The sequence below is a fragment of the Dendrobates tinctorius genome, unplaced genomic scaffold, assembly GCF_039654945.1.
Source record: "Dendrobates tinctorius isolate UK_male_01 unplaced genomic scaffold, ASM3965494v1 ptg000120l, whole genome shotgun sequence".
In the NCBI taxonomy this organism is placed as follows: Eukaryota; Metazoa; Chordata; class Amphibia; order Anura; family Dendrobatidae; genus Dendrobates; species Dendrobates tinctorius.
In genome coordinates, this window is record NW_027361788.1 from 41,114,865 (window position 1) to 41,180,011 (window position 65,147).

Genomic DNA, 65,147 nt, shown 5'->3' on the forward strand with positions numbered 1-65,147 from the left:
CTTCTGCCTGTTTTGCCCCAGACTCGAAATCATCAGTCACCCGGTTTGGTTGCCTCTGCTAAAGCATCCGGCCCATCTGTGCTCAAATATTTGGGCATCTTTACATGCAATCTTATCTTGCCCCACTTCAAGTGGACAGGGCGAGAGGCCCAAATATATAAATGGAAAAGTGAACAGCTCTTTGGCGTGTCCAAGTGTGTGATTAGTTGTCACTGGGCACTTAGCATGGTGGGAGGTATGCGGATCAGGGTGAGGAATATGCGGTCCAGACTCATGGCTACTGAGACTTGACCGTGTGGAAGATAGGGGGGTGGTGGTGGTGGCAAAGTGACTGGAAGCATTATCTGCTATCCAACCAACAAGCTTTTGACACTGCTCTGGGTTTCATAGTAGTGTGCTGCTGCGGTACCCTAGTAATGGAAGGTCGAGCGAGAAGATGTGGGTGTTTGTTGTGGCCCAATTTCAGCTCGGCCTTGGCCTCTGCATGCACCACCACTATCACGTCCACTTCACGTCCTTTGCTACACGCCCTGCCCATTTTAAATGGACTACAATACTTGTCACATTCACTACAAATGGCTGAATTTGGAGTGAACTTATATGTGATCTGTGTGCGGGAAACCACAGTTTAAAATATCTGGCCTGTAGGTAACAATTTTTTTTTTCAGCAAACTAGTGTCAATAACTAGGGTAAGACACAGCAAAAACAGTTCAATGGAGGCCTAAAATGCCACAATTTGTAGCCACATGCTGTTTGAATGATGGAGAATAAAATGTTTAGCAACTGATGAGATGTTGCAATTAGCATTATTCTTGGTAACATTAGAAATCTATAATATAACCGTGGTAGCGTCACCCTGTCTGAAGCCTTTATAGACTGCGCGACGCGCCTGCGCAGTCTGGCTCCAGGCAGAATGAGGCATCCAGCGGTAAGAGGAGTGTGTATGGCGCCGGACATGGCGGTACACGTACACACTGCATACCGCTATCTCCGGCGCCATACTTACCTGACTGGGAGGAGCGTTGCCGCGGCGCTTCTCTTCGACCGGGGCCGGAGTGCGCGTGGGAATCGCACATGCGCATAGCGCTATCCGGCGTCATTTTACTGAAGACACATTTGCAGTGTGTCTTCAGCAATATGGCGCCGGACAGCGCGGTATGGGCATGCGTGTAATCCGGCGCCAGACTCCTCCCCCCGGCCTTCGGCAGAATGGGACCGCGCTGGACACAGGGAAGAAAGGTGAGTAATGAGGATAATTTTTTTTTTTGTATGTGTGCAGTTTAATAGGGGTCAGGAGGACCATGCATACCAGGAAAGGGGGGTGAGAGGACCATGCATACCAGGTTAGGGGGTGAGGGGACCATGCATACCAGGAAAGGGGGGGTGAGGGGACCATGCATACCAGGATAGGGGGGTGAGGGGGACCATGCAAATCACGAAAGGGGGAGTGAGGGGACCATGCATATCACGAAAGGGGGAGTGAGGGGACCATGCATACCACGAAAGGGGGGTTGAGGGGACCATGCATACCACGAAAGGGGGGGTGAGGGGACCATGCATACCAGGATTGGGGGGGTGAGAGGACCATGCATACCACGAAAGGGGGGGTGAGGGGACCATGCATACCAGGATTGGGGGGGGTGAGAGGACCATGCATACCAGGATTGGGGGGTGAGAGGACCATGCATACCAGGATTGGGGGGATGAGGAGACCATGCATACCTGGATTAGGGGTGAGAGGACCATGCATATCAGGAGTGGGGGGAGAGGGGGCCATGCATTCCAGGATGAGGAATGGGGTGCCATGCATACCAGGATTGGGGGGGGTGTGAGGGGACCATATATACCAGAATAGGGATGAGAGGGCCATGCATACCATTATAGGGATGACGGGGCCATGCATACCAGGATTGGGAGATGAGGGGTACCATGCATACCAGGATAGGGGGGTGAGGGGTACCATGCATACCAGAATTGGTAGGTAAGGGGTGCTATGTATACAAGGATTGGGGATGAGGGGACTATACATCCTATGATAGGGATGAGGGGGGACCATGCATACCAGGTTAAGGGGGGTGAGAGGACCATGCATACCAGAATTGGGGGTGAGGTGACCACGCATACCAGGATTGGGGGGGTGAGGTGACCATGCATACTAGGATTGGGGGATGAGGGGTACCATGCATACCAGGAAAGGGTGGTGAGGGCACCATGCATACCAGGATTGGGGATGAGGTGACCACGCATGCCAGGATTGGGGGGGGTGAGGTGACCATGCATACCAGGATTGGGGGATGAGGGGTACCATGCATACCAGGAAAGGGTGGTGAGGGGACCATGCATACCAGGATTGGGGGTGAGGGGACCATGCATACCAGGATTGGGGGTGAGGGGACCATGCATACCAGGATTAGGGGTGAGGAGACCATGCATACCAGGAAAGGGTGGTGAGGGGACCATGCATTCCAGGATAGGGGGTGAGGGGACCATGCATTCCAGGAAAGAGGGATGAGGGGACCATGCATACCAGGAAAGGGGGGTGAGGGGACCTTGCATACCACAAAAGGGAGGTGAGGGGACCATGCATACCAGGATAGGGGGGTGAGAGGACCATGCATACCAGGATTGGGGGGTGAGAGGACCATGCATACCAGGATAGGAGGGTGAGAGGACCATGCATACCTGGATTGGGGGGGTGAGGAGACCATGCATACCAGGATAGGAGGGTGAGAGGACCATGCATACCAGGATTGGGGGGGTGAGGAGACCATGCATACCAGGATTGGGGGGTGAGAGGACCATGCATACCAGGATAGGAGGGTGAGAGGACCATGCATACCAGGATTGGGGGGGTGAGGAGACCATGCATACCTGGATTAGGGGTGAGAGGACCATGCATATCAGGATTGGGGGGAGAGGGGGCCATGCATTCCAGGATGAGGAATGGGGTGCCAAGCATACCAGGATTGGGGGGGTGAGGGGACCATATATACCAGAATAGGGATGAGAGGGCCATGATACCATTATAGGGATGACGGGGCCATGCAAACCAGGATTGGGAGATGAGGGGTACCATGCATACCAGGATAGGGGGGTGAGGGGTACCATGCATACCAGAATTGGTAGGTAAGGGGTGCTATGTATACAAGGATTGGGGATGAGGGGACTATACATCCTACGATAGGGATGAGGGGGGACCATGCATACCAGGTTAAGGGGGGTGAGAGGACCATGCATACCAGGATTGGGGGATGAGGGGTACCATGCATACCAGGATTGGGGATGAGGGGGCCATGCATACCAGAATTGGTAGGTAAGGGGTGCCATGTATGGTGCAGATATCAGAGTTACTCAGTAAGAACCTGGAACATGTCTCCAAGGATTTACTTACTGTATAAGGGTATGTGCACGTGTTGCGGATTGCTGTGTGGAATTTTCTGTGCAGAATCTGCATCTCTTGGCAAAATCCGCAGGTCTAAATCTGTGAGGTTTTTATGCAGATTTATTGTGGATTTTGTGCGGATTTCCCCTGCATTTTTACACCTTCGGGATTCCTATAATGGAATGGGAGTAAAAACGCTGCGGAATCCGCACAAAGTATTGACATGCTGCGGAAAATAAACTGCTGCGTTTCCGCTTAGATTTTTCCGCAGCATGTACACAGCGGTTTTTCCCCCCATAGAATAGCATTGTACTGTAAATCACTTGTGGATCTGCAGCAGATCCGCAACGTGTGCACATAGCCTTAGAATCAGTGCCGGCAGATGTCACAGCACTGACTAATGTAGAACACATGGACAAATATTAGATATTAGAGAGTAACACAAATCAGCAATACGGACAGGAGTGAGGGCCTGATCCCAGGAGCTTACACTCTGAGAAAATGGCTAAAAAGCCTTCACTAGACCCCTGTACAGCTGTATAATGAGGCCCAGGCATTATAGATAAGAGACTGGAGTGATAAAAGTTGGGAAAGTAGCACTTTTTGCAAGAAGAGCTGCTTTTTGAGCCAAAAAGAGCCGGCTCTTTTTGGTGAGCAGAGCCGAGTGAGCCAGATCACCAAAAAGAGCCGGACTGCCCATCACTAACAACAACTAACCAACAAGTTCCAAAAATGACTGTAGTACAAACATAAACGTAGGGAGACCCCTAGAGGCCATATCATCATATAACATATTGCTACAGACAACCCCTTTTAAATTTCACAAAAATGTAGGTTTGGCACAAATTGCTTGTATTAGAAGACAGCAGACATCCTAGCACAGTAGTGACAGTTGTGACTTTTAGGCTAAGTGCACACGTTGCAGAAAATTTCTGCTCAAAAACCTGAATCCCTTCCCAGAAACCGCACATATTTTTCCGCGGCGTTTTTTGCGCGGTTTTGATGCGTTTTTTTCCGCAGCGGTTTCAAAACGCATGGAAGAAGCCAAAACCACTGAAAAATCCGCAAAATTAATGAGCATGCTGCGTTTTTTACCGCAATGCGTTTTTTTCACGGTAAAAAACACATCAATGTGCACAAAAAGTGCAAAATGCATAGAAATGACTGGGAAGCTTATTTTTAGCGGTTTTATAGTGAAAACCGCGGTAAAAACCGCTAAAAAAAACGCTGTGTGTGAACACAGCCTTACTGCTGCGTCATATTGAAGCGGCTCTTTGGATGGAGGTGGTTGCACCCACGTCTGGCATCGCATGCCTTCCAATGGCAAACGTGGCATAATGTCAGAAAGGTGGATGCTTTCCTTGTAAAAAGGAGCCTGCACTGCACATGGTGCACAGCGGTTCCCACACTGTGCGCTCCTGCTATTCTGCATGGATGTGCGCTGTGTGACATAAGGCCTCGCTACATGTAGTGCAGAATCCCCACTGCAGGGACATGTGGGGGCTGTGCCGCCTGCAGGCAAAGCTCCAGAAACCATGCAATCCACAAACGCAAGTAAGGCTGCTTTCACACATCCGGCACGATGCGGCGAAAAGTGTGAAAACCGGATCCGGAATTGGATTCGATTTTGGCACATAGAATTTAATGATCGCCACATCGTGTCGGAAGGACATGTGGCGCCTCCGTTTTTAGCAAGAAAAGGCAAACCTGCGCCGTCCGGCGTCAGCAAAAAACGTTGCCTGCAACGTTTTTCTACAGAGCATGCGCGGACGCTGTGAGGATTAACCCACAAGTGCCAGGCGCGCGCGCGTATCTCTCTCTCTCCCACTGCATACCGCCGCCTCTCTCGTCCCCGCTGTGGCTCCTTTAAATGCTTTCCAAGCCGGATCAGGCGCTGCATCTGCATCCGGTGTCACCACTGCAGGCCTGATCCGGCGGTCCGGCTTTCCACCGCACGCCGCCGGAACAAAACCACCGGATGTGTGAAAGCGAAGCCGGAGATCAGCAGAGTCTGGGAACACTCCCATCATCTATAATGTAATGAGGCAAGGTGGAAACTGTTCTGTGGTCGCAGGAATCGAAATATGAAATTCTTTCTGGAAACTGTGGATTCAGGAGGACCCCAGCCAGCTGCTTCTGTGTGGCCCATAGACTGGACTGTACGCGACCCTGGCCATGACACCCATCACTGCTACATAGCAGGTCATGTCGGTGAATAGGATTGCACAGCCCGGTTACTAAAAGAACCAGTGGCTTATAGGTCACATTCCGGCTGCACCTGTATGGTTGACTTGACTACACTCGCTCATACTCGGGTTTTAATAACTAGCTTCTAAAGCGCATGCGTTGGTTTTGATTCCAATGCTCCAATCAGCATTCAGTCGGTTTATCCCGCCTCCTTGCCGCTCTCTGATTGACGCTGACGGCGTCCAATGATCTTAGCCCTTGTCACCTGATCGGTGTTAGTCATGTGATAGTCTTCCCTGTGTGTGTGTGACTGTGTGAGGGCTGCGGGAAGATGGCGGATGGGATGTTTTTCGTGCAGCTCTGCTTCCTCCTTGTGCTGGGGGTGCCATGGCAAGTCGCCACCTCGCAGCAGGTGCCAGTGCTCCTGTGGTCCAGCGAGAGGTGAGCGCGGCTCTTCATTAACCGCTGTAATTGAAAAATCTTCTGTGCGACTTATTGCAGGATCGCTCGGCGATATGTCGTGTGATGACGTCATTATGTCACGACTGTAACACTCGGGAACGTTATTATTGTGTTAGCGGTGCAAATGGAGCTGTGTCATTACTTCATTATGCTCAGTGTAGAGGGGTGTGACGTCATCACGGGGCATTGTGCTCTGTGTGTGGGGGGGTGACGTCATCACGGGGCATTGTGCGCAGTGTGTATGGGGATGTGACGTCATCACGTGGCATTGCTCTCAGTGTGTGTGGGGATATGACGTCATCACGTGGCATTGCGCTCAGTGTATGGCGATGTGACGTCATCACGTGGCATTGCGCTCAGTGTATGGCGATGTGACGTCATCACGTGGCATTGCGCTCAGTGTATGGCGATGTGACGTCATCACGTGGCATTGCGCTCAGTGTATGGGGGTGTGACGTCATCACGTGGCATTGCTCTCAGTGGGGGTGTGACGTCATCACGTGGCATTGCGCTCAGTGTATGGGGATGTGACGTCATCATGGCATTGTGCTCAGTGTGTATGGGGGTGTGACGTCATCACGGGGCATTGTGCTCAGTGTATGGGGGTGTGACGTCATCACGTGGCATTGTGCTCAGTGTGTATGGGGGTGTGACGTCATCACGTGGCATTGTGCTCAGTGTGTATGGGGGTGTGACGTCATCACGTGGCATTGTGCTCAGTGTGTATGGGGGTGTGACGTCATCACGTGGCATTGTGCTCAGTGTGTATGGGGGTGTGACGTCATCACGTGGCATTGTGCTCAGTGTGTATGGGGGTGTGACGTCATCACGTGGCATTGTGCTCGTGTATGGGGGTGTGACGTCATCACGTGGCATTGCGCTCAGTGTGTGTGGGGGTGTGACGCCAGCGCGGGGCATTGCGCGCAGTGTGTGGGGATGTGACGTCATCACGTGGCATTGCTCTCAGTGTGTGTGGGGGTGTGACGTCATCACCGGGCATTGCGCTCAGTGTTTGTGAGGGTGTGACGTCAGCGCGGGGCATTGCGCTCAGTGAGTGTGAGGGTGTGACGTCAGCACGGGGCATTGCGCTCAGTGTATGGGGATGTGACGTCATCACGTGGCATTGCTCTCAGTGTGTGTGGGGGTGTGACGTCATTACGGGGCATTGCGCTCAGTGTGTGTGGGGGTGTGACGTCATCACCGGGCATTGCGCTCAGTGTTTGTGGGGGTGTGACGTCATCACCGGGCATTGCGCTCAGTGTTTGTGGGGGTGTGACGTCAGCGCAGGACATTGCGCTCAGTGTTTGTGGGGGTGTGACGTCAGCGCGGGGCATTGCGCTCAGTGTGTGTGGGGGTGTGACGTCAGCGCGGGGCATTGTGCTCAGTGTGTGTGGGGGTGTGACGTCAGCGCGGGGCATTGTGCTCAGTGTGTGTGGGGGTGTGACGTCAGCGCGGGGCATTGTGCTCAGTGTGTGTGGGGGTGTGACGTCAGCGCGGGGCATTGCGCTCAGTGTGTGGGGGTGTGACGCCAGTGCGGGGCATTGCGCTCAGTGTGTGTTGGGGGTGACGCCAGAGCGGGGCATTGCTCTCAGTGGGTGTGACGCCAGCGTGGGACATTGCGCTCAGTGTGTGTGGGGGTGTGACGTCAGCGCGGGGCATTGCGCTCAGTGTGTGTGGGGGTGTGACGTCAGCGCGGGGCATTGCGCTCAGTGTGTGTGGGGGTGTGACGTCAGCGCGGGGCATTGCGCTCAGTGTGTGTGGGGGTGTGACGTCAGCGCGGGGCATTGCGCTCAGTGTGTGTGGGGGTGTGACGTCAGCGCGGGGCATTGAGCTCAGTGAGTGTGGGGGTGTGACGTCAGCGCGGGGCTTTGAGCTCAGTGAGTGTGGGGGTGTGACGTCAGCGCGGGGCATTGCGCTCAGTGTGTGTGGGGGTGTGACGTCAGCGCGGGGCATTGCGCTCAGTGTGTGTGGGGGTGTGACGTCAGCGCGGGGCATTGCGCTCAGTGTGTGTGGGGGTGTGACGTCAGCGCGGGGCATTGCGCTCAGTGTGCGCGGGGCATTGCGCTCAGTGTGTGTGGGGGTGTGACGTCAGCGCGGAGCATTGCGCTCAGTGTGTGTGGGGCATTGCGCTCAGTGTGTGTGGGGGTGTGACGTCAGCGCGGGGCATTGCGCTCAGTGTGTGTGGGGGTGTGACGTCAGCGCGGGGCATTGCGCTCAGTGTGTGTGGGGGTGTGACGTCAGCGCGGGGCATTGCGCTCAGTGTGTGTGGGGGTGTGACGTCAGCGCGGGGCATTGCGCTCAGTGTGTGTGGGGGTGTGACGTCAGCGCCTGGCATTGCGCTCAGTGTGTGTGGGGGTGTGACGTCATTACCGGGCGTTGCGCTCAGTGTGTGTGGGGGTGTGACGTCATTACCGGGCGTTGCGCTCAGTGTGTGTGGGGGTGTGACGTCAGCGCGGTGCAGGGTGCTATGAAAAATGTGTTTTTTCTCTATATACCACATTTACTAATGGCAGTGCACACGTTGTGTCACACATGGCCCCTTCATGTTTTTTGCCGTTACACCAAGGCCACATTTCATACTGCGCCTCCTCCAGCGGTGCTCACTTCTCATTTCCACTTCTTGAAAATAGTTCCTAGAAGTGTTCACAGGGCGTGATGCCGGAGGGTGTATGGATCCTACTAAAGCTGTGCTCTCTCGCTCTTATATTGCTCTTCTGAGTATGCTGGGAGTTGCAGTTTTGCAATAACTCTAGAGTGCAGTAGTTACTAATCTGTAATTTCCTGGAAATAGCGTGTCCTGCTGCCGCTGCTTATGAATGAGCCATTGTCACTGACTGCACACAATCCAAGGCAATCAGCCTTGGAAAAACACATGATCTCGTTTCAGGCGGAGATGAACTCTCCCTGTGACCGCACGTAGATCTGTATATACCAGACATTAATACATTGTGTCCCCGGCAGCTCCCTGTGGTCAGCGCAGCCCAGCACACATGGCGGCCATGTAACCACCGATCTCCAGTTGGGTCAGTACCTGGACTCGGCCCTCAGCAGTGGCCCCAAGAACTTCCTGCTTTTCCTCCAGGAGAAGGTATTGTATGCAGCATTATTAACCCTCTGCACTTCCCCCAGCAGCAAGCCAATCAGTGGATGCAATGTAGAAGGGGCAGCCTTACAGCCTGTGTGGCCCCCGACTGCTGCAATCACTAACATGTCTCTGTTATTCTCCCAGCTTAGCGTTGAGGACTTCACGGCCTTCGGAGGAGTCTATGGGAACAAACAAGACAGCGCCTTCCCAAACTTAGAGGTAAGATGTCTCCTGCCCCTTATCTACTGCAAGTTGTACATGTCCGACAGAAACCAGGATGAGAACAATGTTGTCCGCAGCTGGAATAACGAAAAAGGCACTTTAGCGACCTGTGCTAAATAGTCTCACATCACGTGAGTCCACTCCATTCTCGCCGAGTGCTGGTTGCGTTACATTAAACGCTAAAATTGCCCTTTTTTCAGTAGCTGCATCTCCCCTCCAAAAAATGTGATCAGAAGGTCTTAAGTATCCCAAAAAGGTACCAATAAAAACACCAGCTCACCTTGCAGAAAACATCCCTCCCTCACACAGCGCCATCGCCAGAAAAATAAAAACATTGCTGGTCTTGACGGCACAAACCAAATTTATAAATATATGCTGTATATACTTGAGTATAAGCAGAGTTTGAGGTAGGAGCCAGCGGCTGTGGCTAAGTCCTGTTCCTGCTGCTAAAGAGAAATGAATATTCACTGCACTGGCAGTGTATATTTATTTCTCTTATAGCGCGCACAATGTCAGCCGCCGGCTTCCAGCAGCAGCCGGGCGATCATAACTCGTAAGTAGCGCGCACCCATCAATATTCACCTCTCTCCACTCCCATAGGCATGGAATGGAGTGAATATTCATTACCTTAATGAGTGGGGACACGTGATTGCCTGGCTGCAGGAGCGGCTGGCACCAGAACAAGATGCTGCGAGGGTGCGCAGGGAAGGTAAGTAGGATGTTTTTGTGTTTTTTGTTTTTTTTGGTTTGTTTTTAATGCTTTTTGCATGGAGGCCATGCATACAAGGATAGGCATGAGTAACCATGCATACTAGGATAGGGATGAGATGGCCATGCATACAGGGATTGGGATAAGGAGGCCATGCATATCAGGCATGGGGATGAGGGGGCCGTGCGGACCAGGCATGGGGATGAGGGGGCCGTGCGGACCAGGCATGGGGATGAGGGGGCCGTGCGGACCAGGCATGGGGATGAGGGGGCCGTGCGGACCAGGCATGGGGATGAGGGGGCCGTGCGGACCAGGCATGGGGATGAGGGGGCCGTGCGGACCAGGCATGGGGATGAGGGGGCCGTGCGGACCAGGCATGGGGATGAGGGGGCCGTGCGGACCAGGCATGGGGATGAGGGGGCCGTGCGGACCAGGCATGGGGATGAGGGGGCCGTGCGGACCAGGCATGGGGATGAGGGGGCCGTGCGGACCAGGCATGGGGATGAGGGGGCCGTGCGGACCAGGCATGGGGATGAGGGGGCCGTGCGGACCAGGCATGGGGATGAGGGGGCCGTGCGGACCAGGCATGGGGATGAGGGGGCCGTGCGGACCAGGCATGGGGATGAGGGGGCCGTGCGGACCAGGCATGGGGATGAGGGGGCCGTGCGGACCAGGCATGGGGATGAGGGGGCCGTGCGGACCTAGCTTATACTTGAGTCAATATGTTTTCCCAAAATATCTAGAATTGAGAGTCCTCAGTGTTTGATACCTTTTAATGGCTAACTAAAAAGATGGTAACAAATTGCAAGCTTTTGAGACTACTCGGGTCTCTTCATCATGCATAGAATAACACAAAATCTGAAGAGTCACATATTTATGCACAGAAAGAAATAATGCAATAGATAAGACAAGTGACGTGAAGCAGAACTATCATTATGTGAGAGTGATAAACAGTTGTGGGCTTAAATATTTGAACAGTTCATGGATAAGGACTGTGAATGCTTTATAGTCCTCTGATTGGGGTCTGGTTCTATGTTGTGATGCCCCCCAAAAGGTCCGAGGGGCAAATTCCTTAATTGATGTAAAATGACATAAATCTGTGCGACACATTCATTCCTGCATTGAGAGTGTCAAAGGGTGTCGTGAGTTTATACTCCCAGACTCTTATGTCTCTCAGAGATTTGAAATTACCTTTCAGTGCAAGTAATTTCATGTCCATGGTGCTGTGATCAGGCATACAAAAATGTTTGGCCACAGGTAGATGCATTCTTTCTTCTCTTATTGTGTGGCGATGAGAATTCACCCTTATCAGTTTTTGCCCAGTCTCTCCCACATACAGACCCCCAGTTGGACATTTAGTACAAATAATTTGGTGAAGAAAAAGAGAATTTTTTTTTTTTTTTATGTTAAATGGAGGTGTGTCTTATAATGCCAGTGTCCATCTTTCAAATCATACATATGTCTCTCATCCTGGTATCTATATAACCCCCATCCTGGTACATAATTCCCCCCTGCTGGCATGCACACAGCCCCCCCGTCCCTATATTTTCGCCTGCTGGCAAGGACACGGCCCCCCCCCCCCGTCCCTATATTCCCCCCGGCTGGCAAGCCCATGATAAAATAACAAACAGTTAACTCACCTTCCGATGATGGCTCAGTGCTCCCAGCTCCCCCACGGCTCTTCCTGTGTCTGTGCTGACATCCAGGAGCTGCTCATACAGGCATTTCATTGTAGCTTCAGGACCTTCCATCACATGACCGCAGTGCTGCACACTGGGAGTCACGTGACCGCAGGTCCTATAGGCACAGACACAGGAAGAGCCAGGGGGAGCTGGGAGCACGGAGCCAACATCAGAAGGTGACTATAGTGACGGGGCAGTGGGGGGAGAGTGCAGGCACATACTGTACAATATGCGCTGCTGCCCTGTCCACCAACCCGGCGCGGCTTCAGCACCGAGGTGATGGACAGCGGGTGCAGTGAATATTAGATGAGCTTAATGAGCGGGAGCACATGACCGCCCGCAGCCAGCCCCCCCCCCCCCCTACAGCACACATTTGAATTATAAGACGCACCCCCAACTTTCCCCCCAAGTTTTGGGGGAACAAAAGTGCGTCTTGTAATCCGAAAAATACGGTACGTACACCACATTAGATGTGATGCAGCTGAAAGTACCTGGGATATTGTAGTCCTGATGTGAGTTGGGGATCTTTATCTTGTCCGTGGTCATTATAAATGGACAGGTTTTACATTTTTTTTCTGGTTGCAAGGAAAGGTTCCTGCAGCTGTTGGAGAGGACAGGGAACTTCTGACAATGATGCTTCTTTGATTTGGGGGATGCCTATAACACAGCAATGGGGAGTTTGTAAATATGGATTGTAATCGGGCATGGTTTTTGTAGTAAAAGTTCTAATTTCCGTGCAGCTCCCCTTAGCACTTCCAGATTTGGATTGTAGGTGACCATTAGAGGCACCCGGTTATTTTCTTCTTTAGCTTTGTAATGTAGCAGTTGATTCCTTGATATTCTGGTGGCTCTTGTAATTTGGTTTTGAATTGTTCTTGGATGGTAGCCCTGATTCAAAAAGGTCTTTCTAAAATTAGGTGCCTCAGCTTATACTCGGGTCGACTTATACTTGAATATGTATAAAATATGTACATGTATATTTGCGCAATGGTATTAAAAAGTGTTTACCCCCTTCCTGATTTCCTATTCTTTTGCATGTTTGTCACACTTAAAGTTTCAGATCACCAGATAAATGTAAATATTAGACAAAGATAACACAAGTAATCACAAAATACAGTTTTAAAAGTCAGGTCTTTATTATGAAGGGGAAAAAAATCCAAACCTACAGGAGACTGTGTGAAAAAGTGATTGCCCCCTAAACCTAATAACTGGTTGGGCCACTCTTAGCAGCAATAACTACAATCAAGCGTTTACGATAACTTGCAATGAATCTTTTACAACGCTCTGGTGGAATGTTGGCCCACTCATCTTTTCAGAATTGTTGTAATTCAGCCACATTGCAGGGTTTCCTATTTAGGGTCATGTCACAGCATCTAAATCGTATTAAGGTCAGGACTTTGACTTGGCCACTCCAAAGTCTTAATTTTGTTTTTCTTAAGCCATTCAGAGGTGGACTTGCTGGTGTGTTTTGGATCATTGTCCTGCTGCATATCCCAAGTGCACTTCAGCTTGAGGTGACCAACAGATGGACGGACATTCTCCTTCAGGATTTTTTGGTAGACAGCAGAATTCATGGTTCCATTTATCACAGCAAGTCTTCCAGGTCCTGAAGCAGCAAACAGCCCCAGACCATCACACTACCACCATATTTTACTGTTTGTATGATGTTCCTTTTCTGAAATGATGTTACTTCTACAACAGATGTAATGGGACATACACCTTCCAAAAAGTCCAATGTCTCATCAGTCCAGTGTAGTCTCCCAAAAGTGTTGGGGATCATCAAGATGTTTACTGGCAAAGCTGAGACAAATCTTTTATGTTCTTATTTCTCAGCAGTGGTTTTTGTCTTGGAACTCTGGCATGCAGGACATTTTTGCCCAGTCTCTTTCTTATGGTGGGGTCTGTTGTGACCTCTTGGATGAGTTGTCGATGTGCTCTTGGGGTAATTTTGGTTGGCCAGCCACTCCTGGGACGTTTCACCACTTTTCCATATCTTCGCCATTTGTGAATAATGTCTCTCACTGTATTCACTGGAGTCCCAAAGCTTTCGAAATTGCTTTATAACCTTTTACAGACTAATAGATCTTAATTACTTTGTTTCTTATTTGTTCCCGAATTTCTTTGGATGACGGCATAATGTCTAGCTTTTGAAGATCTTGTTTTCTCCTTCGTCTCATTGGGGGACACAGATACTGTGGGTGTATGCTTCTGCCGCTAGGAGGCTGACACTAAGTGAAAAAAAGGTTAGCTCCTCCTCCGCAGTATACACCCACGCCCCTATTGCGGGCAGAAATCAGTTTTTTTGCTTAGTGTCCTATGGAGGCACACACAGTCTGGATCTCTCCAGACTATTTTTTTCTAGTTTACTTTGAAGATGAGACAGGGGCAACGGATCCTATTGAAAGGGTTCGATCTCCCCAGACCATCAGCGGACGAGCACGCGTTGAGTATCGTCTCCGTGTATACTTTCCCGCACCGAGGGACATATCTGGGACTTTTCCCCAGACTTCTATTTTCGTTTGTTATTTTATGAAGATGACAGGGGCAACGCATCCTATTGAAAGGATCCGATTTCCCCAAACCATCAACGGGCGAGCACGTGCGAGTATCCCTCCACGTATCCTTTCCCACGGCGTGGGACATTATGCCAGACTTAGCCCTGTCCACCCCTAGGTATTGAAACCATGGGCTTGCACAGAGGCACAAGACTTAGTCTGTGCGGCCCCCACTGCTCCACCAACGCTAGACGGCGGTGCTGCAAGGTGGCGGACGGTCCCTCTCCTCACCCCCTGAAGGGGTTAGATGGAGCTAGGGTACCTGCACAGTCCTATTTTTTATCAAAGACCCTCTCACATGCCTGCGCTAAAGAGGCTCATCGGTGAGGAGAGGGTCAGGGATGGGTCCTGCGAAGATTTCGGGCTGGAGCCCACACCCGCAGCACGCCTCGCAGTGTCCACTAGCCATGCAAGAGAAGGGCTGGATCCGTCAGGGACAGGAACGCCGCGCCGGTCAGTAGCGCCATTTTTTGGTACGGCGCCCCCCCCCCCCAGTCGGGTAGGGGAAAAATTGAGGCAGCGGCTTCCGGAAGTTCGGAAGCCGGAAGTTCCGCCCTCGGGGCTGCGCGTCACTTTCGGCAGCCCGTCCCGCACTCGGCGGCAGTAAAAACCGAGGCCCCGGCTTCGGAAGACGGGCTAGGCCGCAAAGTGGGAGTACTAGAGCGGTTTTACAGGCTGGTGCGCACCACAGATGTCGGCGCGCGATTTAAAGGAAGCATCCTGGTCGGGGGGGCGCAGGACTGGGGTAAGTGCTGCCCGAGAGGCCACGCTATAGGGAAAAACGAGGGGCTACCTCTTCCCCATATTCCCAGCAGCGGACAGATACAGCATGTCCGAAAAAAGCAAAGACGCACACGTTCTTTTACGCGGCATGCATCTCTTGTCGGGCTGCGTTTCCGCAGGCGCAGAGCAAGCGTTTATGCGAAGCCTGCAAATCCAAACGCGCCCAGGAGCCCTCCCCTGCGACCAATGTGTCAAATCCCCCGAAGTGGGCCCGATCACTGTCACAGTACATGGCGTCGCTTACGAGAATCCCTTCAAGCCCCAGATAGGGGCAGGGACAGTGTCTCGCCGCCTTTAGAGGGAACCTCCACCTCACAGGAGCCTCCGGCCTGCAGGGGCCGCTCTCACTCCAGGCAGACCCAGGGGAAACTAATCCACACGGTGTCGCCCAGTCCATCCGGTGCCTTCGGCATCCGTAAGATCTGCTTCGCACTCCCCGTCACCAGTGGTTGATAGCGAGCAGACCTCAGATTGCGAGTCAGACGAGCCCCTTGACCTGGACACTCCAGAGTCACGTGAAACAGTGGACAGCCTCATAGAAGCCATCAATCAGACCCTGGGGATTGAGGATGATACCGCAGCGGCTACGGGGCATAAAGTGGCATGTAAACGAGTGAAGCGGCCGCACAGAATTTTTTCCTCTCACCCCGAGTTTGAGGACATAGTGCAGCGGCACAGAGAACGTCCAGAACGGCGTTTTTCTCGGGTTAAAGGGCACTCGAAACGAGGTATCCGTTTGCTCCGGACCTCCGTAAGCAATGGATGGAATCCCCTATAGTGGATCCTCCGGTTTCACGCCTGGCCACTAAGACCCTGTTATCTGTCCCTAGGGTTTCCTTGATTAAAGATCCCACGGACTGCCTTATTGAGAGCCTAGCTCGTTCAGTATATGAGGTGTCAGGGTCTGCACTCACTCCCTCGTTCGCAGCAACTTGGGTAGCCAAGGCTATGATATAGAAACATTAAACAAGGTCGCGCAGGAGCAGGATCTACCTGCAGAGATCTCGGAGGTCACAGGTCAGATGACGATAGCCGGAGATTATGTAATGAATGCGTCATTGGATGCGGCCAATTGTTCAGCACTTGCTGCCGCTAATGCAATCTCTATCTGAAGAGCCCTATGGTTGAGGACATGGCGGGCCGATTCTACTTCCAAGAAGTCCTTGACTTCCCTGCCTTATCAGTGCGGCCGCCTATTTTTGGATCAACTTATCTCCAACTCCACAGGAGGAAAGAGCGGGTTTCTCCCTCAACAGAAGGTTAAACCGTTTTTTTCGTCACCCGGTTCAGGCACGTTTTCGGGCCTTTCGCAGTGCCACCGGCCATTCTAGGCCGGGCGTGACGGCATTGGTCAGGTGGTGGCCGCTAAGCAGCCTGAGCCTGGTCCGGGACCCAAATAGGAGACCGGTCCGGGGTCATGCGTTAAAAGACTCCGGGTGGACTACGGGGCCCAATTCCACCACCTCAGGCCGCCCCAACCAGGATAGGGAGCGGCAGGTCATATAGAGCCAACCCATTGGGGAGAATGCGTGCTCAACAGACCAGATCGAGGGGACCCAGATCCTAAAGATCATCGGCCAAATTACTCGAGGTCTTTACCAGACGACACCAGCAAAGTGGGCGGCCACCTACTCTGTTTTTCACCACGTCTGGGCTAACATCGCTCACGACGCATGGGTAAAAGAATTGGTGTCCTCAGGTTACAAAATAGAATTTGTCAGATACTGTGACGAAGTGTCAGCTTACGCTGAGTCGTTCTTCTTAGAAAGAGTGGACCCTCTGGGCCGTGGTACCCACCCACCTAGGGCGAGCTGACCTAGTGAGAACCACCCCCTATACAGGGAGTGTCAGGGGCAAGACCAAGGGGGTGAGCCACCACGGCAGCTGGACCAGACGGCCGGCTCAGGAAAACAAGACAAGGCAAGACGAGTCATTAATTCAAAGAAACTTCATTAACGAAGACTTTAGGTACAGCAGGTGCAAAACGTGAACACACAGAACATAAGACAAGGTGCGTGCAAGAGCACGCCGAGGTCCAAGACTTGTGGAACTCTTCAGGGTGCAACAAGAACAAACGTGAACACACAGAGTTCATGAAACAGGGTGCGTGCAATGGCACGCCGAGGTCCAGGCATGGAACGTGCAGATGTTACACTGACACCGGACTCCGGACAACAGTCCACGATCAACCAGGGCATCAGGGTCTGTAGCTCAGAGGGTGATCGGCAGGATCCGGACATCCAGTAGTTAGCCAGGGTTCCATGCAAGGAAACAAGAGAGTTAGTGACATGGTGCGTGTCAACGGACACGCCAGGATCAGGTTCACAGGACAGAGACCTGCGCATGCCGAGGGGCATGCCAGGAATGGATCAGGTTCACAGGACGGTGGCCTGCGCATGCCAAGGGGCATGCCAGGGACGGGTCAGGTTCAATGGCATCGGAATCCAGGGTGCTGGCATCGACCGACAGGGTCCAGGGATCTGGCTACGGACATCAGCTCCGGACAGCAGGCCGCAGTCATCTAGGTCCGGACCTCTGGCAGCGGTCGGCAGGTTATGGAATCTGGAAGGCAAACTAGGGTACAGAAAGGAGCAAAAGGAGACAAAGACTTTGTGCAAGAGTAGCACGAAAAGGCACAGGGCGAGAACCAGCGTGAGTGCAAGGGAGCACAGAGACCACGGCTGGGAAGCACCGGCAGGTGGTACTGACGATGGCAGTTGCAAGCGGGCACGACTAGAGGCGGCACCGCTGCGGGGCCACGCAGCCAGACCACTATAGCACTGGACGGGGCACGGCTGGGGCATACAGGCGAGCACGGCTAGAGGCGGCACGGCTGAGGCACACCAGGTAGGCACAGGCGACCAGGCACGTGCACAGAGGCACGGAGCCGCAAAGCAGGGCTAGGCAAAGACACAGGACAGAGACACGTACAGACAGTACGGCAAAGCCTAGTGCGAAAAGTGCAAGAGCGCACGAAACATCAGGGACAATACAAAGAACTAGGCAGAGACCTGCGCATGCAAAGAGCATGCCAGGGACAGGGACAGTCTAGCAGCGGAGCGTAGGCCGAAGCCCAGAGCCGGGCCAAGGAAGGACCTTGGGACTAGACAGGGTACAGAGACGAGGCAGAGTCCTGCGCGTGCAGAGAGGCACGCCAGGGACAGAGACAGAGGCAGAGTACCTGAAGCCACAAAGCAGAGCAAGACATGACACGAGGACAGAAACACGGAACAGAAGCAGAGCAAACAAGGACTACAAGGCAAAGCAGAGCAGGGACAGAACATGGCACAAGACAAGAGAAGGAATACGAGCACGGAGCGTGTGCAGAGATGCACGACAGAGCAGAGTGCAAGGGCACAGAATAGAGGGAGTGCCCCCACAGACCAAGCAGCCATGCAGGGACACCACACAATACTCAGGCCCAGAGCATAGGAAGGGGTGGCCTGATATAGGGCATAGCACCTCCTCTTCCAGGTCAGGACCAGGGGAGCACTTCCGGGTTCAGATCCACAGGATAACAGAGCGTAGTCACATGATCAGAGTTCCAGGCATGACGAGACGACTGCAGATCAGTGCTGAAACCTAGACAGGTCACATTATCAGAGTTCTAGACATGACAAGATGATTGCCGAACCAGACAGTGCAGGATCTTTAGGAAACGTCACATGATCAGCGTTTCAGACATGACGAGATGATTGCAGAACCAGACAGTGCAGGATCCAGGCAGGGACACATGACCAGGGATTCTAGACATGACGAGAAGATCACAGAATGCAGAGCAGAAACGCAGGCATCCTGCAGCTCAGACTGAGGTGAGTGTGCACACTGCTCTAGGGAACATACAAGATATGCGCATGCACATTGCTCCAGGAGTTCTTGAGACAAAACAGACATGGCGGACATGACAGATACCCTCCAAGATGTTTTTTTTCTTTCCTGGCTTCCCAGGGTGGATACCCAGGTAAGGGCTCTATTGGGAGCCATCAAGTCGCTCCTGCACAACGGAGTCATTGTTCCAGTGCCGGAACACGGAAGAGCTCAGGGGTTCTGTTCCAACCTTTTTGCGGTTCCCAAAAAGGACTGGTCTGTCAGGCCTGGTTTGGACCTAAAGCTTCTGAACAAATTCATCAGGATCAGAGATTTCCGGATGGAGTCTCTCCGTTCAGTCATAGCGGTCATGGAGCAGTTAGAATACTTGGCCTCAATTGACAGCCAGGACGCATTTCTTCATATTCCCATTTTTTCCTCCTCATCAGAGGCTTCTACGCTTCGCCATCAGCGTTCAGCATTTTCAGTTCGTAGCGCTACCCTTCGGGCTAGCCACGGCTCCCAGACAGAGTGTTCACAAAGGTTATGGCAATTGTCAGGGCCACACTGCATTCTCGAGGCATAGTCGTCTTGCCTTATCTGGACGACCTCTTGGTCAAGGGCACGTCAATACGGGCATGTGAGGAAGGTGTCAGCATCACGGTAGATACTCTTGCCGCTTAGATGGTTGGTCAATGCAAAGAAATCATCATCCCTTGTGCCAGCTCAGAGGATCTCCTTCCTAGGAATGATCTTCGACACTTGCTGAGGGTTGGTAATTCTCCCTCAGGAAAGGGCGCGAGTCTCCGGCAGGGAGTCCGGACACTACGCCAACCAGTCCCTCATACCATCCGATCCGCGATGAAGATCCTAGGGAAAATGGTGGCAGCAATGGAAGCGATACCTTTCGTCCAGTTCCATCCTTCACCCCCTGCAGCACGCCTTGTGTCAGCTTGGGACAAGAATCCTTTCACGCTCGATCGGCGGTGCCAACTGTCCTCAAGTCAGGCAGTCGCTAGGATGGTGGATAACCAGTTCCTCTCTGGCCTAGGGGAAACCTTTCACCCCCCCCCCTCCCCTGGTCATGGGCTGATTATGACAATCAACACCAGTCTCCTCGGTTGGAGAGCGGTGTTTCGCCGCCACAAAACCCAGAAACGGTGGTCGCCACAGGAGGCACGCCTCCTGATCAACTTATTGGAGATACGAGCAATTCGGCTGGCTCTGCAGAAGTTTCATCACTTTCTTGCAGGCCGCCCTGTCCGGATTCCAACGGGCAACGCCACAGCGGTGGTTTACATAATTCGTCAGGGGGGCACCAGCAGCAGAACAACCATGCGCGAGGTGGAGCACGTTCTTCAGTGGGCCGAAGCAAACCATTCGATGATTTCGGCTGTCCACATCCTGGGCATGGAAAATTGGGCGGCAGACTTCCTCAGCCATCAGGGTCTTGCATCTGGAGAGTGGTCTCTACATCCTGAAGTTCTTCAACAGATTTTTCAACTGTGGGGAGCTCCGGATGTGGACCTGATGGCTTCCAGAGTGAATGCCAAGGTGCCCACATATGTCGCTTGGGCCAGGGACCCGCAGGCATTCGCGGTGGATGCTTTGGTTCTGCCATGGAACCAGTTTCGCCTCCCATATCTATTTCCCCCACTGCCACTACTCCCGAGAGTCAGCAAAGGGATCAAGACGGAAGGGGGGCCGGCGATTCTGCTGGCCCCAGACTGGCCCCGTCGAGCGTGGTACGCAGATCTAAGGCAGCTGCTCGCCGACGTTGCTGGGCGCCTCCTAGAGCGCCCAGATCTACCGTCTCAAGGGCCGATGTGCCACCCGAACTCAGAGACCCTGTGTTTGACGGCAGGACCGTTGAATTTTGGATTCTAACCCAGGCAGGGTTCGGGAGCAAGGTGGTCACTACAACGATTAGCGCCTGGAGGCCTGCTTCAGCATGAATTTACCACCACACCTGGAAGGTGTTCTTTGCTTGATGTAGAGGCCGCGGTATTTCTCCGCTAAGATTCTCGATCCCCAACATCTTGGTTTTTCTCCAGTCGGGCTCAGAGAGCACTGATAGCTCAGTCGGTAGAGCATTAGACTCGGGCTTTGCCCCAGGTTTCCGCAGGAGACAAATGTCGGCCTTATCCGTCCTGTTCCAGTGCAGGGTTGCTAACAATTTGCAGGTGAAGACTTTTCATCCGGGGAGTGTCCCACTTGATACCTCCCTATAAGGCGCCGATGGACGCCTGGGTTCTTAACATGGTCCTAAGTGTTCTGCAGGAAGCTCCATTGGAACCGCTTCAGGATATCTCTTTGAGGTACCTTTCTTGGAAAGTTGTTCCCCTAATGGCCATCACTTCCATCAGGCGGGTTTCAGAGCTGGCGGCTCTATCCTGCCGAGCTCCGTTCCTCACTTTCCATAGGTATAAGGTGGTCCTCAGACCAGCCCCTTCTTTTCTGCCGAAGGTCGTGTCCTCTTTTTCACATTAATGAAGATGTTGTTTTGCCTTCATTTTGTCCAGCACCGATGCACCGTGTGGAAAAAAGCTCTTCACACGTTAGACCTGGTAAGAGCCCTTCGGAGGTACGTGTCGCGGACGGCACCCTTTTGTCAGACGGACACGCTGTTCGTGCTCCCTGAAGAGCGCAGGAAGTAACTCGCTGCCTCAAAGTCAACTATAGCCAGATGGATTCGTTTGACTATTCAGGAGGCCTACCGCATTAGAGGCACGCCGATTCCAGCAGGGATCAGAGCGCACTCTACCCGGGCGGTGGGCGCCTCTTGGGCGCTTCGGCATCAGGCTTCGACGGAACAGGTTTGCATGGCAGCAACCTGGTCCAGCCTGCACACATTTGCCAAACATAATATCCATGCTCAGGCCTCGGCGGATGCGAGCTTGGGTAGAAGGATTCTCCAAGCAACGGTGGTGCACCTTTAAACAGGAGGTGCATGTAGCTTGGATCGGTGAGTCAATCTCCCACCCAGGGACTGCTTTAGGACGTCCCACAGTATCTGTGTCCCCCAATGAGACGAAGGAGAAACATGGATTTTTGTGAGTACTCACCGTAAAATCCTTTTCTCCGAGACGCTCATTGGGGGACACAGCACCCACCCTGTTAGCCAGTTGGCTCTTGTTTAAATGAATGTGTTTACTTATTTGATATAAGGGTGGTGTTTTCCTTTGGACATGTTGTACCTGTATTAAGGCTGATTTGTTGTCCTCCTACTGCTTGGTGCCAAACTGATTTCCGCCCGCAATAGGGGCAAGGGTGTATACTGCGGAGGAGGAGCTAACCTCTTTTTTTCACTTGGTGTCCGCCTCCTAGAGGCAGAAGCATACACCCACAGTATCTGTGTCCCCCAATGAGCATCTCAGAGAAAAGGATTTTACGGTGAGTACTCACAAAAATCCATGTTTTTTTTACTTCACTTTTTCAAGCTGGTCCAATTTAAGTGATTTCTTGATTAAGAACAGATATGGCAGTAAGCAGGCCTGCATGTGGCTAGGGAATGGGAACTCAGCTTACCAAAGATGTGATAAAACACAGTTTATATTTTAAGGAAGGGGGAGTAATCACTTTCTCGTACAAGGCCCTTTTAGGTTTGGATTTCTTTTTCCCTTAACCCCTTAATGTCCATTGACGTGCACAGTCCATCATGGGCGGTTGGAACTTACCGCACCATGATGGACTGTGCACGTCCTGCCTTTAAACTGTCACTGTGTGTAAACACTCAGTGACAGTTCAGTGCTGACAGCTGTCTATGACAGCTGACAGGCACGGCAAGGGGTGCAGGGACCCTTGCAGTCTGTCCCTGCACCCCAAGCGCTGTGATTGGTCGGTCAATCTGACTGACCAAACACAGCAGCGATTGGGCAGGAGAGGCTGAAATGTCAGCATCTCCTGCCCTATGATCAGTGCAGGAGCTCAGAGCTGCAGTGGCTGAGCGTCCTGCACTGACAGCTAGGAGCGGCGACCCTGGCTGTTTACCCCCTGAGTGCTGCAATCGAGCGCGATCGCAGCATTCGGGGGGGAGGCAGAGGGTAGGGGGCTCCCTCTGCCTCAGGTCGGCGTCCCCGCGATGTAATCGCGGGGCCCGACCTATGCCATGGTGACCCGTAGGTGTCATGACAACCTCCGGGTCATCCAGCTACGGAAAGCTGTTGAGACCATTCTTATAGCATGGTCTCATCAGCTTTCAGCATGGGTATAATGCTGGAGCATTGTAATGCATTATATCGAAAGTGAAAGTCCCATAAAGGGACAAGGTAAATAAAAGAAATATGTAAAAAAAATTAAAAAATAATTAAAATCCCCTAAAAATACACTTTTATGTAAAAAAAATTAAAATACACGTTTAGTATCGCCACATCCGTAAAAATCCCATCTATAAAAGCGACACCCTAGTTAACCCCTTCAGTGAACACCGTAAAAAAAAAAAAAAATAAAAAAGTAGCAAATTATACTTTTTCCAAGCTTTATCATACCGCTTGGAAAAAGTGCAATAACACACGATCAAAAAGACGGTAAATAAACATGGTACCGCTGAAAACGTCATCGTGTCCTGCAAAAAACGAGCCGCCATACAGTGTCATCAGCAGAAAATTAAAAGTTATAGCTGTCAGAATAAAGTGATGCAAAAATGATTATTTTTTTATAAAAGTTTGTGTAAAAAAAAAAAAAAAAAAACCCCACCAAAACATAAAAAATTATATAAATGAGGTATCACTGTAATTGTAGTAACCCGATGAATAAAGCTGCCATACTAATTTTTCCACACGTGGAACGATGAAAAAAACCCCAAAAAAAAGATTCCTGAATTGCTGGTTTTTGTTCATTCTGCCTCCACAAAAATTGGAATAGAAAGCGATCAAAAAACGTCATGTGCCCGAAAATGGTAACAATAAAAACGTCAGCTCGTCCCTCAAAAAACAAGGCCTCACATGACTCTGTCGGCCGGAATATGGAAAAATTATAGCCCTCAAAATGCGGAGATGCAAAAAGTTCTTACAAAAAACTCTTCCAAAAAAAGCGTCTTTTCTCCATCGCTTCATTGGGGGACACAGAAACCATGGGTGTATGCTGCTGCCACTAGGAGGCTCACACTATGCACAGAAAAAGGTTAGCTCCTCCTCCGCAGTATACACCCCACCGACCGGCACTAATTTCCTCAGTTTAGCTTAGTGTCAGTAGGAGGTGGACACGGGTCTTTCATTAGACCCATATCTACCTCAGCGTGCGTCGTTCCCTTGCAGGTTTCGGAGGGTTACGGAGTGAACAGTCACATCCGTACTCCCACAAAGAGACTATGAGTACAGCGTGTACTGCCATACATCCTCATAGCTCTCCACGGCAGGACCAAGAGCCCCCGAGCACGAATGCGTGTCAGGCGAACCACCTGGTCCTTGCCCCCCGTCTCCCACCCACTCGCCCACCAGAGCCTGTCGGTCTGGATGAGACGCAGACCTCCTTCTATGGAAGAGGACAGGATCATAAGGTACAGGTTTTTGCTGAGAGGTAAGTATGGGACCCTGGAGTGTCACCTCCTCTCCCTGCCTCCCACGTCTCCCCAGCTACACCTCTCTCTCTTATTTTGGCCAGCCATGCTGCAGGCTTGGGTACTTTGAGGAGCGGGCGCCCTTAAGTGACATCCCCAGGTGTCACGGCTCCTTTCAGCAGCCTTTTCCTCTCTCTGCACCCCCCTCCCCTCCTCCCCCCCGGCTGCCCTTATCTTGTTTCGGCTCAACAGCTGGGCGGCAGGCATGGATCCATTGCGGGGCGATCGCGCGGCAGTGCAGCGTTGCCTCCGCGCCGCCCCGCGCTCCCCGCCGGCAGACGCATCTACTCCAGGCCCCGGCTTCTATTGTGGCCTTGTTCGGCGTCGCGGCCACACCCCCCGCCTTTTTCCTTAGGCGGGCTTCTCTCCCGCCCGTTCTAAGCCCGCCCACCGCTCGCTCCCTCCCATTCTAGACCGCCCTCCGCTCTTTCCCTCCACGTCTGCGCTCCGGAGGCGGCGCTCAGCAGCGGGCGGTACCACCTTTGGCTGCAGTTAACCCCGCCCTCCCTGTCTCCACAAGGAAGCGCGCGTTTTTTCTACCGGGCTCTCAGGCGGCCGCCATTTTCTCCAGCCTGTCAGCCGGACTCCTTCGCCGCTTCTGTGGCCCTACAGATATGGACGAGCTGTGCAGCAGTGCTCGCTGAAAGCATCCACAGGACACCGGACCGTGAGTAGCTCTGCATCTGCAGACTGACACCCTCCTCTGCCTCGTGCCCCCCATCCTTCCGGCACTGCTTCAGTGACTTTCCCTCATTATGTCTAACTCTAAGCCTGATCGTGCTCGCCCTCCGGCTTCCACCTGCACCTTAGTCAAGTTCTTTGCATGCTCTTCTTGCAAACGCAAACTTCCCTCAGGTCAGTCCACTCCCCTCTGCACCGACTACAGCAACCCCATCCAGCCCGCTGCCCAGGAGCCCCCTATTGCTCCACGTGAGAGCGAATCTCCCATTCCTGACTGGGCTTCTTCCCTATCTCAATCAGTGGCGTATCTCACCAGGGTGTCTCAGTCCCTAGTGGCCGTTCTTGATAAGTTGTCCCTGGACTCCTCTGCAGGACCCAGCAGGTCACAAGAGGTTCCACCTGAACCAGCCAGCATGAGCCGCAAAAGACCCAGGCAGGATCTCCGGCCGGAATCCTCCCCTCGCTCCATCTCACCACATAGTCCTTCCCAGCAGTTTCCTTCCTGTGCATCCTCACCTGAGTCAGGCGAAGCGTTCTCGGATGCGCCATCCAAGGAGATTTTAGAGCTGGATTCGGACCATACCGCGGACATGAAGGTTACGGTACAGAACCTCATTGCAGCGATTAACCATACTTTCGAGATCACAGACTCCCCTGCGAAACCCTCAGATCAGGAGGTTTCGTTCAGACGGACAGAAACATCTTCCAGAGTCTTCGCTCCTCATTCTGAGATTGCTAAGCTCCTCACCAAGAAAGGGAAAATCCGCCAGGCGCTTTCAAAGAGGGAAGCGCCTCGGTGTGCTGTATCTATTCTCTCGAGCTTACTGACAACTGGTCGGCTTCTCCCTCTGTAGACGCTCCTGTGTCCAGACTATCTAGCAGCACGGTCCTTCCGATTTCAGGTGTGGCGGCTTTGAAGGATTCTAACGACAGGATCATAGAATCCTTAGCAAAGTCAGCATTCGAAGCGGCTGCGACGGTGCAAAGCCCAGACTTTGCCTCCACTTGGGTAGCAAAGGCCAAAGCTGCTTGGGCGGAAGATCTCCGCCAAGGCATTCTTGATGGAGCCCAACCAGAGTGTTTGGCCGAGATAGCCAACCAGATCTCCCATGCCGGGGATTATCTGGTCTCGGCCTCCTTGGATGCCGCCTCTTGTGCAGCTCAAGCGTCCAGCAACTTAGTTGCAATCCGGCGTACAATTTGGCTCAAGGCTTGGCAGGCGGATTTGTCGTCTAAAAAATCCCTTACCAATCTGCCCTTTCAGGGTGCGCGTCTTTGGATCCCAGCTGGACCAGATTATCAAAGACGCCACTGGGGGCACAAGCTCTCTTCCACAGTCCAAGCCTCGTAGACCCCCTCCAAGGTGTCAGTTTCGGTCTTTCCGCCGCGTCGCGACGGCAGAATCTTTTTCCAACCAACAAAGGCCGCAAGCACGCCAGGATAGGAAGAAGGTCTCCTTTATGCCCACTTCATCCTGGCGATCTCACTTCTCCCAGGGCAGAGGGTCCAGAACTGGAAGGTCCATGACTATCTACAAAGCCCCGAGGCGCCTTTCCAACTGGGCGGCCGACTCCTTTTCTTCAGGGACATCTGGCTTGCCTCGGTGGAAGTCGCTTGGGTCAGGGAAGTTGTATCCTCAGGATACAAGATAGAGTTCGTGTCTCGGCTCCGGGATCGCTTCTTCGAGTCCCGTCCTCCAAAAGACCCCGGCTTAGTTCCGGGCGTCTTTGCACCCGTCGACTCGCTTCTCCGTTCCAGGGTCATTGTGCCCGTTCCCGAAACAGAGCGATTCACAGGGTTTTACTCAAACTTGTTTGTAGTGCCGAAAAAAGGCGGCGCGGTTCGGCCCATTCTGGACCTCAAACTGCTGAACAAGAGGGTCCGCCTGCGTCATTTCAGGATGGAGACCCTTCGCTCAGTAATCGCTTCCATGGAGGCGCAGGAATTCATGTGTTCAATAGACATTCAAGATGCCTATCTGCATGTCCCCATCTTTTACGGGCATCAGATATTTCTGCGTTTTGCGATTCATCAGGACCACCACCGCGCCCAGAGTGTTTACAAAGGTCATGGCGGCGTTGATGGCGCTGTTGAGGATCAGATGTCTCGTACTCTTCCAGTACCTCGACGCCATTCTAATCAAAGCTCCGTCTTTTCACCATACTCTCCAAAGCCTTACCATCATTCTCGACACCCTGTCCAGTTTTGGTTGGCTCTTAAACAAGAGGAAGTCCTGCCTCGTTCCGACTCAACGTCTTGTGTTTCTAGGTTTATTGTTCGACACCCGTCGATCGAGGGTCTTTCTCCCGGAAGAGAAGTTGATCTCTGCGGCGAGATGTTCAATCGCTACAGAGCCTAAAGCTTCCATCTTTCCGGTCAGCCATGAAAGTCTTGGGAAAGATGGTGGCGACGACGGAAGCGATCCCCTTTGCTCAATTTCACACGAGACCGCTTCAACAGGCCATTCTGTCTCTGTGGAACAGGTCCGTTCTCTCCCTGGATCGTCCAATTCGCCTCTCGTTCCGGGTCAAACAGTCCCTCAATTGGTGGCTGACGTCACCCCTCATTTCCCTGGGCCGGTCATTCCTTCCGATTTACTGGCAGATTGTGACAACGGACGCCAGCCTTCTCGGCTGGGGAGCTGTGTTTCACAATCAGATGGTTCAGGGTCTGTGGTCGACCCAAGAGACAACTCTGCCGATCAACGTCCTCGAGATACGGGCGATTTATCATTCACTGGGAAAGGCTTCTCAGGGGTCTGCCGGTCCGGATTCAGACAGACAGTGCCACAGCGGTGGCATATGTCAACCACCAAGGGGGGACACGGAGCTCCTCGGCTCTAGCGGAAGTGTCCAGGATTCTCCACTGGGCAGAGGTATTGGTCCCAGCGATATCCGCAGTGCACATTCCCAGCGTGGACAACTGGGCTGCCGATTTTCTCGGCCGCGAGGGTCTCACGGCGGGAGAGTGGTCCTTACATCCGGACGTCTTTCATTAGCTTTGCCATCGTTGGGGGACTCCGGACGTGGACCTGCTGGCGTCTCGCCTGAACAGGAAGGTCCCACAGTTCGTATCCAGGGCCCGAGATCCTCTCGCAGTGGGCGCCAATGCTCTGACCATTCCCTGGTCGCAGTTCAAGCTCCCTTATCTGTTCCCTCCCCTTCTTCTTCCCAAGCTGTTGAAGAAAATCAAGGCGGAGGGGTACCCGTCATCCTCATCGCTCCGGATTGGCCCAGAAGGGCTTGGTTCGCGGACATCGTCAATCTTCTCGCGGACGCCCCCTGGAAGCTTCCAGACAGAGCGGATCTGCTGTCGCAAGGTCCAATCTGCCATCCCAATTCTCTGCCACTCAATTTAACGGTGTGGCTGTTGAAACCGCGGTTCTGAAGCGGTCAGGTTTTTCAGATTCGGTTATTCACACCATGATCCGGGCTAGAAGACCATCGTCTTCAAGAATTTATTATCGTACATGGAAGGCCTATTTCACTTGGTGCGAGGCCAATGACGTTCCGCCCATGTCCTTTTCTCTCCCTTCTATCCTGGCGTTCCTCCAGGCAAGCCTAGATGCGGGCCTTGCCCTAAGTTCTTTGAAGGGTCAGGTTTCAGCGCTCTCCATTCTTTTTCAGAAGATGCTGGCCTCCCATCCACAGGTCAAAACCTTTCTTCAGGGAGTGGCTCATACGGCACCTGCGTACCGCGCTCCCGTGGATCCATGGGATCTCAATCTGGTTCTGGAGACTCTTCAACGGTCTCCCTTTGAACCTCTCAGGGAAGTCTCCCTGTCCCTTCTCTCCTGGAAAGTGGACTTTCTGGTGGCCATCACCTTCATCCGGCGCGTGTCGGAAATGGTGGCCCTTTCTTGTCGCCCCCCTTTCCTGGTGCTCCATCAGGACAAGGTGGTCCTGCGGCCCCCGCCTTCCTTCCTAAGGTGGTGTCCACTTTTCACCTAAATGAGGACATTGTTCTCCCGTCCTTTTGTCCGGGTCCAATCCACCCTCTGGAACGCTCCTTGAACAAGCTAGACCTGGTCGGGGCCATGAAGGTTTCCCTGGCTAGGACGTCTCCCTTGCGGAAGACAGACTCTCTTTTCATCATTCCAGATGGTGCGCGGAAAGGTCAGCCGGCCTCCAAGGCTACCATTGCTGGCTACCATTGCTCGACAATTTTGGAGGCCTACCGGGTCAAGCATCGAGTGCCCCCTCCGGGAATTAGAGCTCACTCTACCCGGGCAGTGGGTGCCTCCTGGGCGGTGCACCACAGAGCTTCTGCGCAGCAGCTCTGCAAAGCGGCAACCTGGTCTTCGATCCACACGTTTGCCAAATTTTACAAGGTCCACACCTATGCTTCAGCGAATGCCAGCCTAGGCAGAAGGATCTTGCAGGCGGCTGTGGTGAGTCCGCTGACCTGATGGAAGTTTGTTTCCCACCCCAGGGACTGCTTTGGGACATCCCATGGTTTCTGTGTCCCCCAATGAAGCGATGGAGAAAACAGGATTTTTGGTTGCTTACCGTAAAATCTGTTTCTCGGAGCCTTCATTGGGGGACACAGCACCCTCCCATATTCTGCAATTCCTGTTCTTAGGTTGTTTGTTGATTACAGTTGAGTTGTCTGTTCTGTTTTCATTCTGTTTTATTACTTCTCCTACTGCTTTCTCACTAACTGAGGAAATTAGTGCCGGTCGGTGGGGTGTATACTGCGGAGGAGGAGCTAACCTTTTTCTGTGCATAGTGTCAGCCTCCTAGTGGCAGCAGCATACACCCATGGTTTCTGTGTCCCCCAATGAAGGCTCTGAGAAACAGATTTTACGGTAAGCAACCAAAAATCCTGTTTTAGTGTGTGACAAAAGCTGCGAAAAAAGGATATAAATCTGGTATCGCTGTAATCGCACTGACCCGAAGAATAAAGTCGCCTAATCACTATTACCGCACGAGGGACGGCATAAAAAAATGAAACCAATTTGTCACCTTTTGTGGATTTGTGCATTCTGCCTCCCAAGGATCGCAGTAAGGCGATCACAGTGGTTTAACCCCACATATGGGGTATCGGAGTATTCAGGACAAATAGCACAACTTTTGGGGTCTAATTTCTCATGTTACCCTTGTGAAAATAAAAATTTGGGGCAAAACTGGTGCATCGCTAAGTGGTCGCTAGTGAGCTGCCACACAGGCAGATCTCACCAGCGACACAGCAGCGATCGGGGGTCGCTACTTACCTGTCAGACGAGGCGATCCTGACATCCTCCCGCCCGTGTCCACACGTCGCTCGTCGGCGCCACAGGAAGCCCAGCAAGAAGTGCCCGACGACAAATGATCCAGGACGTTCTCGCGCGACCAGCGATGAGCAGGGGGGGGGAGCCGGTCGGAGGTAAGTATCAGACATAGCGATATCGCTAGCAATATCGCTGCTACGTCACAATATCGGTGACGTTACAGCGATATTGCTAACGATATCGCTATGTGTAACGGGAGCTTAAGGGTGAAAGGGGGCAGCCCTGCCTTGTACCGTTCCGAATAGGGAAAATATTTGATAATGCGCCATTGGCTTTAACTTGTACACTTGGAGATGTATACAAGGCAGAGATTCTACGGAGCATGTTTTACCTTAAACCCAGTACCTCTAATGTCTGGAACATGAACTCCCAGTGCAGCCTGTCGAAGGCCTTTTCAGCGTCAATCGACAGTACGCACATAAGGCCCCCCCCCCCCCCCCCCAATGGCCCTATCTATCAGAGAAATAGTTTGTATGGTATTGTCCCTGGCTTCTCGTCCTGGAACGAACCCCACCTGGTCCTTATTGATCAGGCTCGGCAACAGTGGACACAATCTCTTTGCAATCATTTTTGCGTACAGTTTAATATCTAGGTTTAGCAGAGAGATTTGTCGGTAGCTCCTGCACATAGACGGGTCTTTCCCAGGTTTAGGAATAACAGTAATATGAGCAGCCAGGGAGTGTAGAGGAAAAGAACTTCCTGATGAAATATAATTGCACATATTGAGAAATATTGGGCTTAATAAGGAAGAGAAATGTTTATAAAATCCTGCAGTATATCTGTCGGGACCTGGGCTCTTCCCCTGTTTCAACTCTTTGATGGTCTCAGAAATTTCCTCTAATGAGAAGTCTTTTTCTAAGTCCAACAATCTGTCCTCAGAAATTACAGGTATATTAGTTTGTTGCAGATAGTTTAATTTTATCCCGAAGTGAATTGATTGGCAAATCTTTGTAGTGGCCACCAATATTGTAGAGCTCCTTATAATAATCACTAAAGCTTGACAATATGTCCTTTGTGCTATGCACCTTCTTCCCCTCTTTATTTTTCATGTAAGGAATGTAAGTGTTTGGTAAAAAAAAAAAAACTGCATTTTTTGATTACTTGTTATCTTTGTCTAATATTTACATTTGTTTGGTGATCTGAAACATTTAAGTGTGACAAACATGCAAAAGAATAGGAAATCAGGAAAAGGAGAAACACTTTTTCACACAACAGAAAATATAAATGTTATTGTAATCTTTGTAAACATGTATAATAAAGCAACAGTGTACAGCTCAATTTCCCAGTACTCAGACTGGGGAAATAATGTATCATTAGTTTGTTGTAACATACATAATAAAAATAAACATACGGAACAATACCGTATTATGAAACCTACAAGACGGAGAGTGAAACTCCAAAACCTTTACATACTTAGCAACTTTTTGTATTCCAGAAGTATAATATGTAATAACACGGAGTTGATCTATGATCGTTTTATACAATGAGGTCGCAGTAAAAGGCCATACAACATTATTTCCTCCAGGGAACAAGTTTAAAATAAATTGTTTCCATTTCTGCAGAAATGAATCAGTGTTTCAGAAGTAGAGTAATTGTGAACTCCAAGGGGAATGTACAATATCTGGTACTAGTTAAAAAAAAAAAAAAAAAAGGATGTTTTGGGGCAAGATCACTCCCCATGTTTTAAATCCAACCCCGAGAGATTGGGTTTAGACCAATGTTTATATAGTTTTTTCCTCTTAATTATTATAAAATCACTGTTGGGTCTGTCCCCGGGACACCCATAAATCCATGACTGTGGCCCCAAAGTCCACAATGTGACCACAGTCAGCCCTGACATAGTACGGGCTTCTGTTCCAAGTCCTGTAAACTGTGTCTCCCACCCTTCTAAGTATCAGGCTATCTAAAATTCAGGATTATCAGGTGCCATACTAATGGTCTTTTACAGCATTTATAAATGCTTATAGACCCTGTGACTTTTTTTTGGAGGGACGGAAGGCTCCTGATGCATACGCTGCTTCCATGGGATTGTGTACATGTCGCGTGCCCTCTGTACACACGGTGACAGTAGGGTTATCTTCTCACATAAGACTTATTTGCTTTGCAGAACATTATGGAGTCCTCGCCATCCTCTTTGGTGCTGCCTGCCGTGGACTGGTATGCTGCCAACATCCTGCCAACCTACTTAAAGGAGAAGCTGGGTGTGAGCCCCCTACATGTAGATCAGGCGACGCTCTTGGAGCTGAGGCTGAACGAGACTATCCCATCCCTGCTCATTGTGAGGCTGCCCTACGCCAACAGGTGGGGTGTCATTTTTCCTGTAGTGTGCTGACTCGCTGTATTTTTTTGGAACCTCTTGTATCGTCTAGTCTTGGATCTGTCATTTTATAGTGATTTAATCGCTTTTTTTTTTTTTTCTTTTGAGTGCTGGGTTATTGGCAGCTAAGGACGTCCTCCGAGCAAATGGTAAGATAAATCTCTATTCCTCTAATCCGGCATCTGATGGTTCAAATAACGTCTGCTTAATGGTGTATCTGTCACTGGCTGATATTAAATCTGAAGATCTGGGCTGCGGGGGAATATAAATGATTTTATCTTGTTTCTTTTCCAGATGAAATAATAGGACAGGTTCTGAGCACCCTGAAGTCCGAGGGTGTCCCTTACACCGCCTTGCTAACAGCCCTCAGGCCATCACGGGTACGTGCAGTCAGGGACCAGGAATGTCGAGACACAAGGGACAGTGGGTTGTCTCGTCTGCTAGCATGGCTTTCTTTAGAAAGACTTCATGGGCTCATCCCACTGAACGTCTGTACTTCTTCCCGTGGGCACAACATGATTCAGGCAATGCAGGATAAGGGTACCACACTCCAGTAAGACTATTCACCAAGTCAACAACATATAGTACATTCCCAGCAAGTACACAAGATGGTACAAATGACAGTCTCACCCTTCCGCTGGCCAGGTATCAGAACCTTCGGCTAACTACCCCAACCAGTAGCACCCTGCTTTTGGCGGGCACTCACAGAGAAGAGGTAGTGGCAAACTGGGGAAGGTCTGGGGTGCTGAGTTTCTTTTGATACACACCCACTAATTAACCGATCATTTACTGAGTACAGGTGAGGATGTAAACTAGGATTGGGTGCATTATATGACCAGGCGACAAAACTTTTGTCTTGCCAGAATCTGACCATTCTGTGTTCATTAAAAGATCAATATTTCTGCATTGATGCCAATTTATTTTCTTAATCAAAACCATATTTTGGAGGGTTTCAGCTTTCAAAAGAATAATTTATAAAACCAATGGATGAATTTAACATCCGGTTATAAGCTTTTATTTACATAACCTGGATAAGCAACATAACTTCTGTCAGGGAGTGTACATGCTGAGTTTCACAAAGATTCTTCCATTGATTTCAGTAGGAAAATTGAGCAAGTGTTCTGCACCAAGAATTGACCTGAGGCTGCCCCCACCCTCCCTTGTAATGTGGTTCTCAACTCAGCAACATGGATTGTATACAAAGTAATGGGCAAAATTCATATTGATTACAGGACAGAAAATTTGACTGAGGTTAATGAGAAAATCGGCCACGTAACTGCCCTTATGTTACTGGATTGGGGTCTCTGTCCAGTCCGCAAGCAGACTCGCATTCGCTTCTATCTCACCGACTTTGGTGCAAATTAAAGTGACAACAGATGACTGGAGGGAACAGCAAGACAGCCCCAAAAAGGGAATGGTGTCCACAAACAATTCTGTTCTCTAGTGCTTCTTGTGTCCATGTCACTACCGGTAGGATGAGGAGGTGCCTGCTGTCCATTCGTGTGGCACAGGTCTTTCAGGAAGGCACATCCATACATGGCTGCTGTGTCACCCAGCAAACTCTCAGCTTTAATTTCTTTTTTGTTTTCTTTTAGATGAACAGGGAAATTGATTTCTCTGTTGGCAGTTTTGGGCGTCAACTGTTGGCGACCCAGACACCCACTTATCCTCCTTTGTCCTATAACGCAACCCAGAATCGACCCTGCATACTATTCTGGGCTTCAAACATCACAGTGACAATGGATCGGGAGCTGGACCTCACATTTGCCACGTTCCAGGGAACAGAACTGATCACCGAGGGCTCTTTCTGCAACAGTTCGGATGCCAGGTCAGTGATGCCAAAGTATAGGAAAAATAAGGAAGTGGTCGATGAAGCATTAGGCCATATTCACAAGCCTAAAGTTAAAGATGACACATTTACTTTGTATGTTGGGATATATATATAATTTCATCTTTTACATTTTAAAAACTACAAAAAATAAAATATGCCAGTACAAAAGGTTTGCAAAACACAAGCTGCAGAGACACCATCACATGTTTCTCAACGCAAGCAATGACTAGCCAGGTCTTTCCCCGAGAGAGAATAACCACGGGAAGGGCAGTCTCCAATGAAGGAAACCACCTATGCCAAAACATGGTATACATCCACAGACAGCTGTTTCGGGGTATTGCCCCTAATCAGTGTGGAGTAGGAAACTGGCCAGTAGGAGCAATGCCTAGTAGAAGACTGTGAAAAATGAGGGGCAATACCCCGAAACAGCTGTCTGTGGATGGTGATGGTGTCTCCCGGTGTCTTCATTCATCCTCATTTTTCACAATACAAAAGGTTTGGAACCCCGCATAGTTAGTACATAGTAGCGCCCCGTTTTGAAATTATCACAGCTTGTAAATGCTTTTTGTAGCCAGAGAAGAGTCTTTTAGTTCCTGGTTTGATGGATTTTCATTCACTATTCCTTGGACAATTCTTCCAGTTCTGTGAGATTCCTGAGTCGTCTTGCATGCGCGGCTATTTTGAGGTCTAGTCACAGATTTTCAATGATGATCAGATCATTGGACTATGAGGGCCATTGTAACACCTTCAACTCGCACCTTTTGAGGTCGTCTGCTGTGGATTTTAATGTGTGTTTAGTATCATTATCCATTTGTAGAAGCTATTTTATTTTCAGCTTCAGCTTTTTTTAATAGATGGTGTTATGTTTGCATCAAGAGTTGAAATTTCATTGAATTCATTCTTCCCTCTACCCTTGAAATGTTCCCCGAGCCATTGGCTGCAGCACAAACCCAAAGCATGATTGATCCACCCCCATTCTTAATGGTTGGCGAGATGTTATTTTCCTGAAATTATGTGCCCTTTTTTATTTGTAGTCGTATTGTACATATATTATTGTCTCAGTTTGTGAAGCCTTTTTATATCTTCTATAAACACTGCCCATTTTTGGGAATAAACTATAAAACTTATTAGTTATGTCTCTCTCGTTGCTCTGTGACTAATTCACGTGCCTATAAGATAATTACGCTACGCTACTAATTTGGGGGTTTGCTACGGACCCTCTTAATTAACTTATTGATTAAGAGAATCGTAGCTGGTGGCAGCGAAGTGTGATTTGGCCGGGTGAGCTAGCTGGCAGTGATGGAAGGGGTTTTATAAGCTGATTGTGTGGTTGCGACCAAAGCATTTATAATTGTCTCACTGCAGCGGCGTAATCGCCAGTGCACAACAAGCAGCCCGTCCGGCAACTAATTATCCTAGGTGTAGTTCCCTGACTGACCTGAGGGTAAGGGGGTGCCGGAGAGCTGCGAGTTCCAAAGTGGAACTGAGAAAGTGGGATATCCATAAATCCCGACAGCTTTTAACATATTGTGGTAGTGGTGAGTGGTGGGATAACCAAAATAAACCCTCCCCTGCGGTAAATTGTTAGGGCAAGACTAGCTTGCTGTTATTTATCACGTGCCAGCGGTGGGATAACTAAGATAAGCTCCCCTGTGCCTGTGATAGCCGTGTGCGGCCAAAGGTCACATCCCCCGTCCGTGACATAGCGGTGTCAGCGGTGGGATCGTGACATATCATGGTCTAAACTCTGTGTCTAACATCATGTCCTCACTATATCTGAAACTGAACCTGTCAAAGACCGAACTCTTTGTGTTTCCTCCCTCTACTAATGTACCTATACCCGACATTGCCATTTCTGTGTGTGGTTCCACTATTACTCCCCAGCAACATGCCCGCTGTCTTGGAGTCATACTTGACTCCGAGCTTTCCTTTGCCCCCTACATCCGATCACTGGCTCGCTCTTGTTATTTGCACCTCAAAAACATTTCTAGAATTTGACCTTTTCTTACTTTTGACTCCGCAAAAACTCTTACTGTTTCTCTTACTCATTCTCGTCTGGACTTTTGTAACTCTTCTAATCAGTCTCCCTATTACCAAACTCTCCCCCCTCCAATCTGTCTTGAATGCTGCAGCCAGGATCAAATTCCTTGCCAATTGTTACACCGAAGCCTCTACCTTGTACCAGTCATTACACTGGCTACCCATCCATTCCAGAATCCAGTACAAACTTATTACCCTCACCCACAAAACTCTCCATGGCTCAGCACCACCCTACATCTCCTCCCTCGTTTCAGTCTACCACCCTACCCGTGCACTCCGTTCTGCTGATGACCTGAGGTTAGCATCCTCAATAATCAGAACCTCCCACCCCCGTCTCCAAAACTATTCACGTGCTGCGCCAATTCTTTGGAATGCACTTCCCAGGTCAATACGATTTAGTCCCCAATCCCTACAATTTTAAGCATGCCCTGAAAACCCATTTATTCAGACTGGCCTACTGCCTCAACACATTAACCTAATTATCCCTGTGTGGCACAGTCAAAAGTTTCACCAAAACCAGGTTCCCTGCATCATGTTCCCACATGCTTTATGCATCTATCAGCCCTCTGTGTCTGTACTGTTACACACTTAACATTATGGTTGGTCCTAACAATCAGGGCAATTGTTACCACCCACCTTTCGTGTCTACCTTTTCTCTTTCGTCTCATTGGGGGACACTGAAACCGTGGGTGTTTGCTGCTGCTGCTTCTAGGAGGTTGACACTATGCCATGAAAAAAATGTTAACTCCACTTCCGCAGTATACACCCCTCTGACAGGCTGTAGGACAATCAGTTTTGCTTAGTGTCAGGAGGTGGACAGGGGTCTCTTACAATACCCATGCCTACCTCAATGTGCGTCGTTCCTTTACAGGTAACCATGGAGGGATACAGAGTAGATCGGCTACATCTGTATTCCCACACCAGGATTATGAGTACGTCGTGTACTGCCACCCCGTATCTTCATAGATCCCATTGGCAGGACCCTAGCCCCTAACACGGACTCGTGTTCAGGTGATCGTACCTGGTCCTGACCTTCGTCTCCCATCACTCGCCCTCCAGAGGCTGATGATCGAGTGAGACGCCCTGCAGAAAAGATTTGGGACATCAATCTTTTCGTCAGGTAACTGTTCCCTGTCACGGGGGGAGCTGGAGGTAAGAGGCTGCAGCATTTTTTGTTGGGAAAAAAAAAGAGGAGCTCTTTTCCTTGCATACAGTCCGTGGCTCTAACTTATCTCAAAAGTCAGTACCTGCTTCCAAGCACTGCAGGAATGCAGATTGCGGCGCAGCCTCCAATCCTTCCTCCCGCGGCGTTATGCTCTCCACCGGGTCCAGCACGCGCACGTCCAATGTCAGATCCCGGCTTCCCTCTGGCGCCATCTTGGTTCTCCAGGGAGTCCGGGGCTGGGCCCCCCTCCGGTTCCGGGCAGTGGCAGGGCTGTTTTTCTCTCTCCCTCTCTCCCCCTCTCCCTCCCCTCCCTCTCCTCTGCCTTCGGGCGGCAGCTGCGGTGGGGACACAGGACGTGGGATGTGAGTACTGCACTACAGTTGTTCCTCCCTCACTCCGCTCCTTACCCCCGATGGTCAGCCTGTTAGAAGGGCCTATCAGTATGCCCAAAGGAGAGCAGCCCCGCTCCTCTTCATCCTCTCCAGCTACCATCGTTAAATATTTTGTATGTACCTCATGCAATAACAAGCTTCCTTCGGGTCAGTCCTCCCCACTCTGCTCAGAGCGCAGCAGACCCGCTGTATTAGCTATGCTAGAGAGCAGGTGCAGCCTTTCCTGCCAGAGCTCCCACATTATCCCAGGAGCTGGATGAGGCCATCCTGCCTGCCGCCCAGGGGTCAACTGTTGCCGCGGGAGACAGTGAGTGTCTGGAATGGGCCTCTTCCTTATCTAAGTCCGTGGCTAACCTTACCAAGGTATCACAGAACCTGGTGTCAGTGCTTGACAGATTGCCACTTCAGGCTCCAGTGGACACAAGTGCATCGAAGGAGTCCCTTTTTGGACTTTCTAGAGGCCGTAAAAGGTTGAGACAGGACCACCAACCCAGGTCCCCTTCTTACGCCATCTAACCGCCAGAGTTTCTCTGGCCGTCTGCCTCCTCCCGGTCCTCCTCCCCAGAATCAGACGCCCGGAGGAGGGTTCTGAATACGGGCCAGAACAGTCCCAGGGCATCAAGGATATGGTCCAGGACCTCATTGCTGCAGTCAATGAGACCTTAACATTAAGGACGTGACATCGAAGCCTGATCATTTAAGCGGCATAGGTCCCCCTCCAGGGTCTTCGCCTCCCACAGGGATTTTGAGGAGGTGTTGGCCAGGGAAAGGGAAAACCCAACCAGGCGGTTTCAGAGGGGAAGTCATTTTAGGATCTCATATCCAGATCTCACTGCCAACTGGACCTCCTCCCCTTCGGTGGATCCACCAGTGTCCAAACTTTCTACCAAAACAGTCCGTCCACTCGCCAGTGGGGAACCCCTTGAGTATCCCAATAAAAGGAGGGTAGAATCCCTGGCAAGATCCACCTTTGGAGGCAGCAGCCGCTATATTGTGTCCGACCTCCACCTGGGTAGCTAAGTCTGTTTCAGAATGGGTCAAACAGCTTAGACAGGGCATATTGGCCGGGGCCCCACCAGCAGAACTAACGGAGTTCGCAGACCAAATCTCTCTGGTCGGGAAGTATATGGTATCAGCAGCCTTGGACACCGCAGCACAAGCATCAAGCAACAGGGTAGCCGTCCGGCGAACAGTCTGGCTAAAGGCCTGGCAGGCTGGTTTGTCCTCAAAGAGATCCCTGACCAATCTGCCTTTTCAGGATTCATGACTCTTTGGTCCAATGTTAGATCAAATCATTAAAGATGCACCTGGGGGCATAAGCTCCCTTCTCCCTCAGGCCAGGTGTCGTCGATAGGTTTTCAAACGAAAGGCCCAATCCTTTCGTCCCTTTCATCGTACCCCAGCGGCAGGCGCTTATGCTCAGGGCCCACAGAGGTCGCAGGCGCCTAATGACAGGAAGAAGGTGTCCTTTCGGGCCTCCCCATCATGGCGCCTTCACAGTTCCCACAGCAGAGCTACCAGGTCATGCCCAGGCAGATCCTCTTCAGCCTGACGCCTGCAGGGATTACAACTCCCTTCTCAGTCCCTCTCCCAGACTAGGGGGCTGCTTTCTCTTCTGCAGAGATGTCTGGCGGAGTTCAGTAAAGGATACCTGGGTAAGGGAGGTGGTATCCACAGGATGCAAGATAGACTTCAACCCGCTTCCTCGACACTTTTTTTCTATCCGAACCACCAAGAGATGCTGCCATGGCCTCAGGTTTTGGTGCGGCAATCGACTCTCTCCTCAGCGCAGGAGTAATCATCCTTGTTCCCGAGCAGGAGCGTTCTAAAAGCTTTTACTCAAAGCTGTTTGTAATACCAAAAAAGGATAGCTCGGTTCGTCCCATACTAGACCTCAAGAGGTCAAACAAATGGGTCCGCTTACGCCACTTAATGAGGGAGTTGATCCGGCCGGTGATTGCCGCTGTGGAGGATCAGGAATTCCTATGCTCCATAGACATTCGGGACGCCTACCTGCACGGCCCCATTTTTCAAGGACATCAAAGATTTTTGCGCTTCGCTGTCCAGCAGCAGCATTCCCAGTTTGCGGCCCTACCGTTTGGGCTGGCAACAGCCCCCAGAATTTCTACGAAGATTATGGCAGCAATCGTAGCTATATTAAGGGTCAGAGGTATAGTATTAGTCCCATATCTCGACGATATTCTCGTCAAAGCACCCTCCTTCGATCAGGCTCAGGAAAACCTATCTGCGGTTCTAATCACGCTGTCCCGGTTTGGTTGGCCCATCAGCAGGGAAAAAATCCCGCCTTATGCCAACACAATGCCTAGAGTTCTTAGGGATGCTAATCGACACCCGCCGCTCGAGGGTCTTTGTTCCCGAAAGGAAGTGGATTACTCTCCGGCAGGGAATTTGCTCTCTGCTATAATCCCGACTCCTATGTTTTCGCGCTGCCATGAGAGTCCTGGGGAGGATGGTGGCAGCTTCAGAGGCGATGCCCTTTGCGCTGTTCCATTTCAGGATACTTCAGAAGGACACCCTCCTTCAGTGGTACAGGGCCATCTCTTCATTGGATCGCCCCTTCCTCCCTTCCAGTCAGGCCAGGCAGTCCCTCAAGTGGTGACTGACCTCCCCCCTTGTTTATCTGGGACGGTCCTTTCCCCCTGTCCACTGGCAGGTGATAACTACGGATGCCAGCCTCCTTGGCTGGGGTGCGGTATTCCGTCACCTAGCGGTCCAGAGGCGATGGTCGAGGCGAGAATCCTCACTGTCGATCAATCAACATTCTAGATCCAAGGGTGGTCTTCCAGCACTTCTATATTGGGAAGGATGCCTCAAGGATCAGCCAGTCCGGATTCAGACGGTCAATGCCACAGCGGTGGCATATATCAATCACCAGGGGGGAACCAGGAATCCCCGGGCATCGGCCGAGGTATCCAGAATCTTCAGCCGGGTGGAAGCCGCGATTCCGGCAATATTGGCAGTTTACATCCCTGGCACAGACAACACGGCCGCAGACTTCCTCAGTCGGGAGCAGCTCGCAGCAGAATAGTCCTTACATCAGGACGTGTTCCATCAAATCTGCCGGGTATGGGGAACTCCGGATGTGGACCTTCTGGCATCTCGACAGAACAGAAGGGTCTAATAGTTTGTCTCCAGGTGCCGCGATACTCTGGCAATAGGGGTTGAAGCGCTGGTTATTCCCTGGTCACAGTTCAGACTCCCTTACCTGTTCCCTCCCCTTCCTCTCCTACCCAGGTTGCTAAAGAAGATCAGGCTGGTCATATTGATCGCCCCGTACTGGCCCAGGAGGGCCTGGTTCGCAGAAATTATCAATCTTCTCGCAAGCACCCCTGGAGACCCCACGACAGACCAGCCTCCTGGCTCAGGGGCTGTTTTACCACCCGAATTCTCGGTTGCTCAATTTGACGGCTTGGCCATTGAAACCACAATACTGAGAGCAGCGGGGTTTTTCGGACCAAGTCATTAATACAATGATCCAGGCTAGGAAGCCATCATCTTCAGGGTCTATTATCGAGCCTGGAAGGCTTTTGTCTGGTGTGAGTCTAATCACATCTCACATATCAAGCTTATTAAATAATCAAAGGAATATAAACATAATTTTTTTTTTTTTTGTGAACATGTATTCCCTTATAAAACTATACCTTTATTGATGATTTAGAATAAAAAGCACCTATTCCCGTGAAAAAATTGAGCAAAGTCCACAATAAATACCAAATGTTAGAAGGCCATAATAAAAGCCCTACAAAAGGACTACAATATCCTATCTGTAAACCTTCCTTGCCGTGGAGGTTGGCGCCCCCACTCAACGTAGACTTACCCTATCTCCCCTACCTCACCCTAGATAAAAAAGTGAGAAAACAGTATTAGATAGGAAGGGGATGAAGGAAGAGAAATGAAGGTAAATGCAGAAAAAAACCTTTTAGTAGGAAAAGATGATCATAAATACTTAATACTATATGCACATGGAGGACTAGCATACAGACAGGCTAATAGCCTAAAGATACTAAGCAGCATATGCCTCCCCAAACATACACAGACCACATTACAGAGATAAACAACGTGATCAAAAAATCAAAAAGTACTAAATGTACATTGCCACAAATAATGCTAGACTATCTCCAAATGGCCTATAAAAAGGAACATAATGGAGATGGCTAAATAATTCTTATGATCCCATGCAGTAATAAACATGCGCCTAAAACAGTGCTAATAATAGATAACCTTATCCTGGACATTAATCTATTCTTAGCACTGTTTTAGGCGCATGTTTATTACTGCATGGGTTCATAAGAATTATTTAGCTAGCTCCATTATGTACCTTTTTATAGGCCATTTGGAGATATATAGTCTAGCATTACTTGCTACCATCTGCAGGATTAGATGCCGGTCTTGCCCTAAGTTCCCTGAAAGGCCAAGTATCTGCTCTCTCTATTCTTTTCCAACGGAATTTGGCCTCTCGCCTGCAGGTTAAGACCTTTCTTCAAAGGGTGGCACATACAGCTCCTCCTTAGAGATCCCTAGTGGATCCATGGGATCTTAACCTGGTCTTGGAAGCCTTGACAGATTTACCCTTGGATCCTCTCCGGGAAGCTCCTTTGTGTCCTGGAAGGTGGTATTTCTCGTAGCCATCACCTTTATTAGGCGGATTTCAGAATTCGCGGCATTGTCCTGTCACCCTCCATTTTTGATTATGCACCAAGACAAGGTTGTTTTGCGGCCCCCTCCATCCTTCCCAAGGTGGTATCTGCCTTCCTCCTGAGCGAGGATATAATCTTTCCGTCATTTTGGCCCGCCCCAACTCATCCTCTGGAGCGTTCTTTCAATAAGCTGGACCTGGTCAAGGCAATAAGGGACTACCTGGCTCGGACTGCTCCTTTCAGGGAAACAGACTTGCTCTTTGTCATTCCTAATAGGGTGAGAAGAGGCCTGCTGGCCTCTAAAGCGACAATCACCCGCTGACACAGAATGGCAATTCTCGAAGCCTACCGGGTGAAGAACAGGGTGTCCCCTGCTGGGGTCAATGGTCACTCAACCAGGGCGGTGGGCGCCTCCTGGGCGGCACACCATAGGGCTTCAGCCTTGCAATTGTGCAAGGCAGCTACCTGTTCGTCCATTCATACCTTTTCAAGGTTCCATAAGGTCCATACCTATACTTCAGCGGACGCCACCCTAGGCAGAAGAATTTTTCAGGCGGCATTGGTGAGTTCTCCGACCTGAAGGATGTTTCTGTCTTCTCCCTCCCCAGGGACTGCTTTTGGAGGGCCCACGGTTTCTGTATCCCCCAATGAGACGAAAGAGAAAACAGGATTTTGGTTGCTTACCATAAAATCTGTTTCTCAGAGTCTTCATTGGGGGACACGGCGCCCTCCCATGATTGTTACTTACAATGATTAAATGATTGGCTTACATGACAATGTCTCCTACTGCTTTTTCACTGATTGTTCTACAGCCTGTTGGAGGGGTGTATACTGCGGAGGCGGAGTTAACATTTTTTCATGGCATAGTGTCAACCTCCTAGAGGCAGCAGCACACACCCACGGTTTCTGTGTCCCCCAGTGAAGACTCTGAGAAACAGATTTCTCCTTCGTCTCATTGGGGGACACAGGTACTGTGGGTGTATGCTACTGCCATCTGGAGGCTGACACTAAGTAAACAACACAAGGTTATCTCCTCCTCCGCCGTATACACCCTCGCCCCGATTGCGGGTGGAAACCAGTTTTATGCTTAGTGTCCTTTGGAGGCACACATGTCTGGTTTTCTCCAGACTTCTTTTTTTTTTTTTTTTCTATCAAGATAAGACAGGGGCGACGGACCCTATTGAAAGAGTCCGATCTCCCCAAACAAACAACGGACGAGCACGTGTGAGTATCGCCTCCACGTATCCCCCGCGACGTGGGACATGAGGCTGGACTTAGCCCTGACCACCCCTAGGTATGGAAACCATGGGCTCTACAGAGGCACAAGACAGTCCGAGCGGCCCCCACTGCTCCACCATCGCTAGACGTCAGTGCTGCAAGGCGGCGGACGGTCCCTCTCCTCAGCCCTGGAAGGAGGACGGAGCTAGGGTGCCTGCACCATCCTGGATATCACCCCCCTTCCCTCTACCTGATCGGAGAAGTCGTCAGCGTCCAGAGGGCATGGATGGGATGGCCTGGGAGGGCCCTGCGGCATCCAGAGGGCTGGAGCCCTTAGCTTCATGCGGTCAGCAGGAGTGTGCACATCGGACTGAAAGGGGTTCCAGCGTAGGCCCCCTCCCCTTCCCCCCTGGCGGCGTGACTGACGCCGGGTACCGACGCCGGCTCCGTCCTTGGTATGCGGCGGCCTGCCCGCAAGCCGCAACCCCTTCGCGGGCGGACACTAAAAATCCAGCCAGCGGCTTCGGCCGGAAGTCCCACCCTCCCTGCGCGATGTCACTTCCGGCGGCCCGCCCTCCGGAGCCTGGGGGGGTGCCGGATAAATTGAGCCCCCGGCTTCTCGTCAGGGTAAGCCGCAATCGGGAAAGGACGGTCGGCCCGCCCACAGCAGGACTGCACACAGCGGAGAGGAGAAGCAGCACGGGTGGGGGACACAGGACCGAGTAAGTGCGGTCTCGACGGCGAGAGGCCACGCTACAGACAATCGAGGAGTGCTCTCCCCCCCCCCCCCCATCCCCTGGCAGGACAGTATTGAGACCTGGCGGATACAATATGGCTGGGAAAGAGAAGACGCACACGTTCCTATACGCTGCATGCATCTCCTATTGGGCCTCATTTCCGCGGTCGCAGAGCAATAAATTATGCGAAGCTTGCGACTCGGAACGCGCCCAGGAGCCCTCCCCTGCGACCGAGCCCAGTGATCCAAATCCTCCGGAATGGGCCCTATCACTATCGCAGTCTATGGCATCGCTTACAAAGGCGATCGAGTCTCTTCACGCCCCAGATAGGGGCAAGGATAGTGGCTCGCTTATCTGGGAGGGGTCCTCCACCTCACAAGAGCCTCTGGCCTGCAGGGGCCGCTCTCATTCCAGGCAGGCGCAAAGGAAACGAACCCACACGGCGTCTCCCGGCCCATCCGGTGCCTCGGCATCCGTGAGTTCGGCATCACACTCTCCTTCACCAGTAGTCGGGAGCAGGCAGAGTTCAGATTATGACTCAATCGAGCCGCTGGACCTATAGTAGATACCTCGGGGTGTTGAGAAACAGTTGACAGCCTCATCGAAGCTGTTAATCAGACTCTGGAGGTTGAGGATGACATCACCTTGGCCTCAGTCCATATGGTATCCTTTAAGCGGGCTAAGTGACCGCATAGTGTTTGGCACTCACCCAGAGTTTGAGGACATAGTGCAGCGTCACAGGGAACGGCCGGATAGGCGTTTCTCGGGCCAGAAGACGATAGAGGCAAGATATCCGTTTGCCCCGGAGCTCTGTAAGAAATGGGCGGAATCCCTAGTGGTGGATCCTCCAGTGTCACGCTTGGCCTCGAAAACCTTATCTGTACCTAGTGGTTCTTCTATTAAGGACCCCACTGATCGGCTCATAGAGAGTTTGGCTCGCTCAGTTTTTTGAAGCGTCAGGATCAGCACTCTCTCCCTCGTTCGCGGCGATGTGGGTAGCCAAGGCCATGATGTCATGGTCAGAGTCATTGAACAAAGCCTTGCAGGATAGAGACCTGCCTACGGAGGTATCAGATCGCAAGTCAGATCGCTATGGCTGGTGGCTACTTAAGCAACGCTTCCTTGGATGCGGCCAATTGTGCTGCACTTGCGGCCTCAAGGTAGCCATTAGGAGAGCCCTATGGTTAAGGACATAGCGGGCCGATTCAATTTCTAAGAAGTCCTTGACTTATCAGGGTGGCTGCCTGTTCGGGGAAAAGTTAGACCAACTCCTCTCCGATGCTACAGGGGGAAAAAGCAGCTTCCTCCCGCAACAAAAGGTCAAACAGCTGTTTCGCCAGGCTCAGGCACGGTTTCGGGCCTTTTGCAACCCCGGGTGGAAGGCAGCAGCCAGCTCTGCCGCTTCAAGTCGCTCCAACCAGGATAGGGAGTGACAGGTCTCATATAGAGCCAACCCATTGGGGAGAATGCGTGCTCGCCAGCCCAGGTCGAGGGGAACCAGGGCCCAAAGATCCTCAGCTAAACGACTTGGAGCACTTTTTAGGCGACATCAGCAGAGTAGGCAGCCGCCTGCTCTGCTTTCGCCATGTCTGGGTCGCGGTAGCACACGACTCATGGGTGGCGGAACTGGGGTTCCTCAGGGTACAAGATAGAGTTTATCAAGTATCCCCCAAAACAATTTTTTTCTGTCCCGACTTCCCAAAGTGGAGCCCCGGGCAAGGGCGTTGCTAGGGGCCAACAATTCACTCCAGCACAACAGAGTCATTGTTCCCGTACCAGAGCACGAGAAGGCTCAGGGTTTTTATTCCAATCTGTTCGCGGTCCCCAAAAAGGACGGGACAGTCAGGCCGGTTTTGGACCTGAAGCTCCTGAACAAGTTCATCAGGATCAATCATTTCCGAATAGAATCTCTCCGTTCAGTTATATCAGCCATGAGGCAAGGAGAATACGTGGCCTCTATCGACATCCAGGATGCCTACCTGCGCGTCCCCATTTTTCCTCCGCATCAGAGGTTTCTACGTTTCGCCATCAATGGCCGACATTTCCAGTTTACAGCACTGCCCTTCGGGCTAGCCACCGCCCCCAGAGTGTTCACAAAGGTAATGGCAGTCGTTATGGCCGTCTTAAACTCTCGGGGCATAGTCGTCTTGCCATACTTAGACGACGTCTTGGTGAAGGGCCGCTCGTTTCGGGCATGCAAGGAGAATGTCAGCATTACGCTGGATACCCTCTCCCGCTTAGGGTGGTTGGTCAACCGGAAAAAGTCATCCCTTGTCCCAGCCTAGAGGATTTCCTTTTTAGGGATGATCTTCGACACCTCCCGAGGGTTGGTAATTCTCCCTCAAGACAAAGCCCTAGCGCTCCGGCAAGGAGTCCAGAAGCTTCTACAGCCAGTCCCGCACACCATTCTGTTTGGGATGAGGGTACTAGGGAAGATGGTGGAAGCAATGGAAGCGATTCCGTTTGCCCAATTTCATCTTCACCCCCTACAGCACGCCCTCTTGTCATCTTGGGACAAGAACCCGTTCACGCTCGATCATCAGTGCCGGCTATCCTCTCAAGTCAGACAGTCACTAGAGTGGTGGACGATCAGGTCCTCCCTTCTTCAGGGAAAACCCTTTCCCCCAGATCAGTGGCTAGTGGTCAAAACCGACGCCAGCCTCCTCGGCTGGGGAGCAGTTTTTCGCCACCACACGACCCAGGGGCAATGGTCGCAACAGGAGGCACGCCTCCCGATCAACTTGTTGGAAATACGAGCGGTCCGGCTGGCGCTGCAACATTTTCAGCACCTTTTAGCAGGACGTCCTGTCCGGATTCAATCAGACAACGCCACGGCGGTGGCTTACGTAAATCTTCAAGGGGCACTCGCAGCAGGACAACCATGCGCGAGGTGGGACACGTGCTTCACTGGGCCGAGAGGAACCATCCGGTAATATCGGCGGTCCACATCCTGGGCGTGGAAAATTGGGCGGCGGACTTCCTCAGCCGGCAGGGTGTCGCGTCTGGGGAATGGTCTCTGCACCCCGAGGTCTTCCAGCAGATTTGCCAATGATGGGGAACGCCGAGTGTGGATCTGATGGCCTCCAGGGTGAACGCCAAGGTGCCCGTGTACATCGCTCGGTCTCGGGACCCGCGAGCGATCGCCGTGGATGCGTTGGTTTTGCCATGGAACCAGTTTCACCTTCCATACTTGTTTCCCCCGCTGCCACTACTTCCAAGGGTCATCAAGAAGATCAAAACAGAAGGGGTTCCAGCGATTCTGCTGGCCCCGTCGGGCTTGGTACGCAGATCTAGTGCAGCTGCTCGCCGACGTTCCTTGGCGTCTGCCAGAGCGACCAGATCTACTTTCTCAAGGGCCGATTTGCCACCCGAACTCAGAGGCCCTGTGTTTGACGGCATGGCCGTTGAATCTTATATTCTGACCCAGGCGGGGTTTGGGCGCGAGGTGGTCGCTACAATGGTTAGCACCCGGAAGCCTACCTCGGTGAGAATTTACCATCACACCTGGAAAGTCTTCTTTGCTTAGTGTCGAGATCGTGGAGTTTCTCCACTGACATTCTCTATCCCCCAACATCTTGGCTTTTCTCCAGTCAGGCCTAGACTCCGGATTGGCCCCGAGCTCCCTTAGGAAACGGATATCGGCGTTTTCCAGCGAAAAATTGCTACCAATATGCAGGTGAGGACTTTCATCCAGCGAGTCTCCCACTTGGTACCGCCCTATAGGGTGCTCCTGGACACCTGGGACCTTAACCTGGTCCTGAGTGTTCTGCAGGAAGCTCCATTTGAACCGCTACAAGATATTTCTTTGTCGTACCTTTACTGGAAGGTGGTATTCTTGGTAGCCATAACTTCCATTAGGCGAGTCTCTTGGAGTTGGCGTCCCTGTCTTGCCGAGCATCGTTTCTCACCTTCCACAAGGATAAGGTGATGCTTAGACCAGCTCCCCCCTTTCTGCCGAAGGTCGTGTCCTCATACCACATTAATGAGGATATTGTCTTGCCCTCGTTTTGTCCAGCGCCAGTACATCGCGTGGAAAAAGCTCTTCACACGTTAGACCTGGTGAGAGCACTTAGGAGGTACGTGTCACGGACGGCACCCTTTCGTCAGACGGACACGCTGTTCGTGCTCCCTGAGCGGTGCAGGAAGGGACTTGCAGCCTCAAAATCGACCATAGCCAGATGGATCTGTCTAACTATTCAGGAGGCCTACCGCATCAGAGGTGCGCCGGTTCCAGCAGGGATCAGAGCACACTCTACTCGGGCAGTGGGCGCCTCTTGGGCGCTTCGGCACCAGGCTTCTACGGAACAGGTGTGCAAGGCAGCAACCTGGTCGAGCCTGCACACATTTACTAAACATTACAGTGTCCATATTCAGGCTTCGTCAGATGCGAGTCTAGGTAGAAGGATTCTCCAAGCAGCGGGGGCGCACCTTTAGACATGTAGCTTGGATTGGTGAGTCAACTTCCCACCCAGGGACTGCTTTAGGACGTCCCACAGTACCTGTGTCCCCCAATGAGACGAAGGAGAAACATGGATTTTTGTGATAACTCACCGTAAAATCCTTTTCTCCGAGACGCTCGTTGGGGGACACAGCAACCCACCCTGTTAGCCAAGTTGGCTCTTGTTAGTTTAATTAATGTGCATTTTTGGTTGATGTCAGGGTGGTTCTTTTCCAGACATATTGTTATCTGCATTAAGGCTGATTTTTGTTTATTCTCCTACTGCTTTTGCACTAAACTGGTTTCCTCCCGCAATCGGGGCGAGGGTGTATACGGCGGAGGAGGAGCTAACCTTGTGTTGTTTACTTAGTGTCAGCCTCCAGATGGCGGTAGCATACACCCACAGTACCTGTGTCCCCCAATGAGCATCTCGGAGTAAAGGATTTTACGGTGAGTTATCACAAAAATCCATGTTTTACGGTAAGCAACCAAAATCCTGTTTTTTTTCCTCATTAATTGTAAGCTTGCGAGCAGGGCCCTCATTCCTCTTGGTATCTGTTATGATCTATGTGATTATTCTTATGCTGTAATGTCTATTGTCTGTACAAGTACCCTCTGAAATGTAAAGTGCTGCGGAATATGTCGGCGCTATAGAAATAAAATTTATTATATTAATAAATATATATATAGAACATTTCATCTTCAACTTGCTTAATTGTTTACAGTAACAGTAATTTTGACCAGAGGTGCCCAAACTTTTACATGCCACTGTACATGAAGCTGTCATGTTAGAGCCAGGAGATCTGTTCAGTGACCATGAAACACAGATGTGTGAATATGACCGTAACCTTTTTATTGTGTCCATTCCAGGTTGGTGCTGAACTACAACGATGGGATCAGAATTATGTAAGTATTGCCATGTGTGCGGGAGCCACTGTATGACCCCTGATTATATATTGTGCTGACTACAATTCTGATGCCATCATATCAGTAATGTCACCACCATGTGTTTTTGTTCTCCCCCTGCCTTACTGTATGTTGCCATCTTTTGCAGTTTCCAACTGGAGAGCCGCAAATTTCCGGTATCCGCACGATTCTGGTTCACCCTGAAACGCGTGGAAATTTTTAACGGCACCCTGAATGCCACTTTCCTGGCACCCCAAGTGAACGCTCCCAGTAATTACTCCTATCACTGTGAGTACGTCAGCAGCCTGCCTAAATACGGATCTCTCCTGGTCCAGAACAGCAGCGATAAAACCCCAGGCTTTAACTGGCGCCTCACCATCAATGATTTTCAGGTAGGTGGGTACCGACGTCACAGAATTCTAGACATTATGAACCTGTGCCCATCTTTATAGGGATATTTCATAGCTTGTATAGAGATTACTTTATAAATACATTATGCCAGAGCTAAAATCTCCAAATGTCCCACTTGTTCAGTTTCAGTTCAGAGCTCGCTCTGGTGATTAGCTTTTTTGAAACTGTCATCTTTACAACATATGCTATACAATAGAGCGCAGCTCTAGAGAATAATTAGGGATGTAACTCAGGATCAGCACATAAGTAATGTATGTACATATTGACTGCACCAGCAGAATAGTGAGTGCAGCTCTGGAGTATAATACAGGATGTAACTCAGGATCAGTACAGGATAAGTAATGTATGTACACAGTGACTGCACCAGCAGAATAAAGAGTGCAGCTCTGGAATATAATACAGGAGGGAACTCGGGACCAGTACAGGATCAGTAATATATGTGCACAGTGACTACACCAGCAGAATAAAGAGTGCAGCTCTGGGGTATAATACAGAATGTAACTCAGGATTAGTAATGTAATGCATGTACACAGCGACTGCACCAGCAAAATACTGAGTGCAGCTCTGGAGTATAATACAGGATGTAACTCAGGATCAGTACAGGATCAGTAATGTATGTACACAGAGACTGCACCAGCAGAATAGTGAGTGCAGCTCTGGAGCATAATACAGGATGTAACTCAGTATCAGTACAGGATCAGTAATGTAATGTATTAAATAAGTAAATAGAGAAAGGCACCGCGCTCACAGGACGATTCAAAGATAATAACGTAAAAGTGAAAGTCCTGCCTTTCACACATAAGCCCGATTGGGCTTATGTGTGAAAGGCAGGACTTTCACTTTTACGTTATTATCTTTGAATCGTCCTGTGAGCGCGGTGCCTTTCTCTATTTACTTATTTAACCCTTTTTTGGCAGAACAAGCACAGCTTCTGTCTAGGCACCAGCAGCCCTCCTTTTCTATTGGTAGCGCCGGTGTATATCTGTATACTAATGTAATGTATGTACACAGAGACAGTATGATACAGGATGTAACTCAGGATCAGAGTAATGTAATGTATGTACACAGTGACTGCACCAGCAGAATAGTGAGTGCAGCTCTGGAGTATAATACAGGATGTAACTCAGGATCAGTACAGGATCAGTAATGTATGTACACAGTGACTGCACAAGCAGAATAGTGAGTGCAGCTCTGGAGTATAATACAGGATGTAACTCAGGATCAGTAATGTAATGTATGTGCACAGTGACTGCACCAGCAAAATAGTGAGTGCAGCTCTGGAATATAATACAGGATGTAACTCAGGATCAGTACAGGATAAGTAATGTAATGTATGTACACAGTGACTGCACCAGCAGAATAAAGAGTGCAGCTCTGGAATATAATACAGGAGTGAACTCGGGACCCAGTACAGGATCAGTAATGTATGTGCACAGTGACTGCACCAGCAGAATAGAGAGTGCAGCTCTGGGGTATAGTACAGAATGTAACTCAGGATTAGTAATGTAATGCATGTACACCGTGACTGCACCAGCAAAATAGTGAGTGCAGCTCTGGAGTATAATACAGGATGTAACTCAGGATCAGTACAGGATCAGTAATGTATGTACACAGAGACTGTACCAGCAGAATAGTGAGTGCAGCTCTGGAGTATAATACAGGATGTAACTAAGGATCAGTACAGGATCAGTAATGTAATGTATGTACACAGTGACTGCACCAGCAGAATAGTGAGTGCAGCTCTGGAATATAATACAGGATGTAACTAAGGATCAGTACAGGATCAGTAATGTAATGTATGTACACAGTGACTGCACCAGCAGAATAGTGAGTGCAGCTCTGGAGTATAATACATGATGTAACTAAGGATCAGTACAGGATCAGTAATGTAATGTATGTACACAGAGACAGTATAATACAGGATGTAACTCAGGATCAGAGTAATGTATGTACACAGTGACTGCACCAGCAGAATAGTGAGTGCAGCTCTGGAGTATAATACAGGATGTAACTCAGGATCAGTACAGGATCAGTAATGTAATGTATGTACACAGTGACTGCACCAGCAGAATAGTGAGTGCAGCTCTGGAGTATAATACAGGATGTAACTCAGGATCACTACAGGATCAGTAATGTAATGTATGTACACAGAGACTGCACCAGCAGAATAGTGAGTGCAGCTCTGGAGTATAATACAGGATGTAACTCAGGATCAGTAATGTAATGTATGTACACAGTGATTGCACCAGCAGAATAGTGAGTGCAGCTCTGGTGTATATACAGGATGTAACTCGGGATCAGTAATGTAATGTATGTACACAGTGACTTCACCAGCAGAATGGTGAGTTTAGCTCTGGAGTATAATACAAGAGGGGCTGTATAATTACTTTTTATGTTTGTATTTAATTCCACCCTTCTCTCCTAGATCCAGGCCTTCAATGTGACTGGCATGAGGTTTTCTTACGCTAGTGACTGTGCAGGATTCTTCTCTCCCGGCATCTGGATGGGTCTCATCACCACTCTGCTCTTTGTTTTCATCCTGACCTATGGACTACACATGGTGATGAGTCTAAAGACCATGGATCGCTTTGACGACCCCAAGGGACCCTCCATCTCTGTGCCCCAGAACGAATGATCTCTTTGTTGAACTCTTCCCTAGTCCCCCTTACTGCAATGTCCTCTCCTCCCACGTCTGTGTCCAGGTCCTACCACATTCCATCTATTTTTCTCCCAGACTGTTGTCTTCACACAAGTGCCCGTGTGTGAGGGGTCCAATTTACCTGTGTGTTGTCGGTGATTGCTTCTTGGCATACCTCTACCAATGGCTGAGGCGTAATAGATCTCATACCTCAGCGGTGGGGAAGGGGGGCACTTTTTTCATGTTTACTGTCCTGACATAGTATTAATAGATTGAAGGGTTAATTAAGCTTATAATCAAGCATCCTTTCATTTATAGAACTGCATATTTAAGGCTTAGTCCGTCGAGGAAGCAGTAGCCATGCCTTTATTTTCAGTTGCCCCTTCTGTGAAATCCTCCCATCCTTGGGCTCTGCTTGAATAGAAAATTACTGAAAACATTGACAAATAGTAACTCACATGGATGGGCCTAAGAAGGCACAACATGGCTCCGAAAACGAAAAGCTATCTGCAAAGTTTTCTTGTTGCCCCCCCCTTGTGTTCCCAGCAGGGGGAGCCACCACGATGTAGAAATTCTCTAGGATGTGTACATAGAAGAGTCGCTATTTATTTGTGGTAATGTGGTTGGATAATGCTGGGATCTGTAGTGCATTGACTGCTTCAGTCACGTGATTCTGTGTTGGATATCTCATTGTGTTGTGTTCTCTAAAATGAATGAGCTAAGTTCAATTTTTTTTCCTCTGTAACTATTCACTGTATAAATTATGAAAAATGAAATAAATCTTCCTGTGGTCGTGTTTGTCACGTTGTGGCTTCTGCTTCATTTACTGTACATTGACCAACTCAGCTCTGCTACATCTGTACAAAGACCAGAGTTTGCTGGGACAATACCACAATTGGTCCCATAACTACAACATGCAGACATTCACCCCCCAGATAAGACCCCTGTATTGCTTCAGATGCTAGACTTGGACTCTTAAATAAGTGTACGGCCTGACAGTGAAAGCAAAACTCTTCCCTGTGTGATGGCCGATTGTCACACGATTCTGGTTCACAATCATGCAGCCATTAGTGGGCGCAGTTTTGGCCGCACTGTCTTGCCCTACCCCAATTCTGATCCTGGATCAGATCACTAAATTAATTTAGACTTCAGACCTCTAAACTAAAAAGCTAGGAGTCTTTCTTCTGGCTCAGAAGCGGACAGTCTGTGGCCATAAATTGGCTGCAGTGGTAACGTAGCGCCCCCCTGATGGAAGAAGAAGCGAGGAGACTGGCAGAGGTCATCAGGAACCTTACAATGGAGCATTGTGGGTCCAAAAGATGAATGCAGACCTCCTAAACAAGTCAGACCTTTAAATTTATTCTGGCCCTAGACTAAACCCTTACATTTAGACATCAGATCCCTGAATTTAGACCCATGACCTGTGATTTAACCCTAACCACCAAACCCCTAAAATTGTGGACCTGTTTCAGATCCCAGACCCTTATATTTGAATCCAGATCACACACCGAAGTTGCTATAGACCCCACAGTTAATCAGACTTCACGTCATGGAATAGTTGGTCATTTATTTACTGCTCCTGACTTCTCTTTTTCTCCAAGCCCTGCACAGGGGGGTCCTGGGGATCTCTGGACTATAGGGCCTCAACAACTCACAATTGCGACCCCCTATAGTCTTACCGCTCCTGGTTTTAATCTAGTATACCACTTTGGGGGTTCTACGACAAACCTAGATTAAGAACCAATGCGGCTCTGCTACATTTGTGTATTAAAACAGAAAAAAGGGGACTCAAACATAGAGTGCTAAAAGTGGAATATGATTATATATAGTAGGTCAAAATATAGGTAAAAGTAAGATAAAACTACCACATAAATAGAGTACCACTACGAAAGATCGGACCAAATAAAAATGGACAATCAGAAGAAACCGACAAAAACCACGCAACTGAAAAGAACCGACTAAATTCCAAAGTTATACAAGTATAAAATTTCAAATTTTATTAATATATCAGGATTAAAAAATGGTATGTGATCACAATATACATACAAAACAATACACATCTGTATGCTATAACAAATGGGGCCCAACAAATTAGAAATATAATGAGAATGTGAATATCACAAAAATTACAAGGATATACAAAAAATTAAACAACAAATGTATGTGATAAAAGCTGTGACAAGATATATATTGTGTGTGTGTGTGTGTGTGTATATATATGTGTATATATACCTATATATCTGCTAGTAAAAAACTTCTATTGTATTATTGTACTTAAAAAGTAATGTGCAAAAAAATAGTGCAAAAAACATATGCACCTATATATGTGCTAGTAAAAAAACTTGTATTGTATTACTGTATTTAAAAAGTAAAGTGCAAAAAAGTGTAAAAAAAAAATGCACCACTTAGTATAAGTATAAACATGAACAAGAAAATGCACCATTTGTAGTGAATAAAAAACCACAAGGAATAAAGTGATAGAGTGCAAATAACAGAAACACCACCAGGTGTCAGTATATCCAGGAAAAAAACCAGTACACATACTGGATAAGAGAGTAAAGGGAAATGTACAGTATAAAGATATGATGCTGAATGTCAGTGTGTCCACATCTACTATTCATGGACCAGGAGCGGGTAAAAACAGTAAACACAGGTAAGTATTATAGTATATTAGTACTAGAATATGACTCACAGGGTAAGGGCAGCTGCTCCTGGGCACCCTCCCAACGCGCGTTTCGGCGCGCTGCCTTCATCAGGTCACGAAGGCAGCATGCCGAAACTCGTTGGGGGGGGTGCCCAGGAGCAGCTGCCCTTACCCTGTGAGTCATATTCTAGTACTAATATACTATAATACTTACCTGTGTTTACTGTTTTTACCCGCTCCTGGTCCATGAATAGTAGATGTGGACACACTGACATTCAGCATATCTTTATACATTTCCCTTTACTCTTTTATCTAGTATATAATGAATTTAACATAGTTTACTGTTTTTTCCTGGATATACTAACACCTGGTGGTGTTTCTGTTATTTGCACTCTATCACTTTCTTCCTTGTGGTTTTTTTATTCACAGCAAATTGTGCATTTTTTTTATTCATATTTATACTAAGTGGTGCATTTTTTTTTTTTTTTAACATTTTTTGCACTCTATTTTGCACTTTACTTTTTAAATACAATAATACAATGGAAGTTTTTTACTAGCACATATACACTCACTGGCCACTTTATTAGGTACACCTGTCCAACTGTGTGTTAAGACTTAATTTCTAATCAGCCAATCACATGGCGGCAACTCAGTGCATTTAGGCATGTAGACATGGTCAAGACAATCTCCTGCAGTTCAAACCGAGCATCAGTATGGGGAAGAAAGGTGATTTGAGTGCCTTTGAACGTGGCATGATTGTTGGTGCCAGAAGGGCTGGTCTGAGTATTTCAGAAACTGCTGATCTACTGGGATTTTCACGCACAACCATCTCTAGGGTTTACAGAGAATGGTCCGAAAAAGAAAAAAAATCCAGTGAGCGGCAGTTCTGTGGCCGGAAATGCCTTGTTGATGCCAGAGGTCAGAGGAGAATGGGCAGACTGGTTCGAGCTGATAGAAAGGCAACAGTGACTCAAATTGCCACCCGTTACAACCAAGGTAGGCAGAAGAGCATCTCTGAACGCACAGTGCGTCGAACTTTGAGGCAGATGGGCTACAGCAGCAGAAGACCACACTGGGTACCACTCCTCTCAGCTAAGAACAGGCATCTCATGGCTACTTTCAGCAGGATAATGCGCCATGTCATAAAGCTCGAATCATCTCAGATTGGTTTCTTGAACATGACAATGAGTTCACTGTACTCAAATGGCCTCCTCAGTCACCAGATCTCAATCCAATAGAGCATCTTTGGGATGTGGTGGAACGGGAGATTCGCATCAGGGATGTGCAGCCGACAAATCTGCGCCAACTGTGTGATGCCATCATGTCAATATGGTCCAAAATCTCTGAGGAATGCTTCCAGCACCTTGTTGAATCTCTGCCACGAAGAATTGAGGCAGTTCTGAAGGCAAAAGGGGGTCCAACCCGTTACTAGCATGGTGTACCTAATAAAGTGGCCAGTGAGTGTATGTATATATATATATATATATAATCTCTTGTCACAGCTTTTATCACATACATTTGTTTCATTTTTTGTATATCCTGGTAATTTTTGTGATATCCACATTCTCATTATATTTCTAATATTTTGGGCCCCATTTGTTATGGCATACAGATGTGTATTGTTTTTTATGTAAATTGTGATCACATACCATTGTTTAATCCTGATATACGAGTATAAAATTTCAAATTTTATTAATCTAACTTTTGACTTTAGTCAGATCTTCTTAGTTGCGTGGTTTTTGTACATTTGTGTATTGGAGATAAATACTGTTGTGTGATGCTACAAACAAAAATGTTCACTATTCTCTGTGGTGCCATGGGGTCCCAAGCTGCATACACCCTCCCTACTCAGCTGAGCAAAAGACTCGATTGCAGCCCCTGGTCCAGTTTATCATTTGAAGCACATGGTGACCTTGTAATCTGAAATATCTGGTCTTACCTAGGACTACACTTGTTATCACAGTGCACAAAAGAAAGCAAAGCGACAATTTCGCTCTGCTATGTATGTTTTTGGCTTTTACATTTTTTCTGCTCTGGTGGCCGTCACTGATGTATTGATTACTCGGGCTAATTATAGGGACATCTGTCGTTCTCTCTGGGATATTTGACTATATGGGGATGAGAAGGTGTCTTACCGCCCACTGGCCCCTACAGGGTTCCGTCATGGGTTACTTAGTACACAATGAAGGGTGTGCATGCAGATGGGCTTTGTAGTGGTGTGCATTTAGGTTTTGCATTCTCTGGTCTCATTCTGTTAATTGACAGAAGTGCCAGGACCAGCTCTGGGGGGATGGGGGTGACCAATGCAGTCATCTAGGACCAATCACCTGGACGCCCAGAGCTGCACCCCCATTCATTTAGAACAAGACAGATTTGAGACCTCTAGATGTAACTGTTGGATATGTTTGCATTCACTGACTGCAAGCAGAGATCTGGAGAAAGTCTTCTGCAATTATGTGTTCATCTGCTCAACCACACAGCTTTTTTGTCCCATTCTGCTTAAATCTTCTTAAAGGAGCCATTATTGATTTGTCATGGGCCAGTGTACAGTATGTACTACCTACCCCATGTGAGGTCTTTATGTTCCCTGTAGACTGGCATCTAGCGCCCTCCTGCCCTGGTCATACAGAAGGTGCTAAACAGTAGACTGCTCCTCCATTAAATGAAAGGGTCTTGTTATGAATGGGTCACCGAGGAGAAAAAAGCAAAACAAGCTAAGTCACAGAAAACCAGAGAGGTTGGTAACTATGCAGATTGCAGATCCCTGATCCTACCACAACAATTAGCAGCAGCCGTGGAGCGTACCTACGATGTTCCTAGATGCTTCGTCACAGCCGGAGGACTAAATAACCCTGAAGCAAGAAAAGGGGGAAACTAACTGCCCCAGAGCAGACCCCAAAGGAAAGACAGCCCCCACACATGTATTGACGGTGAAACAAGATGAAAGCACAAACACAGGCAGGAAAATAGGCTGAGCAAACGAAGGGGCCCAAGCTAACAGGAAAGGAAAGGAAAGTCACTGTCTGCAACCTTCAAAAAACCCTACAAAAATAATGTCCAATACTTCTGATAGCAAATTAACCCTGAAGTCACTAGACTTCTCCCACTATATCAGCACTCTGAAATATTCTGAGACAGAGCAAAAAGAGGCCAAACTAGTAAGGGACAAAAAGCAAATTGGAAAATACTGATAAATAAGTGGAAATTCAGCGCAGCCCCAGCTGGGGCTGGCTGACCACCCAAAAAACTGAATAGACCAACAAAATCAAGTGTGAACATTAGCAGAAAAACTTAGCTTTAGATGACTGGAACAGAGCTGAAAACCAGAGTTGACAAGCCAGAAGGAATCACCAGCAACTGAATAGGGCGTCGGCTGTCTTAAATCCAGTCTGAGATTCCTGAGATCCAATCGTCATCTTCATTAACAGGTGGCAGATCTCTACTGATTAAATCAGCCTCACTACCTCCTGTTACCACCAGAGGGAGTCTGGAAGGAGAACTCACAACTGGTGTACCAGAGAATGAACTCACAACAGTACCCCCCCCTTGAGGAGGGGTCACCGAACCCTCATCCACGCCACCAGGCCGATCAGGATGGGCCCGGTGAAAAGCACGAACCAATCTATTGGCATGAATATCAGAGGCGGAGACCCAAGAATTATCCTCCTGACCATAACCCTTCCATTTGACCAAATACTGGAGTCTCCGTCTAACCAAACGAGAATTCAATATTTTCTCTACCTCATATTCCACATTGCCTTCAACCAACACAGGGTCAGGAGGTGCTGCCATAGGAACCACTGGCTCAACAAACCTCTTCAATAGAGATTTGTGAAATACGTTATGGATCTTGAACATAACTGGAAGAGCCAATCGAAACGAAACGGGATTAAGAATCTCCAAAATCTTATAAGGTCCAATAAATCTTGGCTTAAATTTAGGAGCTGCAACCTTCATAGGAAACCAAACCATATCCCCCACTTTAAACCGGGGACCAATGGTCCTATGCCAGTTGGAAAATCGCTGGGCCTTTTCCTGAGAGAGTGACAACTTATCCACCACTTGGTCCCATATCTGCTGCATTCTCTTAACCACAGTGTCCACACCTGGGCAGGACGAAGATTCCACTTGCCCTGAAGAGAATCAAGGATGAAACCCAAAATTACAGAAAAAGGGTGACATCAAAGTGGCAGAACTAGCTCTATTGTTCAGAGCGAATTCAGCCAAGGGCAAAAATGAGACCCAATCATCCTGATCAGCAGATATAAAACATCTCAAATAAGACTCCAAGGTCTGGTTTGTTCTCTCAGTCTGTCCATTGGTCTGGGGATGAAACGCAGAGAAGGATAACTGAATTTCCAGATTGGAACAAAAGGCTTTCCAGAATCTGTAAACAAACTGGACTCCTCTGTCGGACACAATGTTCTCAGGAATCCCATGTAACCGAACCACCTGTTGTAAAAACAAGGGCACCAACTCAGCGGAAGATGGCAACTTTGGGAGTGGTACAAGATGGACCATCTTCGAAAATCTATCACAAATCACCCAGATAAGTCATTCTCTGAGAGACAGGAAGATCAGAAATAAAATCCATTGAGATATGGGTCCATGGCCTCTTGGGCAACGGCAAGGGCATCAGCAACCCACTAGAACAAGAACAGGGTTTAGACCGAGAACAAGTCCCACAGGACTGTACAAAATTCCTGACGTCACGAGATAAGGCAGGCCACCAAAAAGACTGACTCACTAAATCTCTGGTACCAAAAATACCTGGATGACCAGTCAATGCGGAGCAATGAATTTCAGACATCACTCTCTTTCTCCACTGGTCAGGAACATACAATTTTTCCATAGGGCAACGCTCAGGTTTACCCTCCTGAAATTCCTCCAGGGCGCGTCTCAAATCGGGCGTAATGGCAGAAAGAACTAGCCACTCACCTAGGATGGTAGTTGGCTCGGTCACATTAAGAGAATCGGCAAAGAAACTCCTAGAAAGGGCGTCTGCCTTAACATTCTTGGTGCCCGGAAGAAAAGAGACCACAAAATTAAAACGCGTGAAAAACAAGGCCCATCTAGCCTGCCTAGGAGTCAAGCGTTTGGCCGACTCCAGATAAATCAAATTCTTGTGATCGGTGAGGACCACAACTTGATGTCTAGCTCCCTCCAACCAATGTCTCCACTCCTCAAATGCCCATTTCATAGCCAACAATTCCCGATTCCCCACGTCATAGTTGCGTTCAGATGGGGAGAACTTTCGAGAAAAGAAGGCACAGGGATTCATCTTAGAAGTCACAGGGTCTTTTTGGGACAAAACAACTCCTGCACCAATCTCAGAAGCATCTACCTCCACCTGAAAAGGAAGTGAGACATCAGGTTGCGGTAAAACTGGAGCTGAAGTAAATCTCTGCTTAAGCTCCTGAAATGCTGAGACAGTCTCAGGAGACCAATTCAGAACATCAGAGCCCTTCTTGGTCAGATCAGTCAGTGGTTTGACAATACCAGAAAAATTACCTATAAATTTACGATAGAAATTAGCAAAACCCAAAAACTTCTGGAGGGCCTTCAAAGAAGTAGGCTGAACCCAATCATAAATGGCCTGTACCTTGGCCGGGTCCATTTCAATAGTCGATGGAGATAAGATAAATCCCAAAAATGAAATCCTCTGTACACCAAAGAGGCATTTCGATCCCTTAACAAACAGGGAATTCTCCCTCAAAATCCGGAACACAGTCCGGACGTGTTCCATATGAGAATCCCAATCACTAGAAAAGTTCAAGATATCATCCAGATAGATGATCAAAAACGTATCCACAAAGTCACGGAAAATATCATTCATAAAGGACTGGAAGACAGAAGGGGCATTAGTGAGCCCAAAAGGCATCACCAGGTACTCAAAATGTCCCTCCGGCGTATTAAACGCCGTCTTCCATTCATCCCCGTGCTTGATGCGAATAAGATTATACGCCCCCTGAGGTCAAGCTTAGTAAACCAGCAGGCACTCTTAACTCTGGAGAATAAAACAGACATCAGAGGTAACGGGTACTGATATTTAACCGTCATCTTGTTAAGGGAACAATAATCAATACACGGTCTTAATGAAACCATCTTTCTTGGCCACAAAATCAAACAGCACCTAAAGGTGATGAGGATGGTTTAATATGACCCTTCTCCAATGACTCCTTAATATAGGATCGCATAGCATCATGTTCGGGTACTGATAAGTTGAAAAGCCGACCCTTGGGAAATTTACACCCAGGCATCAACTCAATTGCACAGTCATAACTCCTATGAGGAGGCAAAGACGCCGACTTGCTCTCACTAAATACATCAGAAAAATCGGCTAGATAATCAGGAATATCATGAGACTGAGGAGAGGTGGAGAAAACAGGAGCGTCCCTAAGGCTAGTTTCACATTAGCGTTTACGGCCGCAGCGTCGGGCTGTGCACGGCCGCCGCTAAGCCCCGCCCCCTGCCGCGCCTCCGCTGGTAGCTCCACCTACGGGCGCATGACGCTGCATTCGTCCTGCGTCCCCTATCTTTATCACTGGGGACGCAGGCCGTGCGCAGTATGCCGTCAAAAGGACGCATGCGCCGCAAAACGCATACCTGTGCTAAAGATAGGGGACGCAGGACGCATGCAGCATCATGCGCCCATAGGCGGAGCTACCGGCGGAGGTGCGGCAGGGGACGGGGCTTAGCGGCGGCCGTGCGCAGCCCGACGCTGCAGCCGTAAACGCTTATGTGAAACTAGCCTAAGAACACACTGACAACTCCAACTCACCACAGACCCAGATTTCCAATCCAAAACTGGATTATGAGTTTGCAACCAAGGAAAACCCAGAACAATGGTATCATGCAAATTATGCAGCATCAAAAATTTACAATTTTCTTGGTGGTCTGGGGCAACTTGCATTGTCACCTGGGTCCAAAACTGAGATTTATTCTCCGCCAAAGGAGTAGCATCAATACCCCTCAAAGGAATAGGCGTCCGCAGAGGCATCATGGGAAAACCACAACGTTTAGCAAAGTCCAAATCCATTAGATTCAACGCTGCTCCTGAATCCACAAAAGCCTTCGTGGAAAACGTGGATAAGGAGCAGATCAGTGTAATTGCCAAAAGAAAGTTAGGTTGTACACTGCCCACAGCAAATGTGTGTGCAAAACGTTTCTCTCGTTTAGGGCAGACAGAAATAGTATGAGAGGCATCTCCACAGAATAAAACACAGCTTATTACGCCTTCTAAACTCCTGACGTTGCGCCCTAGACTAAACCCCATCACATTGCATAGGTTCAGACGTTTGTTCAAAAGGTGGCAGCGCCTCCTGTGTAGTTTTACGTTCACGTAAACGCCGATCAACTTGAATGGCTAATGACATAGAATCATCCAGACCAGAGGGAACAGGAAATCCCACCATAACATCTTTTACGGTCTCTGATAAACCCTTCCGAAAGAGAGCTGCCAATGCACTATTATTCCATGTAGTAAGGACCTCCCACTTTCGGAATTTTTGACAGTATAACTCTGCAGAATCCTGACCCTGATTTAATGCCAACAGGGTTCTCTCAGCTTGATCAACAGCATTAGGTTCATCATACAACAACCCCAAGGCTTGAAAAAATGCATCCACATTAGTCAGAATAGAATTTTCAGGTGTCAGAGAAAAAGCCCAATCCTGGGGATCGCCGCGCAGCAAGGAGATGACATTTTTAACCTGCTGCACAGAGCTCCCCGATGAGTTAGGCTTCAAGGCAAGAAATAATTTACAATTATTCTTAAAATTCAGAAATTTAGACCAATCCCCAGAAAACACATCAGGAGTAGGGATCTTAGGTTCAGCAGCATGTGACTGAATGAGGTAGGTGGAAATTCCCTGCACTTCAGCAGCAAGCTGCTCCACACGATCAGACAATTGCTTAATCTCCATTAGGAAAAAAAAATTCCTACGGCCCCAGAAAGAAAAGAGGAAAAAATATATATATAAAAAAATTCTGACACTTTTTTTTTAACAACTTTTCCCTGCTTTTGAGTACCCTAGAATCTACGGTATGGTTGGTGATTCTGTTATGAATGGGTCACCGAGGAAAAAAAAGCAAAACAAGCTAAGTCACAGAAAACCAGAGAGGTTGGTAACTATGCAGATTGCAGATCCCTGATCCTACCACAACAACTAGCAGCAGCCGTAGAGCGCACCTACGATGTTCCTAGGCGCTTCATCACAGCCGGAGGACTAAATAAGCCTGAAGCAAGAAAAGGGGGAATCTAACTGCCCCAGAGCAGACCCCAAAGGAAAGACAGCCCCCACACATGTATTGACGGTGAAACAAGATGAAAGCACAAACACAGGCAGGAAAATAGGCTGAGCAAACGACGGGGCCCAAGCTAACTAGAAAGGAAAGGAAAGTCACTGTCTGCAACCTGCAAAAAACCCTACAAAAATAATGTCCAACACTTCTGATAGCAAAATTAACCCTGAAGTCACTAGACTTCTCCCACTATATCAGCACTCTGAAATATTCTGAGACAGAGCAAAAAGAGGCCAAACTAGTAAGGGACAAAAAGCAAATTGGCAAATACTGATAAATAAGAGCGGAAATTCAGCGCAGCCCCAGCCGGGGCTGGCTGACCACACAAAAAACTGAATAAACCTACAAAATTAAGTGTGAACATTAGCAGAAAAACTTAGCTTTAGATGACTGGAACAGAGCTGAAAACCAGAGCTGACAAGCCAAAAGGAATCACCAGCAACTGAATAGGGCGTCGGCTGTCTTAAATCCAGTCTGAGATTCCTGAGATCCAATCGTCATCCTCATTAACAGGTGGCAGATCTCTACTGATTAAATCAGCCTCACTACCTTCTGTTACCAACAGAGGGAGTCTGGAAGGAGAACTCACAACTGGTGAACCAGAGAATGAACTCACAACAGGGTCTATATGATACCCTATAAAGCTAAATTAGTAGTCTCAATGTTTAAACCGGGTGATTGGAAATGTAATGGAGCTGAATCCTATGGTCCAGCGCATCACCTCCACATTACGGCATTTGCAGCTTTATATGAATTGATATCCTCTTTCTAGTATCTCAGGATGTTGAACGTGCCAAGAAATAGGGATGTTGGGTGCAGCCCAAAGTCCCAGACATCAGACCTATGGCATTAGTCACACAAAGAAGAGACCCAGCATGGAAAATGATTGCCCACTGATTGGGGCCGGCTTCTTATTAATACAGTAAGAATGAACCGTTACCTGGGGTGTTGGCAGTGGGGCGACCCCCTACTCCTGCAGCTTCGGCATGGACTTCATGTTTGGGGTGTTCTATCATATAGGTTAACATCAGAGTGGGCTTAAAGGCACGGGCATACGCCGACCTGT

The 65,147-nt window shown here is 49.4% G+C and overlaps 1 protein-coding gene across 1 annotated transcript; it reads left to right on the top strand.

Annotated features, from left to right (window-relative positions):
• Nucleotides 1–5,846: 5,846 nt before the first annotated feature.
• On the top strand, nucleotides 5,847–53,931 carry ATP6AP1 (ATPase H+ transporting accessory protein 1). Its single transcript, XM_073541232.1, has 10 exons — nucleotides 5,847–6,011; nucleotides 8,994–9,120; nucleotides 9,262–9,336; nucleotides 32,490–32,683; nucleotides 32,808–32,848; nucleotides 32,994–33,079; nucleotides 34,295–34,527; nucleotides 50,049–50,084; nucleotides 50,233–50,476; nucleotides 52,921–53,931. The coding sequence occupies exons 1-10, from the start codon at nucleotides 5,902–5,904 to the stop codon at nucleotides 53,128–53,130; spliced, it is 1,356 nt and encodes a 451-aa protein (XP_073397333.1). The 5' UTR covers nucleotides 5,847–5,901; the 3' UTR covers nucleotides 53,131–53,931.
• Nucleotides 53,932–65,147: the final 11,216 nt, after the last annotated feature.

Coding starts and splice junctions, on each gene's coding strand:
- ATP6AP1 (XM_073541232.1), top strand. CDS start 5,902: ATGGCGGATGGGATGTTTTTCGTGCAGCTCTGCTTCCTCCTTGTGCTG. Junction 6,012..8,993: donor CTCCTGTGGTCCAGCGAGAG/GTGAGCGCGGCT, acceptor TGTCCCCGGCAG/CTCCCTGTGGTCAGCGCAGC. Junction 9,121..9,261: donor TGCTTTTCCTCCAGGAGAAG/GTATTGTATGCA, acceptor TTATTCTCCCAG/CTTAGCGTTGAGGACTTCAC.